The sequence below is a fragment of the Centruroides vittatus genome, unplaced genomic scaffold (genome assembly GCF_030686945.1).
Source record: "Centruroides vittatus isolate TY-2023 unplaced genomic scaffold, ASM3068694v2 scaffold_149, whole genome shotgun sequence".
Taxonomy (NCBI): Eukaryota; Metazoa; Arthropoda; class Arachnida; order Scorpiones; family Buthidae; genus Centruroides; species Centruroides vittatus.
Window position 1 is genome coordinate 344,743 of NW_027122681.1, and position 72,089 is coordinate 416,831.

At 31.6% G+C, this 72,089-nt stretch overlaps 2 protein-coding genes and 1 long non-coding RNA gene across 5 annotated transcripts; 2 read left to right on the forward strand and 1 right to left on the reverse strand.

The window, feature by feature from the left end:
* The first annotated feature begins 3,724 nt into the window (after positions 1–3,724).
* LOC136987319 (uncharacterized) lies at positions 3,725–5,311 on the forward strand. Its single transcript, XR_010882606.1, has 3 exons — positions 3,725–3,797; positions 5,026–5,115; positions 5,188–5,311. It is a non-coding gene; the product is annotated as an uncharacterized lncRNA (long non-coding RNA).
* A 14,207-nt stretch (positions 5,312–19,518) lies between these two features.
* Positions 19,519–43,620, reverse strand: LOC136987263 (macoilin-like). Its single transcript, XM_067284970.1, is given in 13 exon segments — positions 19,519–20,181; positions 20,183–20,303; positions 20,460–20,634; positions 20,865–20,988; positions 23,297–23,452; positions 23,524–23,682; positions 23,754–24,219; positions 24,289–24,397; positions 35,490–35,556; positions 35,629–35,758; positions 35,833–35,959; positions 38,686–38,827; positions 43,399–43,620. Coding segments are annotated over 13 exon segments (1,950 nt in total). The 5' UTR covers positions 43,479–43,620; the 3' UTR covers positions 19,519–20,087.
* A 1,584-nt stretch (positions 43,621–45,204) lies between these two features.
* On the forward strand, positions 45,205–54,090 carry LOC136987219 (uncharacterized protein DDB_G0287625-like). Of its 3 annotated transcripts, none has more exons than XM_067284911.1 (3): positions 45,205–45,260; positions 51,727–53,682; positions 53,763–54,090. In XM_067284911.1, the coding sequence occupies exons 2-3, from the start codon at positions 52,393–52,395 to the stop codon at positions 53,940–53,942; spliced, it is 1,470 nt and encodes a 489-aa protein (XP_067141012.1). In that variant the 5' UTR covers positions 45,205–45,260; positions 51,727–52,392; the 3' UTR covers positions 53,943–54,090. The 3 variants fall into 3 exon arrangements, with proteins under 3 accessions (XP_067141012.1, XP_067141011.1, XP_067141010.1); XM_067284910.1 differs by lacking the exon at positions 45,205–45,260 and adding an exon at positions 45,293–45,489; XM_067284909.1 differs by lacking the exon at positions 45,205–45,260 and adding an exon at positions 49,903–50,303.
* The last annotated feature ends 17,999 nt before the right edge of the window (positions 54,091–72,089 follow it).

The window sequence follows — 72,089 nt, forward strand, 5'->3', positions numbered from 1 at the left end:
TTTATGGCTTATATATTGTGTGGGCCATATCTTCTCTCTTTTCTTTTTATGTTCGATAACAGTATTTATAGTTGAGAAAAGGTTACTGAAGCTGTCAAAAGAAATAGCTAATATAACTGTTGAAACACATTTTCTACAGAACGTTTTAGAGGAAATATTAAAAAGTCAAGTTGAACTTTGGAACTATATCAGAATGATTAACGAAGAATGGGACATACTTATTCCTTTCGTTTACACGTGCGCTATTTATGGGATTTCTTTCGTTTGGTATGCAACATTGTTTGTTAAATTACCCCCGGTAATGAAAATCGCTTTTATAGCACTATCGTTGTCGCTTCTGTTCGCATTAATTGTTTTCGGCTGGGCACTCTCTCATCTGACATCTGTGGTATGTTATTAATTGTCGTTTCATTGTTAACTTAATTTTTTAGAGATTAGGACAGTGGTTTATTATTCATTCATATATTTCAAAATCTATTTAGTTCGATTATTCAGTAAACCTATTTATGTCTATTTTGCACTATATAACTGTCGTAGTAATTAAGTAAATATCTATCTATTTATCTCTGTGTGTGTGTCTCTCTCTATATATATATTTTATAAAACTATATATGTTTTTTAAGAAAATCAATTACTTTATTATTATCTTAACTTTTTGCCGATACACTACATGTAATTCCAGAAAATCGAACGTAGACATTAATTAACCGGTATTTGGAAATCCTAAACGTAAACATATATCATATTATCTAAGTTAGAACTATGTAAACAAAATTTTCGTGTTTCCTAACAATTCGTCGAACGATCTAGGCATGTATAGCAAACAAACAAACAAATATTTTAATTTATATGTATAAATTTGCAGATAAACTCGAATGTCAGGCGAAAAATAACAACACCAAAGATTAGAATTATTAGATTCTTTCGTAGTTCTAACCTTTCTATTTTATATTGAAGTTTATGATTTATAAAACTACAAATGTTATCTTATGTAAGGTTTAAAATACCAAGTGCCTAATGTCACGCATTTTAAAAATTCTTTAAATTGTTTACAGTAGAGGAATAAAGAATTTTAAAACTGTGTTAGGTAAGGTTTTATCATACCAAGTGATCCAAGATAACATTTGTAGTTATATATATATAAAATACTATAATATAATAAATATTAAAATAAGAACTATAAAAAAAGTTTGGTTATTTCAGTTTAGCATTGTCACGTTTATCGCGATACTTGGGTAGTACGAAACGGTACAATTTCATTAGTCAAGTAGACTCCAATTGAAAATGTGTTATCTTAAATTTTTTCAGATATAAAGAGGTTTTTCGAAATTCTTTCCCGCGGGGTAAAAGATTAGATTAAAGTTTATTTTGAAAAACTTGAACTATTTAAATGCGAATTTTTTCGTTTTTGCGGGAAATCGAACATATTTTTAGACACATCTAAAAATCTCTCATTAGTCTCGGAAGAGGGTAAACCTAATTCTTGCACTTGGTGAAAACTTGAATATACATATTTAATTCTATTGTTATTTTGTAAAAATTATATTCTCAATTACAATGGCAAGTGTCGACATTTAACATGCACTAATGATGAACGATGAATAAAAATATTTTTATTACGTTAAGACAAAAATGCAACTTTTAAATATGTCAAAATAGGAGGAAGCTTAAGTAACAGCACACGTAAATAAATTGTTGAACCTGAAATGAGTACATTTTAAATCAGAAAAGAGAATAAGACCAATAATAAACTTGCACATAAATTATGCAATTAACGTTATCCTATCTTATTTATTGCAACAACTTAACCGTTATGACACTTTGGATTACACAAGACTCTCTTGCTTTTACAACTGCATTTAATCGCGGAACACTTTTTGCAATTACAGTGTATGGCCTTGCCCACCACTTTTTCGAATTAGTTGCGGCAGCTTTTCTCAGTGACATTTCTTGAGAAGAAATCTCATCTCTGGAAAGTAACTTTTCTTTACGAATCACGAGTTGATTACGAGAATACAGCTGCTTGAGGGTACTATTTTTGTTTGCTAATTTAAAAAGTCGAATTCTTCTATTCCAACAACAACCGCCAACATTTTTCGGTCATCTCTACGACCACGGTAAACATCAGTTATTTCTAATCGTACTGTGTTACCAATTTGAGCAGGAAAAATTTTTCTTTTTGAGGTTCGTAACATTTTCTTTGCTTGCAGTTAAAGACTCACTTTCGTAGTGCTCTTTTTATAGAAATAAACTCGTATTGTTCAGTCAGAGCTTGATACAAAGAGTGGTATGTTGCAGCTCCTCTTCAGTAGTTTCCTTTGGAATATCATTTCCGGTATGATAACTGCTCGAAGTTTTTTTTAAAAGTGTGAACAATTTCTTCGAGCTGTTCTTCGAGATCAATATTTGCGATGTATCTTTTTGTTTTAACAGGGCTTCATAAGAACTTCGGCGTATTCTGACATAGGACGTTGTGTTCTTGGCAAATTGAACAAAGAGCAGGGAATCAGACCATATATTTGAATCGTTATCGTTCATCCACGTAATTAACATATTCTATATATCCTGATTGGCGCTTTCAACTGAAGCTTGTGTTTGTGTATGATAAGGCTATTCGTGAACTATTTTAACAACTTTACTTTCCACATAGCGCTTTGTTCGGATACGACTCGATTAATGAATTACCTACCATTTTCTGAATGCAATATAACTGTAGCACCAAATGTTAAAAATATTTGAAGAAAGTTATATACCTTACACTGAATACATTTTTTAGGTGTACTATGTTTCATTTGACGTTTGTTTACATAAATTTAAATACAACATTACAACTTCATATGTAACATTTTTGTATTTAACTTGCAATTTCTTAAGCATATGTGTTCTTCCTCCATGGCCTATTCTGATGTGAATTTCCAACAGTATACCGAAAAATTCATTGTTGGTAACATAATACCGTAAATTCGTTCTTTCTGATTTCAATGGCACAATTAATTTCTCTTATCATTACTTTTAAAAATGCCGAAACGTTTTAATCCTCTGTAATCCAAAGGTGTACTGAACTTAGTTTTATCAGAATGCACTTCAGAGTGTATTTTAACGTACTTTTCTTAAGAAGAATAAAAACAATTGTCTTTTTGTTTACTCGCAATTAATGCACCTAACTTAAAAAAAATCACGGTTCACTGCAATAACCATTCAATTTAAATTGGGATAAAAAGATAAAAATTAAACAAATGTTGCATGCACCAGCAAACTTTGCATAAAAGTGACAAACAGCAGAGTGTGCGAGAGTACAGCAAATAAATACCACTTGACCTCAATAGCAATACAAAATTTGGCGAGAGAGAACAAATGATTTGGCATTTTTGTCGCTTTTCTCTGGCTGTATCTTCTCGGCTTGTCGTTTCGACCTCTATCAGAGGTTATCTGTTCTTATCAACATATATCAGCGATGATTCGAACGTATAATAATATAATCAAATATTCGGTCTTTCACCGACGTATTTAGTATGTGCCGACATTCACCGGAAAATATTGACATTCTCTTATTTTGGTCTTTCACGGTAACATACACTGATTGAAATATAAAGTTACGCATCCAGAAAGCATTGTGCAATGATTAAATACTTCAGATATGTTTCAGACAGTTATATAAATAATTAATAATACAGTATTATACTTTAACGTTATAATTCATAGATAAAAGCTATATTTTTATTTTACAGATGTACGACAACTTCATATGTATAGAAAAGGTCTCATCTGCAAACCTTCCATTGACATTTAAATTTAAGGTATGTAAATAAGTTAATCATCATTAAGAAGTGAGAAATCTCACACAATTAATTTTTCATTTACTTTTTTCAACGCGAAATCTTTTAATTTCTCAGAGATATTTTAAACTTTTTAATTAAACATCGTAACTTGATAACTAGAAACAGAATTTTATCAATCATTGTCAAATGGATTTTAACTGTCTTGCAGGCTGAGTAGTGACGCCGACGGCCAGATGGCCGAGCGGTAAAGGTGGCAGCCTACCGCTCTGGGGGACCCGGGATCGAATCCGAACGGGTCGAATAATCCCTAGGAATTTTTCGGGGGGTGGTCCGTTCGGATATGTCGGGCCCCGTCCCTCACCACCCGGTCGCCCCATTGTGGGCCTGGCCGAACCCATAATGGGCCTACTAAAAGAGGCCCTCTTAGTGCCCACAGGGCGGAAAGAGTTAAAAAAAAAGAGTAGTGATGCCATGTAATATTTCAATCAAGAATTTACTTTTAGAATACTAAATTTAAAACTGTGATATATTTATATATTAATTTCAATTATTTTTTATTTTACACAAGGCAATTTAAATATTCTTATAGATGTACACTCGAGAATTTCTTTCAAGGTTTAGCTAAATAAACTTGAAGTAAAATTTGTTTTGAACAATTTTCGCTTTGGTTCAGGATCTCCTGTAGTGATTACGACAGTTATTGTTTTATGTCAAGTTTTAACCTTTCTTAGGTAATACTGAAAATCGATTTAAAATTAATGTTTGGCTAAACAATTTATAGACAAATGATTGCCAAAATGAATGTTATCATCTCTATGACTACCGTACAAGACTCATAGAAAGGTGCTGAAAAGCAAGCACAAATTAGAAAGACATTGCAAGGCAAGAAGACAATAAGAGAGTTAAAAGACAAGGAAAAAAAATATGTACAACTGTGCTTTAAAAACTATACTGTGAACTTGTTCTCGGGCACAGAGTTTTAGGTTATATACTAACGTAGTTTTGAAAACTTTTATTTGTTCATTTAAAGCTAATTTATAAATTTCTTATCGAATCTATCATTTTTGACTTACTTTAAAAATGATTAAGAAATAAATTATAAAAAAACGATGTTTTTGAAAAAAAGTTTTAGACAAAAGGAACAGATCGTTAAAGAAGGTTTATTGTATACAACTAACATTTGATAATTTCGTTTGAGTTTAAAATTATTAATATTTACTGATTCTATAAATTATCTTTCTTAAAGATAAATGACTTTATGAAGAGATTTGGAAAAATTCCACTCGGAATATCCATCGGCGGATTCTTCTATGTTAAACGAGATTTCTTGATAAGGGTATGTTCTAACTTATGCTTTAAGTATATATTAATAAATATTGATTAATACAACAAATATTATTATTTACAGATAATAAGTGGCATTTATTCGGTTTTCTCTTCTTGCATTGAAGTTGGTGGAGTTTTAGAAAAAGAAAAAACATGCATGGAAAAGCGCACAAATAATACATATCACACTTAAAGGCGCACCAGTGGCAAAGTGGTACTGTTCCCTGAAGAGAACGGAACTACTTTGGGAGTTCGTTCGTGGATTTACCCTCGCTCGGACAGGCTGGCCAGGTGGAGTTTTCCGGGTTTTCTCCACTTCTGTAACGCCTGAATAGGGGCCAGTTAAGCTTAAAAGTCCTCCCGGAAGGCATTATTGCTCGCAAAACAACCACCATAAACGTATAAAACTACAATTATATAATAATTACGTCACACTTTACCACGGGGCAATATAGCCTTGAACAGGGATGTCCAATCCGCAGCCCACTTAATATTTTTATGCGGCCCACTGCACCCTGAATTACTTAGGTATATTTTTATTTATTTTGGTGAAGTATGTTGTAAAAAATCACTGGATACACTTTGATGTTATAATGACATAATCAGTGTTAGAAAACTTTTGTATCTAGAGAAGTGTTATGCATGTGATGTAGTACACAGGCCAATTGTTGTAGACAATTCTTTTTGTGCATGAAAAAGATGAAAATTTCTGAAAGAAATCGATTGAGTGATTCCCATTTAACTCACATACTTACAATTTAGAATTGTACTATAAAATCAGATATTGACAATATTATAAAATATATGAAATACCAAAAATCGCATTAAATTTATTTTTATTTTGTGTGAGTATAATTTCGTTTTTATTGCCAATAATATAGTATTTTATGTAATTATATAGGATATATTTGTTATTAAAATTTGACATTCACATTTTGAACTTTTTCAAAGCATATACTGTATTTATATAATGTACCTTTGTGGCCCATTGAATATACCTACACTTTTAATTTGGCACATTAGAAAAAAAGGTTGGGCAATTCTGGCTCAGAATTTCATGCCCAACTAGCTAATAGAATAGAAGATAAGATTACACTTAAGTGTTAATTTATGCAGTATTTGTCAAATGATGTAGAATGTAGTTTTACAGCATTGACAACGTTCTTGATGTTCTGCGCTAAATAAATTCAGAAATTAATGCAACGGATGTAGAAGTAATTTAATTATGTTAAATGTCTATTGCATTTTTAACTAACCTGTAACGTATATTGTAATTAAGAAATTCAAGATTATGAATGTTTTGATGAAAAATGACATGTTTTGTCTTTTAAAATGTATTCTAATAAATATAAGATAGAGTCACACTATTCAAAATATGTCTTCTACTCTTGGTTTTTAGATAAGAATAGCAGTAGTGTGTTTTAAAAATTATTCCAGAGACTCTCATGATTTGGAGGGAAAGACATGAAGCAAGGGCAAAAATACGATGGATTCTGGTATAATTGTAAAGTCACTCCAGGGATTCTGAGATAATTATTATCCGTAAAAGTCTCATATACATTGAAAGCACACTCTTTTGTGATGCCCCTTCAGTTATACTTTTCTGCATGATTCGAACGACGGTTTTTGGAATAAAATAAGTATTTTAACTGTTATATATATTTATTTGATTAATGTTACCTATGGTGCAAGATGGCGGCTCGTCTGTGATTTCAGCAAATAGAAGAAGGGAAACAGTGGAGATGCAAATTCTAACCTAACCTAACCTATTCTAATAAATTTCCATAATTATTACCAACAAAATTATTAGAATAGGTTAGGTTAGGTTAGAACGTGTGTCCCCACTGTTTCCTTTCTGGAATTAGACGTGCCACCATTTTGGAAACATAGGTCACATTAACCATTTATTTAAATTTTTATATAACACAAACAGTATAGCATCGTTTATCCGAATCAATTGGGGACTGGGGTTGTTTGGATAACTGATTTTTCAGATAACCGATTATGTACGAAAAATTATATTAAGCTATCTGATGTTGAAATTTTTTTCTGTCGCGTGTCGCTTTTTGTTAAAGTTTTCTCTGTCAGATATTGCTTTCTGTTGAAACTTCTTCTGTTGCTGGTTGCTTCATGTTAAATTTTCTTCGATATTAAGCCTAACAAAAGTTTTTATAATAATCATCGAGACTATCGTATCGTTAAAAATTATTTTTTTTTAATTTTGTACAAACAAAAGAAATATATTGAAAAATATAAAAACAAAAAAATTATACTTTAGAAGTTAATCTAGTATCAAAAACGTTCGAATCAGCACGACATAGTCTGACTGGAAAGCTTTCGGTTAACTGACATTTTGGTTGACCGGCTTTCAGATAAACGACGCTCCACTGTATTTATATTTTTAATATTTTATACAAGAGATCATTTGTTCACCAAAACATTACATAACATGTTTAATATTTTAATATATTATTTTTTTCGAAATTAGAGGTTAAAAAATAACAAATAACATGGACTGTCACTAATCAGAACATGCTATTTGCTATTTGGCGTTTTATTGATTCTTTTATGCTCTGTATACCCTTTCCATGCTGAAAATCTTTAGCATTAAGTAAATAGGTAGAATTCGTTAACCGGCAGATTTGTGCGGTTTTTGGGTAATTTCTTTAATCGCGATATTTCGCTTGAATATCGCGCTATATTCAATCTGTTTTTTTTGTGTTTGATTAAAAACATAATACAGTTTACGATTGTTTAATTTTTAGTTTTATACATATTTAAAATAATATTAAGTTTACGAAGAAACAAAAAAAAAAATTAATTTACAGATAATCGCTGAACTTTGTTCATCTATTAGATAGAAACATCTGTCCGCTTTAAACAAAACAAACCGCAGCTGTAAACTTAGAGTAGGAGAGAAGTTATTGCCATTATTCACACAATGTCTCTAATTACTTAGCTGGGAAAGTAGTCAATTGTTATCGTGAAGTGACACCGATTAGTCAGCTGTACGACTTACACGGCTTTGCTCTTATTTTTGTAAAATAATTAAATGTATTTAAAATATATATGAATTCATTTGACAAAACTTTTAAAGCCAATTAACAGCACGAACATCTTCCATAGACTTACTATAGGAAGGTAGAGTTTTCCGGGAATATTTATTGCTAGATAGTTTTAAAAACATATTTACTTGCCTAAGTATTGTCGAATGAGCTAATTTAATGTCTAAGTGCATTAAATTAGTTAGAGCTAAAAATCGATTGAAAAAGCGAATTTACTGTGATTGTTGACATTTTACTTTCGAAGGTTGGAGGCGGGGCTTTTCGCGGCAATTTTTTCCTTTCACAAGTAATTAAGTTAGTTAAAGTAATGTCAACAAAGACAGAAAATACCCAATAAAACCTTAGAAGGAGTTTCCCTTTGATTGTTTTCAGCCAACTGTGTAGTTAACTGCGAAGATTTACAGTAGAATAGTAGGGGGATGTATTTACCGAAATATTTATGGCCCATGGGTGGTAAAAAAACACTTATAGGCTTAAACAAGAGTCAATCGACCTACAGAAGAGCGAATCAAAGCTAAGATCGCTGAAAAACTTGAATATAACGCAAATTAATCGAATTTTTTGATTAATTTTTTTAATTTACACCGATCAGTGCATTTTGCATTACCGATGAACGAAGACGTCACGTGATATACACCGATCGGTAGCTAATTGCATGGAAAAGGTTAATTAAAACACATCTAATATTTTTATTTTGTGACGGTGATTAATTAAACGACATGAACTTTCTATCTCTCTCTTTTATTGGAAATAAAGAACATTTAAAATAAGGGTTACAATCATGATAAACAAGTAAAACGGCAAGGCCATATTTGGGACAAGACTATGTCTTGGAGACTCACTGCTAAGCAGGATCACTTCGATGCTCACAGCGGGTCTCGTTCTCATTCTCCAATCATCTTTGGTATCGCTGGTTTTGAGCGCGATTATTAATACTTCGCCGGTTACAGCCACCTCCACAAGGTCTTTCATGATGCATTTTTATTGAAATTAACCTATCGAATGTTGAAATTTCTCTCCGTTGCATGACACCCCAGGTCGAACTTTTGTCAATGCAGAAATTTCCTGTTTTTGAAAAAAAAATAATGGTGGCTATTGTATCGTTTGCAATTATTATTTTTTTTTTAATTTTCACAAACGAAATACAGTCGACTTCGCATAAGTCAACACCTCAAAGGAAAGTGGAAATGTGTCGAGTTATCCGATGTGACAACTAAAGCGAAGTTGAAAAAAAACCACAAAACTACAATTAATAAAATGCAGCAGTGCGTTATACAGTAGTATAGGCTTACAGTACATTGTGTCCTCCATTTTCAATTACTCTCTAGATGAAAAACTAATAAATTCGTTTAGTGTTGTTTGTTTCGAGCAATTAACTGTCTCGACTTTCTTTTTCAACGATCACGAACGCCTTTAAAACATCATCTTCGCAATTGTCAGTCGTTGGCAAGCAACGTCTAAGGATTCTTTACGCCTCTGGCATGAGAAAATGCAAAATTGGATTCTGCTGTGACGTTGATGTAGATTGTATATTTTCTTTTTGTTTATCTATTATTATTTTATACATAAAAATACGTAAAATGTTAAGGTATTTTTATTAATATGTATATATATTAATGTATTATTATATTATTAAATATATTAATCATATATTAATAATAAATCGACTCCCCTTCCTGAAAAAAAAGATAAGTTTGAACCACACGCGCAGAGTGAATTCATTTTTTCAGGATGGGGTGACGACTTATCGGAGTGTGGGACAGCAAAAGTATTCCAACTTATCCAGTGGTGACGAGTTAAGCCGGATTCACACATGCGGCGCGGCAAGAAAAAGCGACAGAATGACGTCACTTTTTCCATGCCGCTTTTCTCGTGCCGCGAAAGTTGGTCGAATTCTATCTTTCGCGGCTGTAGTATTAATCGATATACCATTTTGCCTTTCGTTTAGATGAATTTCAGTCACGACATTGCAAGATGCTAATGGTTTGGACTTTCAAGGTTTCAATTAATTAAAAATTCTCTTAGATTTACATTATGCACGAGAAAAATTGTATATGAACATAGTAATAATTAGTCACGCACGAAGAATAATATACCCATATTTCGAACTTTATTAAAATCAATTCCATTAAGTGGATAAAATTATGATCTTAAGACGAAACAATTTGTTACCCATAGCAACGTACCATAACAGAATGTAACAATTTCATACAATTCAAGAAGAATATTCTCGATAATAGCACTGAATATTTATTGTCTGAAAACAATTCGTTTTACTTAAGAATGCCATCATTCCGAGGAAAAGAACGTTGTATAGGTTACATCCTGGCTCCAACAATTAATTCAGCTAAGGTTTTTGATGTGGATTTTTGGAATCCTTGTCAATGTATGATGGGTGAAAAACAGGAAGAGAGTCCTCTCCGATCAACGTTATTTAAGTTATATACTTCGTTTTTAGAGGTATTCCTATGGTTAATGGTTTTCGCTTTTTCAATGAGGTTATATAACATCAATTTTTATTTCGTAAGAATTGGTAAAATGTATGGAGATTATGCACTGGAAGCAACAGTAATCTTTACATTTTTCGCAGTATATATTGCTGGACAGTTTAGTATACTTAAAAGAAGTAAAATTCGTATCCATTGCGCTGCCGGCAGTTACCGAGAAGAATGGAAAATAATCCAGGACGTAGAAAAGTATTCGCTGATTTTGTTTTGTCTGTCATTCATTTTAATTATAACGACTACCGTAACGTCCGGAATTACGTTGTATGCGGAAATAAAGAAACAAAAGGGAACAGCTACGGAAGCATTTCTTGTTTCTTTTATTCACGCTTTGTGGTACATTTATTGTGTTGGCCAGATTCTGTCTCTTGTCTGTTTATGTTCAGCATGTATATTTATATTTCACAAAAGGTACGTGAAGCTGTCGGAAGAAATGACAGATATAACTGTCGAAAATCATTTCCTACAGAATATCCTGGAGGAAATATTCGAAGATCAAGTTGAACTTTGGAGATGTTTCGAAATAATGAACGAAGAATGGGAAATATTATTTCCGTTTGTTTACACGTGTCTTCTTTACGGGACTTCTTTGTTTTGGTACGCATCATTATTTGTTAGATTACATCCTATAATTAGAAGTGTTCTTATAATAGTATCTTTGCTTCTTCTCTTCGGATTAATTTGTGTAGGCTGGGCGCTCTCTCGATTGACATCAACGGTATGTTATTATTATTCCTTATTCCATTCCTATTACTTCTAAATTAATGTGTTGGGCTTAGGTTTATGATAAATTATAAAATAGTACATACAAATATATATATATATATATTCGGTAAGAATTTTAACGCAAACGATTACAAAATTCTTCCTTACCTCCTTACAATGTTTTGCCCTTCACGACATAAACTATAAATCTCAATGAAATTATTATAAGGGAGAAAACCTTCCTTCGTTAATGTTTTTCACGTTAGTTACTTAAATATATCTAATTAAAATAATTTTATGTAAAAAAACTTTCCTCGCAATACGATATACGAAACAAAAAGTAATTGACGCCAACTTTACCATATTCAGTTGGCTTTGTTTATCACAGTGGTCCCCATATTGAGCAGCAGAAGACGATAGAGGCAGGAGATTAAACGGTCACCATAGGAGAAGGTTAAAATCACTGACATTTCCTTTTCTTTTTCTAAATCGGGAGAAAAAACAATGCGTTAATGGTTTCCACATGTGGGGAACAATGTACGGTAAAAACATAAAGTGTGAGTTTCGTAGAAAAGATGTTCTAAGAATATTTCCAAGTCTTTTTCACACAAGGAAAAATGGGTTAGGGAGCGAGCGTTTGAGGGCATTGGGTATAACTTTATAGAGCCAAAAGAGCAGTGGAATTAGAAAAGTTTCTATGTGAAGATAAAAACTGGCTTCATAGGCAAAATGCATATTGTTTATGTAAGAGGCCATATCGATACACCCAAAAACATACCTCCATAAGATGTTCAAAATCTTTTTTTTGAAGCTGCCTACTTAGCAATGATTGTAGGAATAGAAATGCTGTAGTGCTGGACTCAACGGTAAATGGGCTCAACTGTCCTGTGTAGAGGAGTTACATACTGTACTTTATTTTCACCAAATCAGTGACCGTTCAGGTTTCGTAAAATAAAGTCCTTATATAAAATTTATTTTATTTCTTAATCTAATTTATTGTTAATATTTCACCAATACTTTGTTGACATTATAAATTAGTGTAGATTTGTTTTTTAAACCAATTACACTTTAACTTTTTGGTTAATGTTACCCTTGGTGCCAAGATGGCGGTTATTTCTGATTCCAGCAAGGAAACAGTGGGACGCACTTTCTAACCCACCCTAACCTATTCTAATAATTTAATTGCTAATAATTATGGTAATTTATTAGAATAGGTCAGGTCAGGTTAGAATGTGCATCCCCACTGTTTCCCTTCTTCTATTTGCTGAAATCACAGACGAGACGCCATCTTGCACCATAGGTAACATTAACAAATTCTTTTTTAATGAATAAATTGGTTTTTATATCCGATTGTAAATTTAATGTTTTAAAAAATTAAATTGTTTTTTTTCAGATATACGATAATTTTATTAGTATTGAAAAGGTCTCTTCTGCAAATCTCCCATTGACGTTTAAATTAAAGGTACGTAAATGATTTCATCATAAGTCATAACTGAGAAATGTTTCATAGTTTATATATACTGTATATATATTTTTTTTATTTAATTCTTTCACGTTGATTGTTTTTTAAGGATTACACGTTTAATTTTCTGAGAGATTTTTTTTATCAGAATTAGAAATCTTAACTGATCTGCCGAAAAGGAGTTTTATTGACCATTGTCAAAAGGGTTGGAATTCTTACAAGGCTTCATAACCTTGTGTTATTGGTGACTATAAATATTATCTTTTTAAATCTTACTTTAGTGCTTTTAGGTCTCACAAATCCACGTCATTTATTCCATCATTGTAAAAAGTGGATAGCACATTAAAAACAACGATTATACATTCAATTTTTGTATTGTTTTCTGTTTATTCGTGTAAAATGCTCATGGTGTCAAAAATGCACTTTTTATGTTTATTTTAACGTAATTTCATCGAAAAAATAATAATAAATAAACATATTAAATTTAACTTGGACGTAAATTATTAATAGAACTGTTTGGTCCCATTGATAATTTACGTCCAAGTTGACAAATATAATAAGAATTGAAATACCGACAATAAGGCAATAATAAATATCAAATTTAAACTCGCTATAAATTGTCTCAACTTACGCTAACTGACAAAGTCAGAGTAGTAGAGATTTGTTCATTCTCTCCTGCGAAACTAATAGACCCGGCCACACCACCACTGTGAAGGCCAACGAATTGTCAATTGTTCTATTATTGTTTACAAATTCTTCCTTCCCTTTTAGAAATGTGTCAAATGACAATGTAATTGTTTTATTCTACTAGCAGAAATGTTTTCTTTATCATTTAATGGCGTTTTATTGCGTATAATTTACATTTTGTTTTTCAATTGTATAAACCAATTCTGTAAATTATTATTATTTTTTTTTACAGATAAACGACTTCATGAAGAGATTTGGAAAGACTCCTCTCGGAATTTCCATTGGTGGATTTTTTTATATAAAACGAAATTTCTTGATAAGGGTACGTTCTGAAGTATGCTTTAAGTACATAATATATAAATACACATTGAATATGGCTAGTTATAGATTAACATATAAAATATGGTTACTTACAGGTGATAAGTGCCCTGTATTCGGTATTTTCTTCCTTTATTCAAGTGACTGGAATTTTGAAAAAGGAAATAAAATGCACAACCAAAACGCGGAAGTTCACAACGTAATTAAGTGTTCTTTTAGACATAAATGATCAAATGATATAGATATAAAGGCCGTATTATCCCACAATTGTCCAGCAATAAGATAATTCATTGCAGGACATTTACGGCCTTTAGAGTCTTCTTATCGCCGAATGTATTTGATTGCACTCGGCAATTTCTCACACCAAGTAGGTTATGTCTACTACTAGAGTTTTTGAGAGTTTTGTACGTGAGACTAGGAGTAAGAGCGTGATGTAGGAAATGATGACATTCAGTTGAAAGGAGCCAATCAACAAAATTAACTAAAATATTTATTAGATGGCACGAATATTTATACAGCACGTTACACATCTAAGTATGGCATAGTATTAGAAGTTAGGCCGCAACTCCACTAGCCGTAAAAGGGCCGTAAAACCCCCTCACCGTAAAAGCTTTTAATCACGTGACCATGATATTTTACGACCTGCTCAGGCGTAAAATATCATGGTCACGTGATTAAAAGCTTTTACGGTGAGGGGTTTTACGGCCCTTTTACGGCTAGTGGAGTCGCGGCCTTATGCACGCTATTATCGCGGAGAGAAAGGGTTTTTAGAAATTTCGGTACGTATGCCGACAAGTATATACCACAATGACAGGAAAACAGTTTTTGACGCGCAGAACTTCGAAGTAGGACGATGTATATTGGTGTAGACTCGGATAGTACTGAAGCAGCATTGTAAATGAATCATACAATTATAAATCCCAGCAACTAGATAAAAAAGGCATACAAACATTAATCCAAATGGCTGGAAGAACGGGAGAAAACTGAATAAAATCGGCTATTCCTCGTCGTATTCAAAGGTGAAAACTATTTAGATGTGAGGAAAGGTCAAAAGTGCCATATTCTGTGACACTTTATAAACCTGAGAAAGCATAAGTTTACACTTTTTCAGTTCAGAAAGTTGTTTTTCTTTATCTTGTATCGATTCTCACAAATCACGCAACAGTTGTATAAATAATTTAATTATGTTAAACCTCTAGAACATTTTTAGTTAATTTGTAACAATGTTGCTTCAGTAATACGTATTCTGTGGTGATTCAAAATTGCGTGTAATCAATTGTTTCAATGAAAATTGCAGCCCTTTCTTCGACATTTTTAAAAACCTTTTAGAATCGCGCACTTTTAAATATCACACGCCAATCTCAATAATTATTTGTTAGGGAATGGTATTGAAATAAATTGCAAAAAACGTTGTATTACTGCACTTGCTTTGCCCAAATTATTCTTAATAACTAGTATAGTTATTGTATCGTGTGTATAATTACCGCATAAAATAAATCTGTATTATTTTTAAAGTAGTTTATTTAGACTTGTATATTTGATAATGTTTGAGACTTATCATTAAAACACTGCTGTAAACTTGGTTTCGTTTATTTGTAAATGGTAACGTGACAAATGGGCGAAATACCGAGGATGGGTGCATATCAAAATTACTATCTACGAAAATCTGGATTTATAAAATTCTGTTCCAGTAATTTGATACACCTCTTGTTATTAATCGTAAGTTTCAACAATGTATTTGGTAAAACTCATATTAAGAACATTATCAGAATGCCCATAAACTACGTCGGAAGTATGTCCTTGTAAACAGCGAGTATATAGAAAAATTAATAGAATTAGTTCGATTTATTTGGTTATGAGAACACGACTAGGGCAATTTGCTGAGAAGGCTGGTTCCCAGTAAGACTTTTTTTTAAAAATAGGAAACTGGCCTCTATTTATGTTACTAACTTGAAGATTAGTTGCAAAACTCCATGTGGCAACATGCAATCCCACTTGTGTTCGGTAGTTTTATCCACTCAGCCACTGGTGGGCACTTAAAAGAATTAAGAAAGTACCATTGAAAATGAAAATCCCCGAGTTGTTAGATGTAAAAAATTAAATACTTATATAGTTTTTACAGTAACACTTTTGATTCCAAGAAGGTAAGTGCTATGTGCTTCCTGTCACAGTAACGATATAGCAGGTCTACTTCTCGCTATATCATTGTTGCAGTAATTAAGTGAATATAATATAGATTTTTTAAAAAATATATTCGTTATTCTACGAATTATATTTAGTTTATTTATTTTTAAATATTTTTGTGAATAGATGGCGCTATGTGTAAGCGAGCAAATGGAATGTACACAGAAATTAATTGATTTATAGAAATTTAATCAATATTTTGGGGTGTTATGTACGACATTATCTAAGTTAGACGTGTGTTAACGTAACTGTCGAGTTACGTAACAATTGGTGAACGGCCTAAGAATGCATAGCAAATAAACAAACATTTTCAATTATATATATCCCATAAAAAAGTGGTGAAACTAGGTTGAGAAAGTAGAAAACTTTCGAAAGTTGTGGCATAAGAATAGTGGATTCAAATTTGACAGTAAGACCCAACATGCACATTACGCAGACTACATATACGGGAAGTTCTGAAGAAAGCAGTCATCATGATAATAAATCAGAAAAATTCTTATAGCTCTAGTACGTGCCTCAAAATTCTTTTTTCTGATACTGCTAAAAGATGTTCTAACGTTCAATCAAATTAATATAGTACAACGAGTTTCAGGCACAAAGTAAAGCTCGAAGCCTTTTTCTGTGGCCATGTTTATTTTTCTGATAAGTTTAACTAAAATATATTAATTGGTAGAACTATTACGTGTGAAACATCCTCATTTAATAGTATGTATTGATTGTGTTTAGTATATTATATTAAATATGCTATTTTACATTCATATTACCGTTACTAAATCTATTGTTTACAAATGAAATTAAAGTTATATATCGTATAATACTATACGTGTACAATAGAAGCAAACAATTTTGATGAATTCTGAACAATAAAATTCAACATCAAGCAAATATTACCTTAGTTATACAGAAATTCTAATCTTAAATAAATCTGAAGCAATCGTTTACTTCAAATATTTGAATATGTGTACAGTATTAAATCCGTTACAGAACTTTTCTAATAAAAGTAAAATAAATTTAAAATTGCATAAGACAGAGAAATATACTTTAAATTAAATTGTCTTCATTAAGTGCAATCACTTTCGTTTATGGTAATGAATTTCAAAATGAGTACTATACATATATGTTACTATGTATAACACTGAATTAAACCCTACATACGAGGGTAATCCGAAAAGTAAAGTCTCCTATTTTTTTAAAAGTACAAAGAAACGTTTATTTTCAATAATGTTCATATCATTTTAAAGCTTGAACATTTATCTATTTTTCTACATAACCTCCATTTCGGTAGATGCATTTTTGTATGCGCTATGGAAATTTTTGTATGCTTATGTCATACCATGACATGGGCATACAAAAATGCATCGACCAAAATGGCGATTATGTAGAAAAATAGATAAACGTTCAAGCTTTAAATTGACAGAAACATTATTGAAAATAAACGTTTCTTCATATTTAAAGAAAAATACCTTACTTTCGGGATTACCCTCGTAGAAACCATTGTGTAACTAACTTGGTGAAGAAGATACATTTTTTTCCCTCTAAACCCTGAGATTTAAATATTCCCTTGCTTAAAAACACCTGAGAAACACGTTGAAGTATTGATGGAGAGTTTAAAACTGTAGTTTTTAAAATTATCTACTTGATATCAAACACTTTATATTACGAGATTCACAAAAAAAAATTTTGAAACATATTAATAATTATAAATATTATGGACTATGTTGCAAGATAAATCAGAGTTGAGTTAGGAACTCTGATTTATCTTGCAACATAGCGGTGGCAAAGCGGTTCCATTCGGTCGTGGGTTCGCCCGTGCTCGGACAGGCTGACTACGTGGAATTTTCAAAGTTTTCTCCTTGTCTGTAACGCCTGAATAGGAGCCAGTTACACTTAAAAGACCTCCCAGAAGGCATTATTTCCCCCATAACGACAACCATAAACGTATAAAACTACTATTATGTGACAAATGTGTCACACTTTACCACGGGGCCATATAGCCTATAAGCTCACGCCCAACTGATACAAGACAACAGAAGATCACACTTGAGTATTAATTTATGAATTATCAAATGATATAGAACGTAGTTTTACAGCATCTTAAAATCTGAGGTCTTTAATTTCCTCATTGCCTTAACAGCCCTGAAGTCTTCATTAAGAGAGTGCTTTGCAAACACAATATTTGTGTGTTTGGATTAAAACGCGAAACATCTTAAACTGATAAAGAGCTTATTCATTTCACAATATATTCAAAACTCGAAGTGTCTGATTGCTTTATCTTAGTTATAATAAGTGCTTGCACTTTCTTGAATCCTTTATAGCGTTATACAGTTATCTGTGGCAGATTTGCTTTAAATATTTTTTATTGCCGCAAAGTTACCATCTGGTAGTTAACTAAGAATTAATGTTCAGTGGCCAAAAATCCTTTTTTCACGCACAAGATTGAGCCAGACTGACATTAAATTCCAGTTTTTATTTTGACCGCACAGGTTTCAATTAAAAAAAGCATCTTTTTCGAGGCGTCCAGGGCGTTTATTGTTCCATTTGGCAACAATTTCTGTCATGTAAACGTGTAACAGAAATGTATGCTCAAATTGTACTTCCAAGATTTCCTCAGATAATCAATAAAATGCATTTCAACATTTAGATCCGGATCATGCAAGACCAGTTGTAAGTGAAAGCCGATTACTTCACTTCTGTCTTTCTTAGCTGCTTGTAATCCTTTTTCAAATTATTTTCCATTGTTTCAGACTTTCTATAATAGATTTATACGTTATACTTTGTTGCTCTGCATTCTGCTTCGTCTTGTTTGCCTCTAATGCTATATGATATGCATCACAAGTCTCGCTTTTAAAGATTTTAAATCCAATTGTGAGTGAAAAATATTCTTCTGTACCGATCATTCACTGAAGTATGCGAATGGCAATCACCATCATGGGCTTGATGTCCATACCAAATCTGATTGAAAAAATGAAATTTGCTCTTTCAGTTCGTAAGATATAAAATTTTCAAAAGAAAATTTACTAATAGCCACAAACAAAGGATGACACAAAATTTGTGTCTTTAGATTCTTTCCTTCTCCACCACAGAAACACAAAGTCACATCTAGGTGAACAGGATGTTACAGAAGTAATTCTGTAACCTCCTGTTCACGTAGATGTTGTGTTATATTCTTACTATTGTGTAAAGCTTGTCTTCTAGTTATAATTATAATTTTTAATAATTGTTTATATTTTAAAAAATGACCAATTAAAAGAAGCTTAATGAACAATAAATGATACCGTCCGCTGTGATTTGTATTATACTGGTCGATTTGACAGGAAGATCTGCCATAGGCAAGTGTCTCCTGGGAGGATTTTCTGACAAACTGGAATGAGCCCGTGACCAACAATTAGTGTTTGATGGTTTTACCCACTTGGCTGCTGGCTGGTGTAACGTACCGTTCGAAAAATTTTAAGCAGTGGATGAAAATACTAGGTAAATAAACGACCATATCAAATGCTTGAAACATTTTATTCATTGTATAGGCAAGGAAATTAAAGATTTTAGTACCAAATTTAATTTTGCCATGGAAATTGTTTTTACGACATGTGCATGAATTTTATTAAATGACATTAATCAACATAAAAAATTTTTTTATATATATATTTTTGAGGTCAAATAGCGTATAGATTGCTAAACGTAAGAGATCTAAAACAATTTTGTTTTAAAACTTAAAATTACTTTTCTAAAACATTTGGCATAAAAAATAAAAACATGAAATATACATATTATGTATAATATATATATATATATAATAGATAGCTAATTTGAAATTAGCCAGAAATGTACAACATAAACATCCTTTTAAGGATGAATAAAGCGAGGAGAAAACAACAGTTAAAGCAGTAATAAAATCACCAACATTAGTTTTTTTTTGTTTGTATGTTTTGTGAAAGTGTGATAAAATGCAACTTAAACTTTACTAAAAAATCAATGTGCATAACAAGTGCATCTTGCACTTTTCATAATTAACTGAAAATGCATGGCACTTCGACGAGAGTGAGAATCTCGTCTTTCACGGTCACGGGTCCGAAAAAACCATGTTAGAAGTATAAATTGTTTTGTTAGGACTGTATGAAGAAGTGTCGTTCGAAGTTGTTTTCGGAGAGAACAGACGATACCAGACTAGACTCGGAAGACGAGTAAGGCGGAGATGCCGCGACGGGCATGACCGCCATCACTTCTGCAATCTTGGATTTCAGCTCGTCTATCTCTTTATCTCTCTGCATGAGAAGTACTGAAAGACAAGAGTATATTTTTCATGTTTAGAATATGTAAGACATAAAAAATTATGTTTATGACAAAACTTCTTACATTTAAAATGCATAAAATTGCAACATTTGAATTGAGATTTTGATGTTTTGAATGCACGAGAAATATTCGATAAACTTACCTTGTGCTATTTCGAGCTGACGTTTAACTTCCCCGAGTGCAGAGAAGAGATCAAGTTTTAAACGTGTCTCTGCACTCAGACTTGTTTCCAGATGAACATTTTTGTCTTGCATGGCACACAGGGCGGACATCAACACTTCTGTTTCACCGTGAGAATCTTTATATTTGCGTAAAAGCTGAAAATGGAAGGTAACTCGTCAGAATCTCTTTAAAATGCACACTTACAATAATTTTGGCATTGTTTGTGTGTTACCTATAACGTACGCTTAATGCATGTGTTCCTCATGGTTCCGTGTGGCAGAGCACACGCATAGGTAACATACATGAACATAAACCAAATTTTTTTTAATTATTTAAATTTTTGTTAGTTGTTTACAAATTAATAATAATATCAATAAGTTCGCACTTCTGTTTCTCTTTCTGTCTGTTGCAGTTTCTCTTCGCACATCTTAAGCTCTCGTCTTAACTGTTTGATATCGGATTCTATCTCTCTCTGTCTCATCTTGCAATTTTCTGTGCATTCTCCCGACCTATACAATTTGAAAATTTATAAGTTTCTCTTTATCAAAACATTAAAAATGTTTTACATTTCAATAAATAACTAATAAATAAATACTTTTAATATAGAATATCAAAAAATTTATTATATTGTTGTGTCAATTGAGAATTGGACTTGACAAGTTTTAAAAGAGAATATAGCATATTTCACTGAACACTAGATGATACTATGGTGTCCCAATAACAGTGATGGATTTAACTGTGGAATAAAACACATTTCATTGCTAATTCATTTTTTTGTCCCCTACAGTGTCCACTAAATGTTTTCTCCCAACTGACAGCATGCACAAACTCTTCACAAAATTACTTATGGACTTCCATAAAATTGTGGTTGTATTCTGCATATAAACACATCAAATCTCCATCATGAGGTCAGAAACTGTTTATGGATTGTTGGTATTAGATACGAGATTTGGCAAACCGCCAAAGAATAATGTCACAAGATGCCAAATCTGGAACTGTTAATGGGACACTTTTTGTCTAATGATTTGTATACTAGTTAAATAAATTATTTTTCAACATCCAAGCTTCTCTTATTTATTACTACTACTTAAAAATGTAAAGTAAAAATGTTATGGTTAAACAGTCATACCTCAATTTAATGCTACCATTTGTCTCTCTCTGAAATTGGTACTTAATTGAAACACTTGAAACAATAAGAATGTATATACAATAATGAAGTCTGCACAGAAATTTAAAGTTTGAATCATGAGATTTGCTAATACGTATGTTGTTTGCAACGTAAAATCATACAAACTGGTATCAGAAAGTTCTTGAGCTGTAGTTGACGTAAGTATCATTCATCCAAACTGTGTTTACTGGTGAAAATCACTTTCAACTTTGCTGAGTCAGCATACTGAGTGGAATCAGAGAATGAATTGACATTCAATCATTACAAATGGTTTTGTGAACTAGTGTGAGGACCACTCTATGATTGTGAGAATGTCAAATAAATTCAAGCAATATGCATCCATCAAGTTTTGTCTCAATCTCGAGAAATCTACCACGAAGACACTCAAAATGCTTCAGCAGGTTTATGGCACCATTTGTTAGGCCAGAGATTCTCAACCTTTTTTTCATCACGGTACACTTTTAATAATTTAAAAATTTGGTGGCACACACAATTACTTTGGTAAGTACCGCAGGACGTCATAACAGTGATTTTTAAATGTGGTTGGTTATTTAGGTCACATTGTCTAAATGCTTTGGTAACTACCAGCAGTTACCGGTAACACCGGTTACAATTTCTAAATGTGCCCTAGAAAGGTAAAACCTATTGAACTACTTGTCTGACATCGCTTATGTACGGATATTCGCAGTGGCGGCACATTTCAAAAATCTCGTGGCACACTAAAATGCCGCGGCAAGTGGTTGAGAATCACAGTGTTAGGCCAAACACAGGCGTTGTGACATTTGTGTTTCAAACCATGTCCATTGATTTTTTGAACATCATTCACTGAGAATTTGTTCCTCCTAGTATGATGGTCAGTTCTAATTTTTACTTCGATATTTTGAAGCACCAGAGAAAAAATGTGCAAGGAAAAAGACTGGAATTGTGATGCAACTGCAATTCACTGCATCATGACAATGTGCCCACTCACATCTCGCCAAACAGTTTACGGCAGAAAACAAGATGGTTGTCCCCATGTGACAATTGCCTTGTTACCCAAAATTAAATTGAGGCTAAAAGGGTACTGCTTCAAGAGTGTCGATGAAATCCAAATAAACTTGCAGGCAGCAATGGCATGTCTTCAGAAAAGAGATTTTTACAGTGTCATTGAGTCACGGAAGAGGTGCTTGATTGCCATATACAGTCCCAAGAAAACTACTTCGAAGGGAACAGATTTGAATAAGATAACCCTGTAATTTTTTATAGGTGTATCCTGATAGTACTAGAAACTTTCCAATACTATCTTGTACATTTAGTACCATAATTAGGATACTGACAAGTCTTTTACATAATATTTCTGGGAAAAGTGTTTCTGTAAGCATTCATTAGTACAAGAGTGGTGCTATATTAAGTTTAGACAACTTTAAAATATTTTGCATATAGGTATTTTGTACTTGAAAGTAATGTTTGACCGTTTCCTGATATTGACAATTACATTATTTATTGCATAAAATTTAGTTTAGACACTTCTAAGACTCTCCTTGTGTGTCTATATGTAATTTAGATTACCCAAATTGCTAATACTAAATATGTGTATCTTTATACCAATATAAATAATAAAATATAAGTTAGAAATTTATATATCAGATAAATTATATCTAAAATATTACCTGACAGTTATCATGGAAGCCTCTTTCTTATTCTTCCTTTCTGCATTCAACTGATTGTCTAATAAATTTCTAGCTTTTTTCTCTTCTTGAAGTTTTTTCTCTAACTGACCAATTGTATGTTTGTCTTGCTGTCTGGCCGTCACCAGATTATGTAATCTAAAATCACACATTAGTTAATTTTTATCTATTTTTCCCTTTGTTTTTTCATTTAATCTAATCAGACTCACTTATTCTGAAGGTTTTCATTATCACGCTGAAGTTGGGCTAATTCATTTTTAACAGAACGCTCTCCCATAACGAGAGAGTGAATCTGAACCCTTAATTCTTGCTCACACTGCTGACTTGTTTGTAAATCTGCACTCAAACGTTTAATGTCGGCTTCTAATCTAAAATATCGAGAATAATAATAATTTAACATGAAATGAATGGGTCAAATTTTCTATAAACTTTAGCATACCTAGACATGTGATCATCTTTTTGGTTTAAATTATTATTAACAGTCACGTCCTTCGAATTATTCTTATTTCTTTTTCCGCTATTTGAATGCTGAACGTTATCTTTCAGGCTGTTACACTTCCCCGATCCTTTTGAAGAAGATGTCTGACATATAGCTATACAGTTATTAGTTTTAAAAGAGGTCTTGTCGCGCTTATTGTTCTCGTCATTTTCATCGTAATCGTTGATGTTCGTCGATCTCTGCACGACATGACTCTCTATATACTCAAAATCGGGTTTGTCCATAGTGTGACACGTAATATGCTTTTTGACATCCTGTAAACTAAATTCAGACAGGGATGGATTATTAAATAAAACATTCTGAAGAGCCATAACCAAATTTCTTCCACTGCTGTCGTTATTGGATAACTTTTCGTGAACGACACCTACACCATTAGCAACAATTTCCTCCGTTACTTTTATAGATGCTGTAAAACAATATGGAATAATCAGTAATTTTATAGTGATAGTAGCAATAATTATAATAAAATGCTAACCTTTATCTGGAGAATTTGTTGTTGTGGAATTACTAGATTCATTTGGTAATGCTTGCTGTAAAAGTTGCATATAAAATTCATTCTCTTTGCAAACTTCTTTCTGCTTTCTCTGCAATAAAGTATTTATCAGAATGATTAAATCATATATAAATAAGAAAATTTATAAGAACGATTAATTTCTGTTCATTTTATATAATACCATTTAACTTGTATTTAGAACTTTCTTAATTTCAATACAAGTTAAAAATTACATTGTGTTCCTAAACCAAAATCTTAAAATCAAAGTCTTAATAACTTATCTTCAGCATTTAAAATATTGTAAACAGCAAAAAATTAGCTGTTAAATATCCTAAAACACATGTCAAATAAATGGTTAATTTAGCCCAAATATAAACTACTAAGGAGTGCAAACATGTGAATTTTAGAGATTTCAACCACAAAAGCATTCAATTTTGTTTTGGCTTATGTATATCAAAAGGGTGTGACAAAATGGTCATACAAAACTGTGCCTTGACTGTCTACAAACAAAGTCAAGCTTCAAATTAGTACATCATTTTGTCACTCCTTTAATTAGCATTATGTTTGGTTCTACTACCTCTATAAAGTGCCATAAAAAACAATAAATGGCAACCCCAACTATAGAGAAGACATATAGAGAAGACATTGATATTCTGTGGTTTAAAGTCAGAATCACTCTTCATTGTGCAACACAAGTAATCTGTGGGAGCAGAAGAACTGTAGCTGTCCTGGGAGGAGCAACAGCAGATATCCTGTGGCAAGTGTAGGAAGAATTTGATTATCAGTCACAGGCACATTCTGTGTGACAAGTAGTGCATGTATTGAGAAATTATTGTCCTCAATTCTTAAAAAAACTTGCTTGTTTTGTGGGTAAAACGTACATTTACTTAACACTAGAACAGCCACATATTTCAACTTATTAGAACTACCAATAGGACAGAAATGTCCTGTAATGAAAAGACACCTGCAATTAAGTTTTTCTTGCAATATTTTTATTTTTATATGTTCCGAGACCGTGTCTTCTTTTATTTGTGTTTTCCTCATGACTAGGTGTATTAATGGACACAAGGCATTCTTACATCATCTTTATTTCCGAATCTTCTATACGCCGATACGCGGTTCGGGCAAAGGCCCCTCATCCGTCAGCTACACAATAAGACGTAATAGAATAAATTTATAATATGTCTTATTGTGTAGCCGACAGATGAGGGGCCTTTGCCCGAAACGCGTATCGGCATATAGAAGATTCGGAAATAAAGATGATGTAAGAATGCCTTGTGTCCATTAATACACCTAGTTGTGGAGGAAAACATATTATTTATTTATTTTATTAGTCAAAAATTTTTAAAGTAGTTACTTGATTAGTCACAATTCACACAAGTTAAATATTTTCTTTCTGCTGCAAATATACTTTTTACAAGGACAAGTCAAAAGTAACCTTAATTATTTTTTTATTGACAAAATATATATACATGAATGAAAACACTTCATTACTTTTGAATGTAACTCCCACCACATTCAATACGTGGCAAGCATTTCACTATTGGTTGAATTCCACAAGAAAAAAAATCTTATGGTGGAATGCATAGCCACTCACACACTGCTGTTTTCACTCACTGTCTGTATACAGAATTTTTTGCATCAAGAATGTGCTTGAGTGGTTCAAAAATATAATAACCACTCTGTAAAAAGTCAGGAAAATGTGGAAGACATTCCATAAACAAATCCAAAATTTTCTGGACTGTCACACAAGATGTGTGTGTGATTGCGCATTCTCATGACGTAACAGTATACCAAATTGAGCAAACCAAGACATTTTGACCTTATTGTGGGTTTCAAATGATTCTAAAGCAAGTCACAATATGCTGTTCTGCTCACTGATAATCCTTCGGGCATATAATGTTCCAGAATTGAACCCTTCTGATCCCAGAAAAGTGTGAGCATCCCTTGCTTGCTCACTTAGTTTCTGGCTAAAAGTGACAAACTCAATCTGAGGACAACACAGTCAGAGCACTGCCAATTGTTTAGCAACATATTTTCTCAAATGAATGAGTTCAATACATAAATATTTTGTATCTTTGTCTACCAAAAACCAGAACTTTTCACCATATTAGTATGATTTGGAAGCCATAAATCTGATAAATTAACTACACTGAGCACAATAAAAACACAGCAAAGACCATAAAAAAATTCTCATTTGGTCTTCCATACCGTTATTAATGAGAAAAGCTGGTAGTGGAACAAAGTAGAGTACACATACTAATTTTCGACTACACTTTCCATTCAACTATTATTATTTTTTGTAAAAATATGCACCGGTATTGATGCATATTTTACAAAAAAGAATGGATTATGTAAAATTTCATATTGAGATTTTTAGTGGTATATTAAAGTAAATAAAAACAGATCAAGAACAAGTATAAAATACACAAAATATGTTGCCATACAAGAATGCATTGCTCTCTACTGGTATCTATTATACGTATAATCATATACTTAGCTTGTAAAAGAATTTACTATAACTGTGCAGAAAAATAATGTTAGAGATATACTTTCAAATAAACTCTAATGCTTAATATTGTGGCCTGATTACTGATGCGATTGAATTACAGTAGAGCATTGATTATTGGAAACAATTCAGGACTGGGGTTGTTCGGATAACTGATCATGTACGAAAGAAAATATTAACGCATTCCATGTTGAAATTTTTCTCCATTGTGTGTCGCTTTGCGTTGAATTTTCGTCGATGTTAAGCCTAATGAAAATTTTTTTAAAATAATAATCGTGGCTATTGTAGCGTTAAAAATTATTTCTTTATTTTGCACAAACAAAATAAATATATTGAAAAATATGAACAAAAAGAAATTATATTTCGGAAGTTAATCTAGTATCAAAAACATTCTGATTCAGCACAACACACATCCTGACACACAGTTCTTAGAAAAACACCACACAAAACGAGCAAAACTCACTACTCACGATGGGAAAAATTGCCTCATTCAAATACTGGGATGTCCTTAAGTACCCCGTCACGATTGCACCAGCTAAAACATGCACACCAACAAAAATAATATTGAAGTAGCCCAAGACATAGCCAAATATTGCAGCACAGGAGCACTAGTGAAAATTTGAATTTGCCAACTGGAACACTTTCGGTTAACCAATGTTTCGGTTGATCAGTATTCGGATAATTGATGATGTACTGTATTTCAATTGTACGAGCATTAGTATAATGAAAAATTTTATTCTGTTGTTTTTATCAAAGGCAAATCATGCTCATCTGACATTAGCCTTATCATCATAATGATGACATTAATGCTAATGTCAGACAAGCGTCATTTTTGACAGACAGCACAGGATTGCAAAGACATATGGGAACAGTCAGACAAACGTGGATGTGAAAAATGATGCTGCAAACAGAATACTGGGTCATCCCTGATAATCTCATGACAGAGTGTGAGCATTTCATGCTGGGAGATATACTCAAAGCCTACGGTCATCACATGAGTGCAAACAACGATGGACGAGGTAACATTATTTCAAGGAAGTGCGGGTTGGTGTTGTTTCTGCCAAAGAATGTACGCTACCTGTGTAGTTTAAAAAATGCACATTGATATAAGTAAAATGATTATAGAAATTTGTGAGAAACTTCATTTGAATTTTATAAAGACAAAAATAAGAAAAAGAAAGGCGAGTTACAATCAAAAGGACATACCCAATATTGCTTATATCTTTTTTTATTTTTAATTAAATACTTCTGCATGTAATAAAAAACAGCACATCGCAAGCTACCAGATCCATGTCAATGCATACGCATCCGAAATAAAACTGACTACTAATGTGCTCTGTGAAATATAGTGCTTGTCTGACACCAACTTCACCATTGTGAATCGAAAATATAGTGTCTGTTTGTTTTCACGCTTGTCTCGCATTAGCCTAAATACTTCATCATTAAGAAGTTATTTTATTTTACATAGAGTAGTGTCTCAATTAACTGAGACTAGTTTAACTGAGGTTCCAAATCATCCAAGTTAAATTATGGAAGAGTACTTTTTCAAGAAAGAAGATAATGTAATACAGTAGCATTTGTTTTATGAGTCTTCAATGATACAGAGTAATTGAAAAGGATTCTAGGATTTTAAAAGAAACACTCACTCTAGTGATTCTTGGACAAATTTAAAGAAAATTAAAGATATTTTGACTGTAAATGCCACAAAACTTAAATTTTATAAATATATTCTTGTACTTTGTTTATCATTTTGTACTGAATACTTTGTTTTATCCAAGTCTTCATAAGGTCAATAAACTGTCACGCCATTAATAATGAAATATACACATATATTAATTTCTCAATTCACAATTAAAACCATTATAATAAACATTTGTTAATCTCTAAAAACTAAACTTCTAAATAAATAAAAAACAAAAATTAAATGTCATACATTTGAAACATCGGCAAAAATGTGCAACTCGTGTACGGAGTAAATACTTTTAAATGTTTTATGCTTATTAATAGCTAACAATACTTCTCGTTCTTTCAAATAAACATTTTCTTTCATGTTTATTACAATAAAAAAGTTCCGAATAAGTTATGTTTATGAATCCGTTTGTTGTAATGGCAATGGCCTTTTCAAAAAGCAAATAAATAATTTTTCATTTTGTGTATAGAAATATTTCAATACTTTCGCATCTCATTTTATTAATGCAATTTTTTGCTTACGTTACTTTAATAAAAAAAAATATATGTGGAAGATAGCAATGACAGTAGCATTTGTTAAGAAGTAAAAAAATGCTCTCTCCTTGAAAACGTTTTGATAGTTTTTATTTAAATATAAACCTATCATTACAATATTATATATATAAATATGTATTTTGTTATGTAAAAAATACAGCTTTATTAAATTCGAAATAGAATATCAACCAGAACTTCCTAACACTTTTGGATCCCTTACAGCAACATTTGTACTGTCATACAAACCACTACGAAGCAGATATGAACTGCCGGTTTGTCTGCTTTTGCAAATTGATCAATCAGTTTGTTAGAAGTTGAAATATCTACATTTTGATAAACTTTGGTTCCTTTAACCAATCATCTTTTCACAACTAGTGTTTTTGACCAATTAACTTCTATTCAGTTTATCTCACATACCGTTAGTATTCGTTTCGTTCTATCATGGTGGTTCATTCAACAGCCTGAACCTATCTTAGGTCGATTTTTATCAAATAAAAATCAAAAACTCAATCAAAGTTCTCTAATGCTTTCATTTTAAAGATAATTATGTATTTTTAGCTGTGTTTTACATTTACATCCCCAAAGGTGGATGGATCTAAGACATCTAAACTTGCATTTGTTTTTCCATTTAGATAATCAAATAACCAAGTACATTTGTGTTTATTCAAACTACTAGAGTGTTAGTAAACATTCTGTTACATTTGTACGATTGTACGGTAGACTTTACTCCTGACATTTTAATCTAATTCTGCACGCAGAAAGACAGTGGAAAAAATTTATAACAATATAAAAGCAGGAAAACACATCGTTGAAAAACAATTTCATCACAAATGTTGCATTTTAGTAAGTTGTAAAGACATTGGTAAGTTTGCATCATTTGCCAGATTGCATTTGCTGTTTTCTGATTTATAACACTTGTGACGAAACTGTGCTTTAAAACTTACCCTGCTAGAAATGTAACATTATGTTTCGTGAAGACTTTGGTAAAAATGAGAAACGTAATATTACGTTCTTCTACATATCAAGTTATTTCTAGCTATAAAATGTAACATTACATTTTCAGCAATCAAAATATGATTTCTTTGTGTATTTTAGTGTGTCTATTAATAAATAGTGGGCACTGTTTATTCAGAAATTTGAAATATAAGCGATTTTGTACAACCATGATCATTGTCTGATTCGGAGTTTCGTCGCCATATTTTGCAAACAAATATCGAGTCGTTTTATTTTTTTATATATGAGTTAAGTTTAGATATGGCTCATTAATGTACTAACTAATAATTGTTCGAATTTATTAATAAAAAAGTCAACAAATATAGTACCGATTATATTGATTTATCTGACAAAAATGTCGCGATTACGATTTAGGCCTAACTGAGATCAAAAAAATACAAATAAGCCATGTAATTTCGTTATTATTTTAAACCTGTATAGTTTATATGATATTATGTAATTTATTTTCTTTTTAGATATTATCAATACAAAAGTAGAATTCCTATATTTCTGATAATGCCATCTTATGTACTGTACAGTCTCTTGATAAAGAGCACTGAGTTCAGCGTTAATACAATATTTCTTATATTGCAAGTACTTTAGACGAGTATAAATTTGTTGTCCTCAGGCAAAAAAGAACAATATAAAGAAAAGAATGTGCAGAGTGTTCCAACGCAAACAGAATTTCTGTTTGCCTTGGAACACTCTGCATGTTGCTGAACTGACTCAATTATGAAAAACCGCTACAGCCAAAATAAGTTTACTAATAATATTGATACAGTACATTATTATTATGAATAAATTCATCAATGTACTATTTATTTCACAAATATTAAAGCTATATTGCAGTTTTTAATTTTTTTCATTTTATCTTTATCTCTGAAACATGTCCAAATAACATTATAGCATAATACATAAAAATAAAGCTCACACACATCAAAATTGTGTGACAGATAAATGTTCCTAGTATCAGAAGCTGTTTTTCTTTTTACCTAGCTTTAGTCAATCGTTTTTTATCTTCAGTAGAAAATATTGTAAAATCACTTAAATCAGTCAGCACACAGGTAAGGAACTAGGCCAACAGGACCAGCAGGGTGTTAATAATGTATCCTGGCACTGTGATATTAAAACTAGAGGATAGATAGTTACCATTTGCAAGTGATATACATTAGTGGCCAAAGGTAAAGGGTAGCCAAAAGTTTCTGACTCCATAGGAAAGCTTAGCTGTAAGAGTAAAAGCATCTCTGCCTTATGAAGCTAAACTAAATACTAACAGAAAATTAATGATATCATTGTTATATACACAGGAAACCCTTATTATTTTAAAATTTGGGGACAAAATATTTGCAATTTCAGATTTCAAATTATCTGATTTTTATGTATTTTTGTATAATATGCCATGTAACTGATATAATATACTAAGAAAACAGAATACAGCAACTTATACAAAATGCTATTTTTGTTAATAATAACAATAATAATATAAATAAACTGCAGATAAATAGCCCATGTTCAGTGAGGCCACATTGCCAGATAGGTTTTATAAAAAGTAAAGCAGAATTCCTTGTAATGTAGCCCAGAAAGTAGTATGTTGTTCAAAAGTAGTAGCCTAGAGAAGCGGATGTCATCCTTTCTGACCTCGTGGACCACTAAACTAACAATTTTGAATTCCACAAACCACTAACATAAATGTCTTTAAATGATACAAATATCTATAGAGTAACGATTATTAAAATTGAATTTCAAATTAATAAAATGAAATGCATTTGTTTAATTTTAACAAATTAGTGTGAAGCTTGTTGCTTGTTTGAAACAAGTTTATGAATTCTTGGCTCTTTTCCATGAAGGACCACAATCACACTCACAACATTATTTATTGATAGCAGTCATTTCATGTTTGGTTTTAGATTCAAGTAAAAAACCAACAATGAGTGAGAAAAAGAAATCATGCATTTTGCATTTCTTTCGTAATACTTTGCATAACTTTGAGTTGATCAATCTCCAAATTTCTCTATGAACCATCAGTGGTCCACAGATGACTGATTGGCAACCACTGACCTAGAACACTACAAATATCTCAATCTGCTACTTGTAGCCCAATCTTGCAATCCCAGCCATATTTTATGACATAGAAAAAAAAATGGGTAGTCCATATATAAGGTGACAGCTGAAAATATGTCACTGTAAAAGCAAAGTCATATTGACTAGATTGGAGTTGTTCTTCGTACGTTCTTTATAGTGTACGGTGGCACTTCAATATAAACAAACAACACAAGTTAACACATTTTACATATTGACAGTTTGGATAGGATTTCACTTCAGATTACAAAGTAACCGTATTTCGAACTAATCAAATTCCTCAACATGTATATCTGCATATCCCCGAGCAGGACAAATAATAGTTATGAACTAATGGGATTTCAAACTATCCAAGTTTGAATTAATGAAGGCTTTTCCATATTCTTCTTGAACCTGATCAATTAATGTATCATTTTGCATTGCCTGGATAACTTAAATATGGATTCCTAAAGTCTGTTCTTTTTTATTTCCTTTGCTGAATGCATCATTTTATCAATTTAAAGTCATATTCATTATTTCATGTATTTACAAATCTGGTCCTAAACTTAATTTAGTGGATCAGAAACTTTTTGGTCTCCCTATATTTATCAAATTTTTATTAAAAATATTTTCAGTTATAAAATTATTATTTCACCATTTCCAAAATTCATTTAATTGTTTAAATCTTATTAGGTTACTTAATAAAAAATTTAGGACCCGTATATCAATATTATAGTCTGTTGGAAACTAATTATAATGACAATTGTTGTAATTGCAATGAAAAGTTTAGATTCAAGCAGTACAAGGCATTTGCACATTTTTAAACAAATGTTTGGTTTAAACTGTAAATAATAAAAATTCTTCATGAAATTTTTAATTATTAGACGTATTTTAAAATAAACCTCTCCCAGTCTGAAGATCTTTATATAAAGTAGAGTGAAATAGTTTATAATATAATGTTACCACAACACACAAGAAAGTTCAATTATATACTTGCTGGAACCCAATCTTATGTATAAACATATAAATAATATTAATATTAATTGAAATAAGGACAACAAGGCAACAACAACTATATAAATAAGATGTTTAGCTAAGGATAAAGTCAATACAGCTAATATTTACTGTTGGAATAGAAAGTCATCTGTTTGTACAATAATAATAAAAACTGCTCATCATGCAGTACATTTGAAAATACATTAGACTCACTAATTTAGCCCTCAATGATCCAGAATATCCTCCAGTAAGATTGCCTGTATGCTACTGTTCCTATAAAAATATTAGTCATATCACATTTTCTATTTATTCAGATTTCATGTCTATGTACACTATTGTATATCATAGCATTCCATATTATTTGTGCCTACCGCCTCCAAAACGAATCAGCACCGAAGAGCAATAGGTAAGTCATATGATTTGTTTTCTTTAGGCCTGTACACTCACACTAATCCAACATCCCTCTTTGCAAGGAATGGCAGATTGGTAAGATTCTATTAAAATTAAAGTAAAATTTTTATACATGTTTATATATAATGTATCAAAAAATGTAATTAGGATATTATTTCATGCAAAAATATGATTAATATCCAAAATTGTAATTTATTTGTTTTTTATTATTGTTGTTGTTAAGATAAATTTATTTCGATTAAATTGCAGGTATCTATTCCTCAGCAAAAAAGTGATTTATAATGATAAATACAATTTGATTCAACGGTTAAACTTTGGTAGTCATTTGCAGATTATTACTATGTTCAGATGAATTAGATGCAATAATAAATTAATACTATAATATTTCATAAATAAAAGTACATACCTCATGTCAATAATTACATACAAAATAAACAGTATTCTCTTTCCGCATAGCACTTTAAGGATGATAGAATTAATACATTACCATTAACATAAATTTGCAAGTATTTTTGACATGGCATTGATGTCTCCTTCAAGCAATGCAGAATACTTTTATTCTATATTATTTCGCATATTTTATTCTTTTTCTGATCAAACAAGTATTCTCTCGTTTGACCAGAAAAAGAACATGTTTAAATTTGCAAATATTAAAATTCAAACATAAATATAAATAAAAGACATTGATATTAAAATCATTTAAAAAAGAAAAGCAAATAAAAATATAATAAAAATATAAATATATAACTCAAGGCATTGAACTAATCATTAAAAAGCTTAGTGTGATCCATACTCCTGAGATTTCTAAAATAGGCTTGCTACATGGTTCTAATGTGGAAATGTTTAAGGCTCCCAAATAGTTTTGTAATCAATATTGTCTGAGTAATGATGATTCAGCCCAAAAAAGTATAAGATCTAATACATTCTTGGATAATTCTGTAGAATGTCTACTGTCACTGATGTTCCATCAACCAATATAAAGTTTTCTGTTTGTAGCCCTTTTGTAATATAACCTTGAATTTGTGTTTGGTTGTTGTACAGGAATCATATAAATGTCTGATTTTTCTAACAATGAAAAACTATCTAACTATCGCCATCATTGCAAAGTACTCTATATAATAGTGGTTCAGATTTGACTCAGGGGATAAGCCCGTATTTCTTAAAAACTCTAGTACTATGTAATGTGACAGAACCTAAGTACAGAATGGGTTGGCTTACAAACATTAATTTTTTTTTCATTTTTTGCATACAGTGTTATGAGAGGAAAGCAGGATCTATATACACAATTTTTGATGTGTGTGAACTTATATATATGTAACTTGCTTTCTGAACAGCAATACATATTATCTGCAGTTCTAAGATATTGTAAAGATGGATAACAATACTTGTATGAACACTATAATAACCTTTAAAAAGAATTGCAAGTAAAATAATAAAATTTATGAAAATAGTTTATATACTATCTATAAAATATCAGTGTGCTTGTCTTCACATCTTTGTGTTTAATGTTAAAGCTGATTGTGAACTCTGATTATGCAAACAATCTCCAGTGGATGGCATTAAAAATTTAATGTTTTTTCTATAGTCAAATCCTTTCCTGAAAGTTCTCGAAAATAGAATTAGTTTTTGAAGCTTAAATTTGTTAATTTTCTATAAATTTTTAAAATCACAGAAAATTAACAAATTTGCTTTTCTAAATTCTGAACATTAACAGAAGAATTAAATAGAATTCTAACACAAAAACTGTTTGGTTCTGTCCGCTTCTATTTTTATGAACTTTCAAAAAATAAGGGTTTTCCCATAGAAGAAAAATTAAATTTTTAACACATCTGCTAGGCATTGCGTGCATAACCAAAGAGATTACAATCAGCTTTAAGTACTAAACATTCACATCATAAAATTAGGTCTAATTGCTTATTTAATCTAAAACTACATATAATAGATTAATTTTAATTCACATAAAACAACAAATTAAAATTATATATACACTTACCAGCCTTAATCTATATCCAACGTAACTTTTAAAACCGAACCCTAAGGTTACAACAGGATAACCAATGCTAATAAAAATATTAATTTATTATAATTAATTTGAATAAATGAATTCAAGATTACATGATTTAAAATCTTACCAATGTGCTGCAAAAGGTCTACACAAATCCACATGAAATGGCATATTTTTCAATTCTTTAAGTCGCACAGATGCTTCTATATATACAAATAGCAACCATAGAGATACAGTTGGGAGACAAACTCCTCTATCTGCAAAAATAAAGAAAAAATTAATGGAATTCATCTTAAGATTAACATAAATATAATCAGAAATTTCTATTTACCTGTATGCCAAACGTACTGTACCCAAACATAGGTACTCGCTGCAAAAAAGAGCCAATGTACTGGGATAAATAGATAACAGATCATGTCGGATGTCACAGCAATAATGACAAAAAATATAGAAAATGCCTGAAACAAATATTTTATAATTAGAATTGGCTTAAGGTAATTGTCATGATGGGACTCAACTATAATCGCTTATTTACTTACTCTTAACAAATATTAGTTGAGAGTAAGTAAATAAGAATATAAGTAGTTGAAATTCTGGTTTTAATGATTTCAACATTAAAAAAAAACTAACTTAATAAGAAGTTCTTCAGCATATAACTGAAGTTGGAAATGCTAGAAATTTAAATTATTGTACTGTAAACCAGAACTTTATAATTGTCCTTCTAAGCTTTTATCAGCCAGAGAAGGCATATTAAAATTGTTTAAACCTGTACATGCTGTGTATTACTTTGATCGGCTCAATGTGAGAAGGATTCAAAAAAATAAGCAAATGTAAGTAAGCACAGAATGAATCAAACAAATCTAGCAAAACTATTTGAGTTTTGCTAGATTTTTTTCTGCTGGAAAACTTCAAAAGCAGATGACAGCTCCAGTAACAACTCTGAAGCTTAGCAAGATCATACCTATTTAACTTCCTTCACTTTTTCCCTTGCTTTTAACACAGTTCATAAAGTTTAAACTAATAAACATTCCAATACTGCAACATCTGCTAATTTGAACAGTCATTGTTTTTCAATTGTTTTGGCCAATGAAACCATTCACATAAACAAAATTCATTCAGTTGTTACTAGGAAATGACATTTAGAGCACTGATAATATATGATAAGTGTAAAAAAAGCTTAAAAATTCCTGTTTACCTGATAATGATAACTGCTTACTGTAATCAAGTTCCAATTATGGCATTTGTAAGTGAATTTTTCAGTCTTGTGTAATGGGACATGCTAATTCTGATAACAGCATTTAAGGTTACAGTAGAAAAATTCTGTTGTGTATATACTAACTTTTGTATTAAGTTCTTATAACTAACGCAGAATGAACTGCCGAATTATCAGACTAAGTAAGTAATTAAATACTACTTTATTTGTCTAGAGGTAGGCATTGTTTTATCTAGTATTTAATTAATTATACAGCAGTACTACAGCTCGATAATTTGTCATTCCGTTTGGTTTTTCAGTTGTTTTTATAATAGAATTTGACAATGAAACAAGACTACTGGGCTTTTATGAATCGATACATAAGGTAAAGGTATGATGTTACTATTGCTTTTTAGTATTTTAAGTATAAAACTTGAGAAATAAAATAAAAATTAGTGTGTAAATACAGAGAATTTTTTTTTTAGAAAAACACCAAAGTGTTTGTAAAATAACATTGATGATTACACAGAGTATGATTTAACAGAAATACAATGTCAAACTAGTCTGCCAATATGCCAATACACGATTACAAAGAAAACTGATGTAGTGCCAGTAGCATTTCTAATAATAAAAGCTGTTTTTCCAGAATTTTGTAAATTCTCGTTTGTCACAAACTGAAAATTTCAAAATAAATTACACACCCAATTTCTTATATTGCAAGTAATTAAATATTATCTGTCAGCACTTTTGACACGATCATAATATAATTTTTAATTTAAAAAAATTGTATGTCAGTATTTTGATTTATGTTTTATTTAATTATCAAATGTTTTGTTTCAAAAAAAAAAAAAAACGTTCTCTGTGTGATACGCTGCTGCAAGTTACTATTTTTAAAAAAATTTTTTTGTAACTCTATTATAAGAGAAATTATTTTGTTTTGTTTACATATGCTGTTCTGTATAAAAATAAGTATGAATAATCACACTCATTTGATAGTTGCCTTCTAGAAATTATGTCATTTTGTATTTTTACTCACGAGTTTAAATATCAGCCATAACATGTGCTAGAATATCCTGTGTAAAGAAGTTTTAGTTTTAATCGTAAAATATGTAATATATAATCGAAAATTATATTACAAACTTAAAAACAAAATATAATTAATTTGTTTTAAAATTAAATAGAAAATTTTATGTTTATAAAGTGCTGGGTCATCCAAAAAATGGTAGATTTTAAATTATTGTAATTACGTTAATTATTATGTGAAATCATTATAGTGTATATTTAAATATTAGAAAACCATTCGAATTTCATATCTGCAATTATAATTTCTCCATGTGTGCACCACGCATCATACCTCACATGTCCAACCAATACTCTATACTTGCTACAACACTTGGCGGTCACAATTCTAAGAGTACCGTAGATTATTCGTGTTGCGCGGTGACAAATGATTCCAGTTTTGTAAACCACAGAATGCAAAATACCTTCTGCAACATGGAGTTACCATTTCTGTTCATGAATGTAGACAGGAGACTTAATTCTGACGATTACCCTATCAATTGGGGTATGTCGCATACTTCTCGGATAATAATTAATGTAATTGCAGTAATTAAAAATAATAGTATTTATTTTGAAAGACCTTATATTATATGTAAGAATACATAAAATCTACTCACTTTAATATTTAACAATTATAAAAGCTACTTTAGTAGAGTTTACTATCAAACTCTCAAACATTTTTGAGCCTATAAACTCATTAGGATGAGCCTACAGATCCAAAAGCATTTGGAATTTTTATATCAATTAGTTGAAATATTTGTTCTGAATATTATTAATTTTAGCATATACTTAACTTACCATTACAATAATTATTTTAACAATATTTAACTTCAATAATTATAACCTTTTTACTTCAAAAAATGAAGAAAAATATCATATTAAGTAAATAAATATAAGCATCTATACATTAATAAAGTGATACTGAACACTTACCAATCCCTGATATTTAAAAGAGTCATAAACACTTCTCAATAACAACCAGAATGGCCATAAATATTCAAATCTAAATTCCACAATAAAATCAGCCAGTAGCATTAATGCCCATAGCAATAAAAATTTCAAATACAGGAAAGTACTGCAAAGAAAAGCAATAAAATTTTATAAACTTGTTTATTGGAAAACAAAAAACATTTTTTTATAATTCCATTTTCCAAATTTCGTAAATAAATAACGTAAAAGAAACTTTTATAGTTTCAAATTTAAAATGTAGAAACGTAAACAAGTCATATTTCATGCTGCCATTTTTAAAAAACACTGACGTTACTAATTATAAAATTTGTGCAGAGCTGTTATTAATAGTTAAAAAATTAATTAAACATGTAAATTATACGTATAAATAATAATTTTACAAAAGAATTATGAATTAATTAATTAAAATTTAGCTGTAAGAGTATTTTCCGTCCTTTATTTCGCTAATTAATTACGTCTTTAACGAATAAACTTGGCGGATATTATATAATTCTCTTATATAACTAAGTATATTATTTAAAACTATATTATCATAACTAATTACGATCATACGAATTATCGTTTGACTGTTTTTATTTTTTTAAATTAATTATCTCTGTTGATATAATCCCATAATCTTGTGTTTACATGAGTTTTACATAAATATTTTGCTGTGTAATTTATAAAAATAGCTAACTGGTATTAATTTGCATAAAATTAAACACATTTTTACACAGAAATACACAGGAGTAATATGGAAAAACAAACGTTTACTTGTTTTGTATTGTCGTCAATGTAATTTGGTTTTTAAATTTGATAACTTCTCAAAAAACAGAGCTTTCAAACTGTTAAAGCAATTGTATACATTATCCGTAGATTAATTTACATATTTAAATATACACACTGCCATTGTTTTCAGACAATTGCCAATTAAAAATATCTTGAAAGGACTACTGAAAGAATATAGACAGGGAGTAGTACAGACGTCATTAATTATCTATTTAACAAAATAATTTTAATAGAGCAAAACATTCTTACACAAATGCTATGAATTGGTGCATAGAAAATGTAAGGTTGAGTAACAAAATAACTCTATAAATATTTCTGAGAAAACAGTTCATTGCATTAGTTTGCTTCTTCGAAAAATTATGTTTCAGAAGTAACACAATAAATGATTGTTTTTCGGCATTAGAACCTTTAAATCGGCTTAAAATATATATGCGAGTACCTTCAACAGTGCATATTTTATGTCGATTAAAAGGTTTTAATGTTGGAAGACAGTCATTTATTGTGTTATTTGTGTGATTTGGCATCAAGTGTGTGCTCAAATTTCAGTAATTGTGTTTCAAAGTAACAAATACAGAAGTTGACAGGAGATATTTGAAATCTGAAACCTAATTCAACCAATTTGTATTATAAATCGCCTGTTGTGAGAACTTCTACCTGCCTTATAACGTTTCAAATTAAATTAAATTTGTTACTAGTTATTTAATAAACACTTTAAATCTGAAAAAATAAACTTGATGTGTCATTACGATTCAAAAAACAAGTAAAATTCAATAAGAAATTAAAAATAATTACGATTACGCAAGCCGCGACGACTGACGATAAATGCAAATCGTCAATAACTTGTATTTTAAATTCCGAAGCGAATGCTTTTAATCGAAACACATGTGCGACGGTGATCGGCGACGAGTGCGCTTTAATTATCTTCACTTATTTAACTTAATATAAATTAATTTATACGACTGATTTGTAAAAACTTATATTTCCTAATACTAGAAATAATATTTTTTCTATTTAGAAAAACTTTGTTTTAAATATAAATTCCTGAAACTCAATTATATTGTATCTCATTGACATAACTGGCCAAGAGCCAAACCAATTAAATTCTTGGCCGTAAAATCTACTATTCATTAGGTTTTTCTTTATTTTTTCTTACGTTATAAATTGAAAAGATCTAAAAAAATTCTTCGGATTATCTGTCAATTAAATAATTTTTATAATAAAATAGGCAAATAATATTAGAAAATAATATTTGCCCGATCGATTTTATAAAATTAAAGGATAATTTTGCTTTTTTTATAGAAATTATACATTAAATTATTTATAGAACTTCCATAAAAATGATTATAGTAATAATAATAATGTAAATTATATACTAGAAGATTAGATTTATTAGTTTAATTCATTATAATTGAGAGATCTGACAAATTATATCTATTCTATAATTTTTAAAATATTTTTATATGCAGGCCTCATTGCTATTATAATGTTAATTGTCACTCATCCGACATGACAAATAATAATTATACATTATATATAAGTTATAAATATTATCCTTTATTATTTATTTATTATTATAATTAATTATTTATTACCAGGTACATGTTCGAGTTTAAAGAAAAACTTGAATCTGTAAGCTAGATCGGGGATATTTCGCTCTTTACGTACTCACTTCCTGCTGATAAAAGTGCGGAAAATATCAGCTAAACGTTACGAAATACTTGAAATTTCTGTTTACCGATTTTTTTCTTCCATTTTGTAATTTTAAAATATGGAAAAGGACCAAATAGAAAGAGCGTAAAAGTATGTCCTTCTAAATTAAGTTTCCTTTCCAAAGTTAACGCATCAAATATGTAGGTGAGCAGAATACGTTGATATTCATCCAAATAAAGGATTCCACAGTAAGCATTTTAATAGTTACAACATTCGAACGGACTAAGCTTATTGGTTAAATCAATTACATATAAACAAAACGAGTATTCGAGCTCTTCTTAGATTTGAAATTTAATACAGGTCATAGGTCGTTAAATAATAATTCATAGGTTTGCAATGGGCTTCTGTAAAAAAGTACAATAAATATCTGTCGAGATTTTTATCGGATTACTCGACCGATTAGCAGTAAGTCGAATTAATACAATTTCGGATAAAGTATTTATTTTTGTTATTACTGATTACAATCAATAAGTAAATAAATTCACTGATAAAAATCTTTTTATGTGTGTTGTCGATAGAAATTTGTTTTGTTATTAAAGATTAGATCATAATAAAACTGAATATACAAAAGTTATGGCATTATAAGTGGAAAAAATACGAATTATTCTGAATTAAATAAACAAACATTCGTAATAGTTACATTAACAATCTGTAATAGAAACACAGATAAAACTGAAAATAGTCATTAAAACACAGCAAACTTGATGATTCAGATTTTAAACTAGGCTTCCCCCATTAGTAAGATTCTATCATACATTAAATTTTGTTTTGTATATAGAGTATGCAGGCATTTTCATAAACATTTTTGCCTACAAAAATGAACTTTTTACATAATTGACTACAGTTTTGAATGTTTATTTCATCAATAAGTTAATTTTGATATAAAATTTCAAAATAATTAAGATCAAAAGAGCATAAAATACCCCCAACAAAACAAAAACTAAATATACATATACAGCACATCACATAAATCTGGCCTCATTGATGTTTGTTTACTTTTTTTACAGGCAAAGCATGATGCAAGGACAAACAAATTCAAATTTTGATGACAAGAAGCTACAGTCAGCATGAAGTTGCCAAAAAATTTAACAGGATGCATCCAGACTCCCCACCAATCACACACAGTTTGGTCTGGATGAAGCCTTTTAAACTGAGGGTCATCATCATCATAATAATAACTAGAATTTGTTCCTCTACTCATCACCAAGCTTAAAAAATAATCGTCGTAACTCCCAAGAGCCAGATTTAGGGAAATCCTATACAATTAATTTTAAGTCGGCAATGACCAAACTTTTTGATCAGTGGGCCAAATCGTGTCTTAATAGTAAGTATACAAGCCACATTTTGTATACAAACAAGCCTATTTCTCTCATAAGTGATCTGTCAAAACATGCTTACAGGTCAGATTTGGCTCCTGCAGTTTACCAATCCTAGTTTAAAGATAAAGTTTAAAGCATTAAACACACACACACACATAAAAAAAACCAGTAAAAACTGAAAATTAAATAAATAAAACACTCACAATTTTCTTGAATTGTAATAATTACTATGTATAATTAAGTATTATTTACATATTTGTGTCTGTCTGAATGAAATTTTGTCAGATTTTATTAAATCGGAGTGTGCCAAAGACCCCACTGAGGAACCCAAACCTCAAAATAGTGCCACAACCCCAACATAGCCAAAGTGCCAAACCCAAACTACGGCATCCAGAACCTCGACACGACACCAAAACCCCAGATGTAACCGAAAGTGAAGTACCCAGAGTACCAAATGCATGGCTCCCAAAACCTCGATATAACGCCAAACCCCCCTGATGTAGCCCAAAGTATGTCACTTGGAGTACCAAACTTATAGTATAGCTCCCAGAACCTCAATATAGCACCGAAACCCCGAGTTAGGCAAAAACACCAAGCCCAAACTAACCTCGAAATGGCGCCAAAAACCCCCAATGTAGCCCAGAGTAAAGCACCTTGAGTACCAAACGCAAAGTACGTTTCCCAGAACCTTGATATAACGCCAGAACCCCTCGATGTAGCCCAAAGTACCAACTCCGATATGGCGCCAAAAAAACCCCAGACGCAGACCAAAGTACGGCTCCCGGGATCTCGAAACATCGCCGAAAACCCCGATATAACGCGTGAAAACGTGTAAAATGGCCTTAAAAACCGACGAAAATCTCGATCAATTTAGGCTTACCTCCCGTAAACTCCTTCGCTTATTTTCGTACGTTTGACAGGTCGTCGAAGCTTACCGCAATCGGCATTACGTCTCTTCATAATTTATTTATTTCAATATGTCTTTTGTTAAGTATTTCAAACGTTTCGATCTTTCAAACAATAATAATTTCCTTCTACTCCATATGTCAAATACTCAAGTTTTCATCGAATCTACGGACGTCGTTTCTGAGCATGCTCCGTCCGACCATGACGTCATTCGGTGTATACTACGTTTCGTCTTCTGCTCGATATTTTTTCCTACGATCGTCGGAAATTCCCTACCCTATCCCAAATTATTCATAAAATCAGTGAATATTGCGGCTTTAAATTCATTAATAGACTCGTTTCGTAACTTCAGACCGTTTTTCTTTTTACATTTCTTCAAAATGAGGGAAAATTCCCTGCACGTTAGGGAAATTTATAAGAACTTTTCGTTTGGTCTTTGATAAATGATAAATTCCCCACGAAAAGTGAATGATTTGTAAAAATTTAAATAATAATGGTTAATATTTTTATATTTTAGATACTTTTTATTATCCGTATGAGTGCAATTGATCCAAATTAAAAGCAAATATTTAAATACAATTAAAATTAATGAATAATGCAGCTTTTGTTTCATTAATAAATTCGTTTCGTAATTCGAGATGTCGTCTGTTTTTACTCTTCCAAAAATAGGGAAAATTCCCCGCAGGTTAGGTAAATTTATAAATCAACTTTTCCTTTGCTCTTTGATAAATGATAAATATCCTATTAAAAATGAATGATTCGTGTAATTTTAGATAATATTACTTAATGTTTTTATTATCCGTACGAGTATTAATAAAACATTATTTGTTCTTAATATCAAGGCAAATTTATATAAACTTAACATAAATGTTTGAATTTGTTCTGTGAATAAATTTAAATTTTTTGAAATTTGCTTTAAATTATATTTATATGCAATTATATAAATAATTAAAGAGCATTTAAAATAGAATACTGTCCTTCCTGATTATTTTAAAAATAATAGGATAGGGAATATTCCCTACAAGCTAGCTGATAAAGAAACCAGTTTATAATTACTGTACTATTATTGTTTATTTATTTTTTAACGATTTTACGCTAAATTTTTCTCCTTTGTTCAAACAAGTTATGTTTATTTAAAATATTTACGGTTTTTAAAATGAAAATTTCTTTAACTGAGGCGATAAAAATTCCTTCATCCAGGGAAATAATTCAAATTTTAATATCAAATTAGTGTCAATTATTATTAAATACAGATTTTATACTTTAACCCGTAAATTTATCATCTGTACTATAAAAAAAATTAAATGTGGATTGATTAAAACTATAAACAGTTTGATATAAAAATATTATATATTTTCTTTAGGGAATTATTTCAAATAAATCTTACGAAATAAAATTGATTCACTAATTATAGAATAAATATTGTTATTTAATACTTTCAAACAATTCTCTATTACGTAGAGTTAATTAATTTATAATTATTTGCATATCAAATAATAATCATTTATTTTAATACAGACTTTATGCGTGGGAAATTATTATATTTGTACCTATTTAGGGAAAAATACGTAAAACGTTAACCAGGAAAAAAAAACTGTAAAAATCCCTATTTTATTTTTTCGGAAAAATTCAATTTTTATTTCTAAAAGCGAAATTATTTTATATTATTTTTATACAAATTTCATACGGAAATAAGAAAACAATTTCATTTATATAATATATGATTTAACATTAATTTTAAAAAATAATTCCTTTAAAACATCATAAATTCCCTTTTTTCCCCCTTAAAAGATTACGTGATTTGCATTGGATTAGATTAGCCTTACACTTCACAAGGTAAGCAAGAACCTTTACACGAATATTTCTTGACGTAGAACGATGTTAAGAACATTTTCTATTCGAAATTCTGCTATTAATCGCGGAAAATCAAGGATAAAGTCTGAATTACTTCCATTTATCCTTTGCCAGACGATAAATCAAGTAGAAAATGACGTCATTGTCTTATAAGTGACGTCACTTTCCACTTTTATGAATCAAGAAGATGTACTTAATGGAGTATTTAATGGTAAAAATATAAAATATTTAATGAATTTACACACTTTTCTCGCTCTTCACACGTAAATTTCACTTTTAAACTTAACAAAAATCAAGTGAATCTCCTTTAATAGCCTTTAATTAGGTCAAAAACTAGGCTAAGACTGGATTAAATGCAGTCTTTTCATACAGGATTTTCTGCTTCTTTTTATGATTAAGAGGAGCTTAAAAGAGTTCAGCGATTATTATCAAGGTTAAAGCAAATATTTACTCACTCTTCACCTGAAAAATATATCAAGAACTATTATGTTTTTATTTTTTATTTTTTTAAATAATAAACCAACTAAGATGGCTTGTTGTAGAGTTCAATGGCAAAAATGGTAAGGAAATTCAATTTAAATGCCAGTTAGTGACCCAAAATAGGTTCAGGTATATTAGGAACAATTTAGTATGAGAAATTCTGTAATTTGGCCTTAAAACCTTGGAATTTTAACTTAATATTCAACTTGTAGGACTCTTTATAAGGATGTGTATTTGAATTTAGGGATTATTTTAGGGATTTTATAGGAAAGGTAAGTTTAAACGGCTAAAATAATCCCCAAATTTAGCCTTATAAAAAGTTCTATAAACTAAATGAGCAGGTTGTAGTCTAAATATTGGCTTATACTTACACTAAAACCTTTATTGTGATTTTATTATTGTTCTTGTCATTTTAAAAAAACACAAAATAAGATTAAAAATTACTGTTTAAACCAGAAAATAAGACTAAAATCAAGCATAAAATTCCAAATGATTAATTATTATATTTTATTTTTCGATTGACTAAAATATATTTTTATCATAACAATTTCATATAAGCATCTATATTAATAATCAAGTTGTTTATATGCAGAACTTCAAGGTCTTTGAGTAACAACAACAACATAAAAGGACAATTGTGTACTATACATGTGTAGACTTTCAACAGCATCTAATCAATACTTTATATATTTATCTTTAAATTTTTTTATTTAAAAAAAAAGAAAAGTTGGTTAGATGCCATTTTTACACATGCAAACTTAAGCAACATATACATTAGATGTTGTTTAAGTTTACTTGTATGTTATTTATTATGATTTTTAAAATGCCAAGTATAAATTACTTATAACAAATATAAATTATACTGTTTAATTTTTTACATATACACTTTTATATATTTAATTATTTATTAAATAAAAAAAAAATGTGTTGATAGATACTATTTAAATTACATTTTATTATTTTAAAAAGTGTATGCACTTAAACAGTGTACAATTCCTTACAAAAATATGAAACTAGATACAACACTAATTAAGTATATGCATTTAAACTTAAAAGAATACCTTAAATGTTCTATAAGTTTACATGTATACACTTAAATAGTGAGCACACTTAAACTCTGAATGGTATACACTATCATATACACCAAACATCTGTACACTACATCATGTATACATGTAAAATTAAACGACATTATAGGTAGCTATACATCCACAAGAGCCGAATTATCGGGCTAGAGTTGGCTATAATAAATAAATATAACTCAGCGCGATAATTCGGCTCTTGTGGTTAGTGTATACTTGTGACGGTTAGTCGTTATTTATTGAATTATAGGTACTTTAAAAGTTTATACATATATAGTTTCATGTTATTTAGTAATATTTGCATTTAGTAATTGGGTGTTTAAACGGCTTCTAACCAGTTATTACTTTAATTTATACACATAAACTTAAATATAATACAATGTTTTATATTTCTGTTTGAAGTTTACGCATATACACTTACTTTTACACATAAAATACACATAAATTATAAGTAAAAGTAGATTTATAGCCTACATGTAAACATTTATACAGTACGTAAGCAATATTCTAAACATATAAATGAAACAATTGTATTATTTACGCAAACAATAGCCATGCAGTAAAATATTTTACAGATATAAGCGAATTATTGTATAAAAATATAATTATGACGTAAATTTATCGTATGTTAGAGAACGTGATCGAATGTCGTGATATATCTAGAAATTGTATAACGAAGAAATGCCGTTCTACGTGTTTTTTTCCTCGTTCCTATCTCGATATAGACGAGGACCTTGAGATTTGGATTAAAGTAATAAGTCTGCCACGTCTACAGGCACGACTACTGTAGATAAATATTAATTTGATAGCGAAACGGAAGGTAACATTATCATTACGCGACAATTTTACGAGGCTCCTTCACCTTGATGGGGTAGGGAGAATGATACAACTAATGCACCCCGAAATACAAAATGAGGCCCACGATTAGGAGACAAAGGAAGCCTTGACTTGTCCACTCTGACATCCTAGACCTGTAGATTCCTAGGTTTTTCAAATCGCCTATTGTTGCATCTATGTAGGAAAACAGGACGTGTGCCCTTTAAAAAATATTATAACGATTAGTAAAATAATATAAATAGCTGCATTTTGAGTTATGTCACAGGCTTGTTAAGTTTGTGTGGCTTGTAATTTCTCGAAACGTGTAGAAATTTCACACGAAACGACATAAATTTACCTAATGTTTAATCTGTTATGTCCTTATAAGGAGTTTGTATATACATTTTACACAAATTTATTGAATTTAAATAGACTTTCTTGATGATAAAATGTGTTTTGAGTAGGTGATAAAGTTACAGTTTATCTGATAATTTCCTCTTCTCTGCTTCCCTTATTATCTTCTAACTTGTGTTAATTTCTCTAGTGGATTCTACTTAACATTTTGCTTTATTTTGTTTAAAATAAACAAGGATCTTATCTATTTTATTATTATTATTATTATTAGAAATTTCTGAAAATGTTTATCTTTTATACAAATCTGTTATGACTAACACGCGCTGTTTGCATTCAAACACGCCTTTTCCTTCATATATGGGACACGTTTATAATCTTCAAACTGGATTTTAATTATATAAAAATTATTTTAAATCCATATTTCGTGTGTTAATGTATTTTTAAAAGGCGTTTAATACACTATTTTCGCCGAATAATATATAATTTATTCATGTATAACCTACTCTAATACTGGAAAGTACTCGTTAAAGGAATTATTCACTTCCTTAATTTTTCGTTTATAAAAGACGGGCTCTTCTGTATAGGAGGAACCTTAAGTAGTAATATTATTTGTTTATTTATTTATCCGTCTATTTAGCGACAGGGTGTTGAATTTTTTTTATTGGAGATCCCTACAAAAATGTACCACCGTTTACAGTGATCAGTTAAGGCAATAAATTATAAATTAATTAATTAATTAACTTTTTAACGTGGTAAGTGTTTTCGGGTGTGACAAATGACAAATTTGCAGTTCATTTCGTAATTTCGAGCGACTTTTTCAGTTCCTTTGGTGCGTATTAACGGAAGGGGAAGCTTCAAAAGTGCATTTCTATGTCCTTTCGCAGCTTTTGTGAATAATTTTATCGTCAAGAATGCTAGTTTATAGCATAAAAATTCACAATTTTACTTATTATTGGACCAATATTTCGCTGATGTCAACTCTTTCTCCATAAACAGTTTCAAGGACATAAACGTAAATTATAGATCCCATATCGCGTGGTTTGTTTACATTCTTAAGTTTTAATCAGAACTTGCAAGCAAAAACAAAAAAAAAAAAAAATATGGCAATCGATAAGGATGACCAACACTTATCGTGGCAGCAATGAGCTGGGAGGGGGGGCTGCTTTTAAAAAGTATACACCTAATGGGTTTCGTGTCATGCCAGCTCTGGTTTCATTCCTTCTAGATGGGGAAAAATGAAGAATTTCAAGAGATTAATTCTTTTATAATGCGTCAGACGTTGCTTATGGAATTTTCGCATTGACGTCGTGGGTGGAGGAGGGTCATACAGGTTATTGGAACGCAGTCGCCACCTTAACGCTTCTCTGTCCAAATTTAGATATCGTCGTCATTGTTACCTTGAGTCGGCGTGAGGAAAGACCCGTATGTAGGCGAAACACTCTTTAAAGAAGGGGATGAACGTTTGGAACTTGAGAAAAACACGAGAAGTTCCCACCACGTGATACCTAAACGTTCCGATCCTGGGGAATTTCCCGGTGTCGGTATGGAATTACTTTTGCTCACCTTTAAGTACATTATCCTTAAGGACAAAGAGCAATACATAAAGAAAATTCCTGCAAATGTAATTTTATCATTATTCACGGCGGGATAAAATCAATTTTAACACTTTAGATCTTATCTTCCACGCGCCCCACCCAATTGGGAATATGTAAACGTTTTTATTTTTCTCCCACGCTTTGAGGAAGAACAGCATCCTTTTTCTAAATTAAATAATTTAATTGTGTATATATATATATTTTACTGAAGCAAAATAATAATAATAATAGTTAATTAATTAACGCAAGAAAAATACTTTTCTCCTTAACGCATCGTTTAAATATCTATAAAATTAACATGAAGACGTTAATCTCGAGAGTCAGAAGTCGTAAATTACTAATTCTATTAATGAACTAACGAGCGTTTTGGCGTAGTAATTGTAAAAACCCAGCGTGGTATCCACCCAAAGTGAGAAAAACAGGGCGTTAATAGGCGAGAAGATGTTATACTCTGCACATCAATTTAGTAAAAGTTAGCGGGGAAACAAAAAGGAAGTTTACAGGTATAGTCGTGGCCTAGATTGTTATAGACCTTGGGAAAGGAACTGGTCTCATTTTTGATGAAAGGGAAGACACTATTGCTGATTGGATAGGCTATATAAGCATATGGAGATGCATCTGCTTTTATTCCCATTGTTGACTTACTTACCTGGAGGAAAATTCAAGATACAAAATGAATTGGGTCCTCTGCTTGCTTGGTAAGCTGTAACGATATTTTTTATTTGGGTTTTTTTTTATAGATATTTAAATAACTATAATTTTGAATAAGGACCAGTTTAGAAAATATTATTCCTGTAATTGTTTGTCGTGTTTTGGGTTATAAGATTTTCGAGATAAGCTTTTTTTTTGGAGTTTCCAGAATGGTGTAATTATCTTCTGCAAGTCTGTATCACAGGAAGTGATTATTGAACGTTATTCGTGGTGAATTATTAATAATTAGAATATGCTTAATATGCCTTTCATATATTTTAAATCATTATCATACCGAAAGATAAACAGGAAAGGTGAGTGATTAAACATGATTGGAAACGAGATTGGCAATGTTCTTTTGCAAAAAAAGGCCTATTATTTGTCAGATTTATAGTTTCGAGTGCTGTGACAGGTAGGGTCATATTTATCATTGGCAGCGTGGAGGCTGATCTTATCGATAACTCATACAAAGTGCCTGTCAAGAAAGACGTTCCATTTTCCCCATCCTCTTTATCTCTCTCTGCACTGCTGCATCTCTCTTAATTCCGAATAAATGCGACATATTTGTTTTTTGGTGGGTGACTTTGTCTATTCTGTAGAGTTTACGACAAATGAGACGAGACGGCCCCTCAAACTCCCCAGTAGCTTCGCCCCTGATTGACAGGTTTGTTGAAGGATAGTTGCCTGCCGATACTGGAAGAATTGCATTCTTGCCTCTTACTGTTTTCAACATAGACACATTAATAATTTCTACCAAGCAAAGTGCATATTCTGTTAATCAATCACTATATTACTGTTATTATTACATCCTAGAATTATGTTAATATAAGAAATATTGGATAGAAAATACAATATTTTCATTTATTCTTAATATACTGATAATAATTAAGCGTAAAATCAAAATTAAATAGAGAGAAACTGTATATGTATTTCTAAAAGTATGACGTTAATATATTGTCGTGTTCTTCGCTTTATATTTAGCAGACAGACTAATTAGATAAAATCAAATATAAACGGGGAATTACCTTATAAACAATTTAGCAATGGCCTTGTGGAGAGCATAAAAGTAATTTACAAGATTTTATTATTATTATTTAATCGTCATAATCAGGAAATGCATCTTAATGTAAACACGAAATAGTTTAACATTTTAAAAGAAAACTCGTTTATCTGGTTAAAATATTTCTAAAATTTTTATATTCAGTGATATAGTATGTAATTTGATGCAGACTTGATTATTAATTAGCAATATTGCATTTCAATTAATCATTTTTATCTATTTTAAAGCGTTATCGATATCTTAAGTATACTTTACATAATATTAGTGTATTTTAAATTAGGATAGAGTGAAGTGTAGATTATCGACTAATAAATTTTATACATAATTCATGCAGTAAATATCTTCAAAATTTTTATTCTACTTTTAAACAGGTTTTTTGGCATTGAGTCATGCACAACCAAAAAGTTTTGTGTACGTATCTGAAGTTGAAGAAGATATTCTTCCTCCTGCCCTTCGCCTGTCACGACAGAAACAAGCACAACAACGATATAACCCTCCTCAAATTAAGCATACGATAACGCAAGGAGAGAATCAGAGAATTCTTCCACTTGCTCCCGTTCTTCCAACATCAGGAAATGCCGCAAATTCGGGATCGACTCTGCCAAGGACATCCAGCTCTTTTTCCAAACCGGCTTCCTCTGGAAATAATGCGCGTTTGCCAACTAGAACGTCATCTCCAGCGTTAAAGAATGATGATCCCTCCTCCTATTCAGGAAATTCTTCTCCTACAATCGGACGTTTCAACTCTCCATACCCATCAAATCCATCTTTACACAGAAGTTCTGATAACAGTCCATTTAATACGCAAGATACATTTGGATCTTCGCGTCCTTTTAATGATTCATTATCGAGTAAAATAGATAATAATCCATCGTCATTTTCAGGCAGTAATTCCAATAATCCTTCATCATCAGGAAGAAGATATCCGTCAAGTACATTCTCAGGAAACAATTACCCATCGAGGTCTTCGGGTGATAATTTTCTTGATCAAACTGCACCAAAGATTGCAGACAATTTTGGTTCTTCTCGTGCGAGTAATGACAATCGCTTTCCTCCTCCACGATCTTACAGTAAAATTGAAATATCAATCACCGGGAAGCGGATTTTCTAATAATTTAGGAAATGTGAACCGCACCTCTCCAAGGCAGTTGACCTCCAGAAATGTTAATCCTTCCAGTTATAACACCCAGGGTTTGGCACCACAGAAAGATGGGTATTCTAACTATAGTCCAAGCATTCCTAGTCAGTTATCTTTGCAGAAAGCCTCCGTAAGTGAGGAAAACTCTCAACGCAAAAAAGGTAAAGCACTAACACCCTGCGAACTTCTCAGAGATCAAATTTCTTTGAATCTTCCACTCGCCACATTCAGGTTTGCTAACGAAAATCAGCAAACTGGAGGCTATACAGGTGATGCGTCTTCAGGAGAAAGGAATCCTTCCTCCGGTTTTAATGATAATCCCGGAAGAAGAGGAAGGAACACATCGGGAAGAGACGGAAATATCGGGGTAAGCAGACAGACAAACTATTCTCCAATTAATTCGTTTCCTTCGGGAAGATCCGGAAGACCACAAAGTCAAACTTATGTCCAGTTACCACACAAAAACAGCAATGTGCCGGTTTTAGTAGGTTACCAATATAACAGATCACCAGCGAATCTTCCAAGTCAAACACAACGAAATAAACAAAACTTTAACACGGTTCCTCCAAATTTGAACAGATTTAGTTTCGACAATTCCCAGCAAAATATCGGAGCAAGATTCAGCAATGCTGGCAACGTTGCAAAGTCTTCAAATCCAGCGCAGAATAGCGGACAATCGATAGTTTCAGATAACATCCCACAAAATCAAAACAAACAAGCTTCAGTTGTTCAAAATAATTATCCTAATTCAGATAATGAGCAAAGATCAAATTATTCACCTCAATCTTCAAGTTCAATCAGTCAAAGTGGAGGAAATTCTCAAGACTTCCGCTCTGGGAACAGGAATAAAAACGTCAAAGTGCCTCGTATTTATTATAATAATGATCATTCAGGAAGAACGGGTTCGAACACTGGATTATCAATAAACAACAGCGGTAGATCTCAATCTTCTTACACGTATTATCGTCCAACCTCCACTCCAAATCATCCAACGGAGCCTGTGGAGAAGGCGACATTCGGTACAGCATACATCACTATAGCACCTCTACCTCTAGATGTAGATGGAGACGAAATACCAGGAAGAGCTGGAGTGGATTATCCCACTTACCACGCCATTCCCACCACATCTTTCACTTGCAATCAAGTTCCTTTCAACGGATACTACGCCGATATGGAGGCGTCTTGTCAGGTATGGTTCCATATAAATTTCTTCTTGTTTTCATGGATTATATAGATTTTTATACTAAAATATATCAACGAATTTTATAGGTTGTACACTTTTGCCAATCTGGAGGGGTCCAGAACAGCTTTTTATGCCCAAATGGTACCATATTTAGCCAGAAGAAGTTTTCGTGTCAGTGGTGGTATAAGACTAACTGCACGGAATCTCCTTTTTACTTCAGCCTCAACAGTGATCTGTACAAAATTCCAAGTAAAAAACTGAATTAAACTGTATAAAATTAAGATAATATATATATATATATATTTTTTTTATAAATATTTGTGTTAAGAGTATTCGTTAAATACAAGTAATTTGTCTGAATCAATGTTAAGTGTATCGAGTTAAATCAGTGATTAAAAATATTCCTAAATATAATTGATTGGAGTTATTTATGAACATTCAAATTAGTGAAATTTTATGGGTCTAACACCTAAATAGGGGCTTGTATCTGAAAAAATCCTCTAAGGAGGCAGTCCATCTTAGCATAGAGCTTACATGTTGCGTTGCCTTACCCCATCAATCTAATTTAATCCTTAATTTATGGTCAGCTTAAGGAAAATAGGATGACTCAGGTGTTTTGAATAAAAACAACAAATGATGGGGATTTAATGGGTCCATTTTACATTTTTAGGGAGGGGCTCAAAACTACTATGTATGCACAATGAAAAGAGCATCTGTTATTAAACATACATACTAAGGAACAAGCGTTCGAAGTTGAAGCTTCATTCTTCTAGGGTAACGACACTTACTTTATTATTCTAGAAAAACAGAAGTATTATATTTTTTTCCTCTAAGAAACTGCATTGTTCTTTTCGTTTCACATGGTTGGAGAGAATGGCGTGCAGAAAACCAGTTTTTTTAACCAAACAATTTAGGAGAAAATTTTCTAAGTTGTGTGTTTTCTGTTTCTCACGGACAGGGTTCAAACCCGGAGTGCCACCTTCATTCCTGCATGCGTAAGTGTGTCGTCATTTTCTTTCAGGAAAAGTCACGTAAGAATTTCACTAGTAGTTAGTTCACTCGTACTGCATAACAGGTAGACTGAAGGTATAATATATATAGTTGATTGTAAAATAATCTATTCTATTTAATTGATCCTTTCTAAAGATTAGTGGTACCAGTTTTACAATATGTTAGTGCTTCATCTTAAGTAGTATTCCTAAGAGTCCTGATCAGAAATTTTTGTCCTTTACACAATTTCCTGTATAACCAATTATAATTTTCATTTTACTTTCCCGACTGTTATGCATACATTACAAGTGAAAGTGTGGGAATAGTCTCAAATTTGATCCTCCGAGTTTTTTGCAAATCTTCTCGTTTTGAGACTCCCTGAACCCAAAAATGTAAAAGAAAGAAAAAATTTCGTGTATATATGTGTGTATGTTGGTGTTTATTTCGCTTAATATCTCAGGATGGGGTGAAGATAAAGAAACGAAACTTGGCGTGGTAGCTTGTCTGTGAGGTGCATTGATGCTGTTAAATTTTGGTTACAAAAGATGGGGATGGAGAGTGGAGGGTGATCACGTGTCATATCTCGAGAGGGGTCAGACTTAATGAAGATTTTACTTGTTAGCATTTACAGTGTTTTATAAAACTGATGTCTACCCTCAAAATTAAGTCTTGATATTTTATAACAATTAAAAATATATAAAATTTTTATAGCTAAATCTGATAATAGATGGCACCACATACAACTTTAGTTATTTATTTTGATTAATAATACAAATGTTATTTATAAAATAAAATCTCATAAAAGACCGGAAAGTTACGTAACTCGTTGCTAGATTTTTTATATTACTGACGCTAGCTAGTAGTGTTCCTAGCCTGGTCACTTTGCAAATTTTCCGGATTGGTTTCCTGGTTAGTTGGTTGTGGGTTCACGCTTGAGTAACGAGCCAATCGGGTGGAGTTTTTCGGGTTTTCTTCGAGTGCCCAACATCTAAATATGGCCAGCTCTTATAAAAAGTCCTCTTGAAAGACACCTCTTTGACAAATAGTCCATGAGATGCTTTGCTTTATCCAATCCGATTTGTCTTAATACGCATTCTGTAAGCTAGAGGACACATACGAGTTTATCTGTGCCTTAGGCCATATCTACGGACACGTGCACTTTCCTCCCAAAAAAACCCTATATTTGTAGTAACTCTTATAGAAATATTTGAACACGAGATAGTACTTTTGAGCATATTTATCCTCTTCATTTAAATCAAAGAAAATGTTGTTATATAGCCTCGTTGAAGAATACAAGCGAAAAATGTAAATATTTAATTCAATTAAATTTTTCTTTACAATGAAAACGAGATTGTTTGCCATTAATAAATCATAATTTGCAACATTGCAAAATCAAATCATATTTTATAGTTGTACAGAGATAATCTTTAACATAATCTTTAGCTTTTCGTCAGATCTGAGCTGATGACAAAGCAATTTTCTGCGTTGTTTTATGTTTGTAAAGACTAAACAATTCATTACAGGAAATAGTAATAATCAAGCTGATTATAGTAAAATACTTCAAATTATCTGAATTTGATAAAGTTTCTGCAAAGCAGACTGAATAATTAGGTGAAATATTTGGTTTTTACAAATGAAACGTACATGGTAGTGGCAACACTAGCGATGTTGAGGGAAAGTGGAGCTGTACAGGTGGAGGGGGCGTCCATAATGGTACTATGACAATACTACATTTTAATTGTCAGATTAAAATTATTTACTGCATGGACATTAATTTGATGTAATTTGCCTTTGTAACATACTTTTAGCAATTTTTTAAGGAGTACGGTGACGTTACCTAAGCTTTTCACTGACGATATGTGAATAATTACATATGTAACACGATTAGCAACACTGAGCAGTTACTACAGCAAAATTGGTATTTGCAAACTGCACTTTTGCCATGTTGATATTATACATTTATACACATTTAATTAGAAAATGCTTTAATTCGAAGATTATGAACATTTTACATGAATTTATTCAAGAATATTTTTTTCGAATTTTCGAAATTTGTTGAATGCGCGAAAATAAAATTCGAAACTACAATTGAGGACCAGCAATCTTGTCGAAGCAGTTAAAACATCAGAAGAGTTATTGTTCTGGGATCCTGTAGATAAACTTCCCAATATACCTGCAATGGGAAGTCCATTGCAGATATATTGGGCACTCCATCAGAGCGTACAAGGTGGCAGCCTACCGCTCTGGGGAACCTGAGATCGAATCCAAACGAGTCGCAAAATCTCCAGGAATTTTTCGGGGGTGGTCCGTTCGGATATGTCGAGTCCGTTCCTCACCACTCCGCTGCCCCATTATGATCATGGTCAAACCCATAATGGGCTTGCTTAAACAGGCCTTCTTAGTGCCCACAGGACGGAAAGAGTTAAAAAAGGAAATAAAAAAGGACGCTTCCCCCATGCTGCACATGGCTGAATCCATAAGCATAATGAATCAGTCTCGAAAAAGAAACACGGGGAAATAAATATAAATTGGATTACAGTTAAGGATGCCAACTTTTGATCACGAAAAACCCGAACATAGAAGAAATTACTGGTTCTTATTTATTTTTCCGGACAATTTTTAAAAATAACTGAAATTCTGTACAGCTCGAAGAATTCTGTACAGTTGGCAACCTCTGCTGCACTTAATGTGTAACGAAAAAAGATGCTCTTAGTATCCAAAGAATATAAAGACATAAACGAAAAAACACTAAAATTTACTGTTCTGCAACAACATCAACTTTCAAATTAATAATTATGAAATTAACTATTACAATGAAATTATATTACCAAAGCTTCGAATAAACAGGCACCCAGAATCTGAAACATTCGAATATCTAGCATTCTAGTATGCCATCGATCAGTATTAATTTTCGATATGTCGTACGCAAAAATTCCTGTCAATAACGTTTATTAACGTTTATACAGGATTTTCTCGGTTAATTAATGTTAACACTGTTTAATCACGACATTGTGATCTTAAACAGGTGCGTACTCAAACCGAAATAACACAGCAGCGTGCACTGGTACAGAAAATGCAACGTATTTTACGCTATGTTCATATATAACGTATAGAATTTTGAGAAAATACGGAAACGTTTACTGAAAGTTTTACATTTTTGAACTCAGAGGACCTTGAAACGTGAAAAATACAAAAGAATTCGGGGAATTTTCTGTATGTATAAATGTCAGTGTGGGTGAAAGAAAGGCCTGACTTTTTCCACCGACTTTAAAGCTAATTCCCATGGCTTTTGACAAAAATTTCTAAAATTTTGTAGGGTATTTTGGGTATGAGGGAAATAACACAATTAAATTTTAGTGGTTAAAGGATAGAATGAGGAGATGGAAGAGGTTCTGCGTCATATTTGAATATAGCCAGATTTAACATTTTTTTAATTATAACATACCTACCCTCAAAATTAAGCGTTTTGCATTTTATAATAACGTATATTACTATACAAAGAGACAACGTATTTTTCGTTTGTTCCAACTCATCGCGAAAACAACTGAACCAATCGATACCAAATTTAAACTGTAGCATCTTTATGATCCCCGGAATGTTTACCACTAATCAAACCTACAGATTTATTCCTTAATTAAATAAAACTGTAACGGATTTTCGTCTATCTATTTGTCTCTCTCTTCACTAGATGGCGACGCATTATCTCTAAGGAAAGTGTATTAATGAAGTTTACAATTATATTGAAACAACTGACATTAAATTATAATTAGTTAATTAGTAAAATCTTCAAGAAATTACAAACATGATGTTATCATGCTAGATAGCAGTACATGTACTGTACATATGGCGGGTTTTCGAATCATTACGTATTGCGTTCGTGATTCGTTAGGTCTAGCTGTATTTGCATGAGTTTTATTCATTTGTGTGAGCGAAGATTATGCCTAGTCAACAATGACAAATTCTTCGCGCAAAAAACTCTGAAGTGCTTTCATTTATGACATTCTTAGACTATTCATCATCAGATAATATTGGATCTATGGCAGTGGCGTAGCGTGAGTGTCAGCCGCCCGGGGCGGAGGAAAATTTCGCCGCCCCCTTATTTAGGTATTTTTACAAGATATTATTATTTATTGTGAAATTTTGCCGCCCCCTAAAAGTGCCGCCCGAGGCGGGCCGCCCCTGCCGCCCCTACCACGCTACGCCACTGATCTATGGATAAAGTATGTGGGTATTGCAATGCTCTGAAGTGGAAGAATGAATCACAGGGGATTTGCTGCTCTTATGGCAAAGTTAAACTGGACGCTGTACTTGCCCCCGAACTTTTTCAATCACTATTAAATGGGACTCATCCTGACACTAAACATTTTTAAAGCACATAGGGTCTTTTAAATGACAAGTTTTGGTGCCACTGAAATACTTAAAAGACATTTCATGCCAACGTTCAAAATTCATATCATTTCATAGATTAATCCCGACAAACTACCCATTCGAATGTAAACGCCAACAATTTTCAGTCGGTATATGCTTTGCAATAACCGTTAACAAGTCTCAAGGCCAAAGCCCGAGAGTTGTGGGACTTGACCTAGGATGCAGTTGCTATTTACACGGCCAACTCTATGTTGCGTGCTCACGTGTTAGTAACTGCAAATCTGTTTATTTGTGCTCCTGACGATCAAATACGAAATGTAGTATATCGGGAGATTATTCAATAGAGTGTGGAATATTTTCTAGAAAATATTCCACACTTTTAGTAGGAATATAATAAATCGGTAACACAATTGTCTGCAGATATACTCTTTAGGTAAGTAAATATAACTTTACCAAATAAATATCTGCTATCAACGACGGGTAACACAGCTAGTTAATTATATAAAAAGCTAATTTAACAAAATATCATAATAGATGGCGACACACACAATTTTAAATATTATTGCCGGGTAAGATAAGAAACTCGTTTATGGTTTTTTTTTTAAAGTAAAAATAGTATATTTTCTTACAATTACAATATATTGAAATTTTTAAAGTAATTTTAACACAGGAAATAAAATTTGTTGAAATAAAATTAATGGTTGATTTTACTTCACAGATGCCCTCTGTTATTGAAAATCTGAAACAATTAATAAATTACTTTATAATCATAATATATAATATATATTACGTTACAATATTTGTTTTTATTTTTACAATACCATAACTTGATTTAAGTACTCATTTATAATTTTATTAATTATTTTTAAAAACAAATATGTTCCATTGTAATATTAATAATTTAAATAAGGCGATTACGGTTGATGTTACCTTAGGTAGCCAAGATGGCGGCTCGTCTCCGATCCGCCATCTTGGCTACCTAATCAGAAGACAGGGAACAGTAGGGAAACACGTTCTAACCCATTCTAATAAATTACCATAATTATTAGCAACCAAATTATTAGAATAAGTTAGGTTAGGTTAGAACATGTGTCCCACTGTTAACTTGCTGGAATTAGAGACGAGCCGCCATATTGGCTACCTAAGGTAACATTAATAGCGATTACAATTAAAAAGTATGTATTCAAGGCTTTCTGTAAACAAAACTATTGGTCAAATCGCCAAGAAGTCTTATTCTCAAACTGTCCTGTGTAGTCGGTTTTGTTTTTCAGGTAAAAACTTCTATTTTAAAATTCCGCCGGTAGGCCGAGGTTTGGAGTCTTTTATCTCTTTACTTTGTTTACATTTTCGGAGAGAGAAATGCTCAATTCTTTATATCTGTTTATTTAAATATTGTACTTTTTTAACTAAAGCACTACTTTTGGCCGTAACAGGAATTAATGAATTGATTACAGCGTCTATGTTTCAGTCGAGCGTAAAGCGTTTCTAAAGTACTATGCATCGACGTGCAGCGACAGCTTCTCGTGAAGTCATTTTCGCTACACTCTCGCTGCATAAAGAAACGCAACCAAGCTAATATTTTCTTACTATTAATTTTACATGCATTTTGTGCGAATTTCAGGAATAGGAATAGGGATTAACGATAAAAAATTCTCCTTTATATGAAATCGTGTTAACCTACTTATTGGATCATTTCTCACAATAATTTTCGTTAGAAAGTCTGCCCGGGAGGTTCCTCCCTTGGCAGATCGTTCACGTAAACAAGTAATTAAAACAGACATGTTGGTTACCCGACCTTTAGGCGTGTATTCTATATACACGTATACGCGCCAACATCAAACATAGTGGGTACAGTAGCTATACGTATGCCGTTCAGAGGGATCCTACCTTTCTCTACTGTCAATCTCCTCTCTTCCTTTTCCTCCCCTTTCACTTACCCTCTTTTTCGCCGGTTAAACACCTCGTGTACTGCCAATGTCTTTCATGTATGTATGTATGTACGTATACATATATATGCCAAATGCAGTAATGTTGTTCATTTTGTTAAACTAAAAGTTCATGTTGTGAATTCACCAATTTCAAAATACTGTACTACTATTTTTCTCCGGGTAAAAGAAACGGCTTACGCTTACCAATCTCAGATTTGAGATCAAATCAAGGAAAGCAACTTCCCAGAATTTTCCACGAGCAGTTACTCTCGGATTTATCGTGCCTCGTTCCTCGTAATTCGATCGTCCATACCGTAGACCTATCTTAAACCACAATATGTCCGAAGAAAGCCATTTAGTATCCATGGAATGAAAACATCCCTGCCAATTTCACAAAATTGGCAATCTTGTCAAATTGATGCCAGAGCAGCACTGCAGTAAATTCGTAAACTTATGTAATTTTGTTAGGTTTTGCTTTTGTTTACGGTTGTTTTTGTTAGTTTTTCCTATTGTATAGGCGTACGTTCTGATTTAACATTAAACTTAACTTTTACGCAATGTCTAACTAATTTAAAATTAAGGTTTAACTGAAGAAAAACCAGGAATGTCCTTATATTTGTTATTTTATAATTTTACTAGGTTATATAAATTACATATCTACTCAAATTCGTGTGATAAGTCGCAAAAATACATTTAATTAATCTCAGATAAATTTAATCTATATTGAGAGAAAAGAAATTTTTTTTTTTTTTTTAAATTTTACAAAATATTTCGAAATTTCAAATGTGCAGTTTTCATAAAGTACAAGATATACAATACAATTTACGTATCAGAAGGCAATCTTATTTACAAATCATCAGTTAATTTTACATCAATAAAATTAAGCGATACTAATTGATATAGTTGTTTACATCAAAGTGTTTTTACTATTTCTTAAATATATATTTTACTATTGCTGATCGAAGTTTTTTTTTATTTATAACAATTCTAACGAAAACGTCCATTTCTTATTTATGGAAACAATGGTTGAAAATCTGTTCCATTGAAAACTGTAAGTCTGTTGGCAACTTTTCCCGAGCACTTCTTATGATCAAGGACCCCTGTCAGTTGAATTAATGAAGAAAAAACAGAATAAAATCCATTCAGCATCTGGAAACATAATAAAGATTTTTAAAATATTCTGATAATATACGACAAACTATAAGTAGATACGTAATATTCTTCAAAACAAACCCGAACGACGAAGTTCCGCTTGATATAGAAAAACCCGGAAACAGATAAACCGAATGGTCTTCCTCCAAATTTCTTCATGATGCCGATAACCTGAAAGTCACGAATATAAATAAAACAACACAAGCATAGACTAATTTATAAAAATAAAATTATACTTTAAACTTAAATTCCAATGACAATGGACAAGAATGAAATTTCCCCATAGAGATGAAATTGTCGTAAAGCTGTAAAAGTAAAAATGCAATTTACAAAATGTTATTTTATTATTCATTATTGCGAAAATACATCAACAACTATGTAAGATAATAGTAGCCACCTTCTAAAAAACAATAAATGATAAACCTAATATAAAAGAGCGAAATAGGAAAATGTAAATTCATAATAAAGTAAAATATAACAAAATCATCACTAACGTTAAGAAACAATAAATTTCAGTGTACTAGTTGTAATAATGCATTCAATTAATACTTACTATTGACGTGAATGACGATAATGCCCAAGATACTATAAAGGTTCCGATTAGCAGAAGTAGAACACAAACAGAAAGAAAGAGTCGCAGAATGAAGTCAAACTTTAGAAAAAGTGTACCGTAGAGAAAGAAGCAAGTTTCATATAAAAAGTGCATATAAATAACCGGAATCAGCATCTTCCACTTTTCATTGAAACCTTGACAAATTTCCCAAAATTCCACGAGTTTTTCCATAAGATCTTGAAGAAACGATTCTGTCGCATTTTTGGAAAGTTGTAATTCACTGGAAAGTGTTGTCAACTTTTTTGCCAACATTAACATATACAATGAGGCGTATAGGAGAAGGGAACATATATGTGATATAACATATATTGCGCTGATTTGTACACCAACGGTGCAACCTATGACGAAGCTATAATTTGTTGGAATATTTGCAATAGTATAAGAAGTGACGAATGCTACTAATAAGAACGAGCATATTAATGTCGAGGAAAAGATCGTAAAATATGTGATAATATACGCTTTTCTTTTCAGTAAACTTTTTGCTTCTTCAGTACAATTGTTTTTTTCATAATGAATATAAAATTTGTTCCTTTTGACAATGCTGTATTGGATAGCTACATATAAGCACGCTAATAACAGTATTAACTTACCGTAAAGAGTATTAGATCCTGCAATAAGAAATATTTCATTGCAGGGAACGTTCGGAAGTATACACATTAAAAAAAACAATATTGCTGTGCCCCATAACATAAACTCGATGGCGTAGGTATATAATGTAAAAAACTTTTCAAAGCGATCGGTCCTTGGTTTACGACACTTGCATATTTCAACGATATCCAGCCCAAATACTTCCATAACAGAAAAATAGAATTGAAATATCGGAGCGTGACAAAAGTCAGACAGAGGAATATTTACTTCTGAAGACATGATCGCAAAATTGTTGATCCTTCAAACACTATTATTGGTTTTGAAGGGATTTATCAATTTAACTCTGTGTTTGTTAAAAACTGTCAAATTACTCATATGCTAAATAGAATTCAGGATATTTGGTGTAGAATTTTATATCCAAGTTGGATTTACTCACGATATCTGCGCTTATTTTCTATTACTTTTTCCAACTGTAGATGAAACCACTAAAAACTAGTATTAGTGTTGTGAAGTTTCGTAGGTCCTAATGCACAGATTTTGCGCGTGGAGTTTATCGGATTTACTTTATATAAGCAGGGACTAGATCTTTTTCGAAACTTGTTGCGAGAAGTATTTTGCGTGATCCTTTGGCTGATGTGTTGTGTTGCAGTTTTCCGATAAACTAATCTATTTACCAATCCTATGCATGCACTTAAAATCAATTTTTGAAATGACGTCCGCCTACTTTAAACTGATTGGTTACTTGAAAATTACGTATTGATTTATTGGTAAAATGGGCCGGAGAATTTTAATGAAACATTATTGATATCGGAAATTTTCGAATAATTTACGAAATAAAAATGATAAAAAAATTATGTACATATAATCATTCTGTAGATTGTAAGAGTTTTTTGTTATTTTATTTATATATTAAAATAATTATTTTTAATAAAAAATGTGATATGTTTGATTTGGTTGTATGAACACGCAATTGAAATTGTTAATATTACTTGAAGTTTGTATAATTTCAATAATTTTTATTAAATTTTAATAAAAACGTTATTTTCTACGAATGCCTTCTCAGTTTTAAGTGAAAGAGAAAAATATTTTTTAATCTTGTCATTTTCCTTGTTAGTATATTCCCCTGATGACCATAGAACGAACGGATGGCCCAGCGGTCATGGTGAAAGCCCACTCTTCCGGGAGACGTAAGATCGAATTCGCAGATGTCAAACAATCCAGGAATTTTTCAGGGGTAATCCGACCGGATTTGTAAGTTTCCGTTTCCCACCAGCTGACCTAGATATTGTAGGTGTGGACGAATCCATACTGGGCTTGATAAAAAGACGCTTTGTTTTCGCCCACGGGACAGCAAGTTAAAAAACCCTTGTGTTACGTGTTTGTTTCACCCCATTGTGGTTTCGACCAAACTTACAATGGAGCTTCTAAGTTGTGAGGGACAATTCCGTGGATCCTGGAGAAATAATCGTGGAAATATTTCTGTAATTTTTAATTGCCTGGATTGGTTTCAAATCTTCGAAACCAGTATGCGGACACTTTATCTACTTGACCATATTGCCGTATATTAGATTTTTAATTATTTAATTCTATACTGGATTATCTTAAATAATTAACTACTATTTAAGGATAACTAGGGACTTTTTTAACTGTTTAGATGAGATCAACTCTCGAATATTGATATTTTAAGACATTAAGTTGATATTTCAGTAAAGATACTAATTTATCCCTAGGTCAGTAGAACGGCATTTTTGCGGTAGATGCCATGATATCTTCGTCTGTGTAATTTCTGGCGAGAATTAAAACTTGTGATTTATTGACGATACGTTGCAAATTTCGTTACCTCAAAAAACAATATAACACTGTATAAGAAAAGTAGCATAAAGCTCAAAGTGCAGTCGGCCGTTGAACACATTTTAGTTATGTTTAATATGATGTCCACATCAAACACTACATTTTGTGTTCACGGATGATCGGACGTCCGAGTGGTTAAGTGTTAGCCTATCGCTCTGGGTATCCTGGAAAAATCCGGGCAGTTGAAAAACTCCATGTATTTTTGGGTTATTCCATATGAGAAATGTCGAGCTTATCCTTTTCCACCCGAACGCTTCGTTGTGGGCCTGGCTTAATCCATTACCGACTTGATATAAAGACGCAATTATTGCCTACCGGGCGGAAGGTGTAAAGAAAAACAGTAGCCAGTGCCATAAAATATCAGCGCAGAACCCAAACGGTTATGAGTTGAAAGTTGAAATTTGGTACACAGTTAGGGTACGTCACGAGAACGCACAGTAAGGAGGGATTTTTCGAAATTCCTCCCCACAAGGGAGAGGGACAGGATTAAGTCTTAACACTTCCATCAACAATGGAAATGTTAAGTAACAATGTAAGTGTTAAGAGAAAACGACGTGCAAGACGCAGATGCAGTTTTTTTTTTTCGTTTTTTCGGGAAATCGAACATATTTTTAGACCTATCTAAAAATTCTGTAATTAGTCTGGAAACAGGGAGGATTCAATTCTTGCATTTTGTGAAAACGGGTAAGGTAATAATCTTAATCTTCGGTATTGTTACTTTTGCCCGAGCAACGGCGGGCCCACCCGCTAGTTTAATTTATATAAGCCACAAATACTATACAGCGATGTTATAGCAAAGGATATTCTTTTACATTCCCAAAATATTTTATATATCTATATATATATGGTATATATAAATATATTTTACTAGCTGTTACCCGCAATTTGCAATTTGCAAGCAAACCCTATTTACATTCAATATTTCAACAACAATAGTAATTGTTATTTAACATCTACCGCTGAGAATGATGAGAATTGCTGAGAATCAAACGAACTGTTCTTAATTTGATAAATTTTCTGGAACGTTAACAATCGTTCTATAATCGAACAACTATGCAACAAATTCGAATTTAAAACGGTTCGAACATTTGGTTAAAAAATCGAAATATATAAAAATATTTATAACAATGTCTGAAATGTCATCAATTTAATACTCCTAAGTACTCAATGAAGACTAAACATAATTAAAAACGAAAAATCTCATCTAAAATAGTACAGTAGGAGCCATTTTTCATGTTAAGCTTTAATGCTCTCCCTCTCCTCCCGCGGTGGAATTTCGAAAGATCCCTTCTTAGTGTGCGTTTTCGTGATGTACCCTAACTGTGTACAAAATTTTATTTCTAGGTTCAGCGTGCACTATGGTGGTTGCGTCAGTTAATCTGTTATCGGAAACGTCGAAAAGCTTCTGAAATAATATAGAATATTACGGAACATTCTTGAAGGATTAAAAATTATTAAAGTAATCCAAAACTTTCCAGAATATTCGTAGTTTGTTTTTATCATTTAAGTTTTTTTTAATCATTTGATTATTTACAAAATGTACTATAATGTAATATTAATTTAAGAAGAAATGAGAGGAATAGGTTGTAGGATGAAGAATGAGAGTGGGGACAGAGAATATGTGTGAGTAAATTCTGGAACTTTCTAGAAAAAACTGGAACATTCTCTTTGCAGCGTCACACATTTTCGAAGTCAACCAATTTCAACCCCCATATCTCCCACACCCTTATAGCTATCGAGACGCAACCACCATAGTGCACGATGAGAGACATGGCGCTAATAACACACACAAACATCATTCATGTGCGATGTGTAGTTTTGGATGCAGAGTGAAATATAGGCACAAACATGTTCATTTATATATATATATATATATAGATTCCTTCTTTTTCTTAAAAGCTAATATTGAAATTGAATGCGTGTTTTATTATATAAATCTTATTATATATACAGAAAATCAATATTGTTAATGCAACCGAATTCCTGATTTTAATTTATTGCTCTAATTATGAAATATTGGAAAGTTCTTCGAATAACTCGCGTAATGGACTTTCTAAATATAATTATATCGATCAATATTGGTCAACAATTTAGTAATTTTATCTTCTTATCTTAAAAATATTTTACGTATAAAGTTTTCTTAAATAGCTGATATAGTTTTCGTTCTTAAACGCTGATTTATATTTTAGATTTATTATAAGGCTCGGTAGAATCAAGCTTACAAGCAAGGCAAACGAGCCAACGAATTAACGAAGCAAGCAAAATTTTTATCTAGTTTCATCTATCGATATTTTTCATTTTACTTTAAAATCTTTTCTTTCCTCTTGCCAACAATGTTACATTTTGCGAAAATATCCGCTAGGTTCGCGCTCGTCCATTAAATAACACAATTATTGAACGTATATAAGTTCTATTAATATTAATATAGTCTTCGAATTCTGCAATATATGTGGGATAACCATTTCCGTTTCTGGAACTGTGACTCTTAGTAACTCAGAATCTCCTCATACATAGGAAATACTCCGTTACATTTTCATTATTTCGTACATATAAATATGTTTAAAACAAAAAAATTAAATAAATGGGGAAAAAATCAAAATTAAATAAAAGATTAAAAAATAAAGGAATCAAAATAAATGTAAACTATAACTAAAGTAACATTGTTGTACATGAGAGTCTACATACTGTTATATCTGAGCAAGGCGTATATATACATTGGCACTGAGGCTACACTGAATCAGATGACTAGAAAGCAAATTGACGGATACCGCATTGAATAAAGTAGAGTGAAACAAATTCCTTTAACAAGTTAAAGTTGCTGTTGCCATATTGGCATGGTTCATGCACTGATGCCTGATGTCATCCAGCATAGGTCATTGTACAAAAGTGCATGCCACCATCTTGTCCGCACCCCACAGAGCTGACAGTAGTCAGAATTTGAGTGGGGAAACTGTTTCAGTTAACACGAAAGCGCTTGTGTCAGGGCCCGCTCTAGCGGTTACGTCGCCCCGGACAAAAAGACAAATTGCCGCCTTTAAGATAATATATATATATATATATTTAAATAAAGGTAGTCAGGTACAGGTAGTAATGGCTCGTGCTCTGTGTGGGAATTGGAAACAGCCTGTTTATTATGACTTTGATACCACTATGACAGGTGAATTATTGAAAGAAATAATAACTAAAGTTCAGAGTGCAGGATTTATAGTTGTTGCTGTTGTGTGTGATCGGGGAGGAAAAAATTCAAAGGTATGGAACTATCTCAAAGTTGACCATGAAAATACATGCTTTGAAAATCCTACACATCCAGGAAAGCACATATGGGTCTATTCAGATGTGCCACATTTGATTAAACTTTTGAGGAATCATGTATTAGATGAAGGCATTATTTTACCAGGAGGAAAACATGTGAATAAAGATGTTTTTCTGAAAATATTATCCTTGGATAATGGGGAAATGAAGCTATGTCCAAAACTGACACAAGCTCATGTGGATGTGCGTGGAAGAGAACGTCAAAAAGTTAATCTAGCTTGCCAGTTATTTTCTAATCGTGTCGCTCAAGCAATATCTTTCCTTCTACCTGATGACCAGGAAATTTCTGATTTTGTAAAACTTGTAAACGATACTTTTGACATCCTCAATTCAAGAATCCCTAAAATTGATGATCGTCCAATTGCTAGTGCCTTTGGAATGCATACAGAAGGCCAAGAACAAGTACTTCGCAAATTTTATTCTATTTGTAAGAATATGAAGTTGGGAAAAAGAACACATTTGTTACCATTTCAGAAAGGCTTCCTTATGTCCATTCGTTCACTCCTCTGCTGCTACACAGACCTTGGTAAAAATTACAATATTAAGTACATTTTAACTGCAAGATTTAATCAAGACTGTTTAGAAAATTTTTTTTCTCAGATTCGTGCATTAGGAAGAACATATGACCACCCCCTCCCTGTTGAATTTAAGAATCGTTTACGTCTTATGATCATGAGTAGAAATGTTACTGACATTACATTAAGCTCTTCATGTCCAGTAGCAATTGACAAAGATGCTGATGAATACCTTACATCGCATCTTTTCACTGGATTAATTCTTAGTATGGAAGAAGCACTTAAGATGATTGAGGAGGACTCAGAGGTGCAAGAAATGACTTTAGAAATGTCTCCATCTTGTCTGTCAGTACCTACAGCTGAATGTTCTGAACAGGGACTGCGCTACTTAGCAGGTTATATTGCTTATCGTTGCAAGCAAATTGATATTTCTCTTGGTCATAATAGTGAAGAAATGAAACTCTCTTCACCTCAATTGAACAATGACTGGATAGAAAAATTGTCTCGAGGTGGCTTGATAATGCCAACAGATAGCTGGCTGAACACTGTAAAGCAAATGGAAGTAACATTTTCGCTGTTTATTGGAAACAATATTTCCAAAGTGAGCAATGTCGTTAAGGGCCTCTGCGAAATTTTATCAAAAAAGTTTCCACATTTGCATCCTCAAGTAATAAAATTGTATGTCAGAACAAGACTTTTTATAAGGATACGTTATATAAATGCAGAAAGCAAAATCCAAAGGTCTGCCAAACAACACCAAAAAAAGGTAAGAAAGTGGCAAGCTTCATATGCTTGCACAGCCAGACACTAAAAAATTTATAATTATATATAATATATATATATTATGCAATGTTTTGCTTAAACCAGTATGTATATATATCTAGATCTATTGTAAACATTTTGATTTTTTGCAACAAATGCTAAAAACAAATGAAGAAGCATCAGCATCTTCAAATAGTGCAGAAGAATATATATGGCTTCTAACAATGATGTTGAATCAAACTCTAAAGAACAAAATGGAGAATTAGAAGAAACAATTGAACATGGTCAAAGATTAATGAGAAAAATGATTGAATCACAAGAAAAAATGGAAAGTTTAAAAAAGCAACAAGCAGAACTTCTGAGTATGCAAAAACATGCTGAAGACTTTACATTTCGTCCATGGCTTGCAGCACCATCTGCAAATACACATTCATCATTTCCTCCCACTCAAGCCAGTCCCATTTCAACTTCAGCTTGTATGCATTCAAACACAGATAATACTTTATTACCCACAACTTCAAATGCACCAACCAACAGATTTAATTTGTCAACTCCTATATCATCAAATTGTAATTTTGCTGAGCAGACTGCAGTAGCTGCAACATTAAATAATCAGGTCCCTCCTAGAACTAGAGCCAATAATTTTTGGGATGACTTTAGAAGTTGTTCACGTCAGAATATGCTTCGACATCCAAGAGTAATGAAATTATTAGTGCTAATTTATCAAATCCTCAAATTACTGATTCTATCCCTGCAGTTTCTTATCATCAGCCTCAAATAAAAAACCAATCATATTCAGAGAAAACTGCAAATTCAGATTATGGCAGAACAAAAGCAAGACAAGTTTCTAATACCAAAATGCATGAGAATATAATAAAAACTAAAAAACCAAATGCCAGTAATGATCGAGGATTATTTTTCCTGCTTTGTAAATAAAAGAAGTTCTACCCAGCAAGTTACATCAAAGTCAAGACAAACAGAAAGACCAGTCAAGCAAAGAGAAGTTTCTGCATCACATGTTTCTGACAATAATTCTATACCAAATATATCAATTTTTTCGGATACTAGTAATTCTGCAATACCATCATCTTCCAATACAAGAGCTAGAGAAGTTGAATCAAAAAATGTTGTGAATACTAGTACAATGCAAGAATCAGTTTATGCAGAAGTCTCAAAAATAATATCTCAAGCTGATGGTCAACCAGAATTTTTGTTAGATTTTCTGAAGAAATTGAAACACTTAAGATTAGATTCTCAGCAAGCTTTATCAAGTAGTCAACATATGTCTTCCAGTCAAGAAGATAATCCTATAAAGAATAAGGACAGATTTATTCAAGCAGTTAAAAGAGAACAGTCAGATGCTTTTATTGATAATTCTGAAAGTATATCAACACAGTTAACATTATCTGGTCAGTTTCCTTCAAAAGAAATGCATGAAGAGCATCTAACTTATGCATTTTCTCAGCCTAAAGAAGAAACTGAAGTTGTGCCTTCTGTGGCCGCTGCCACAGGAGCAGTAAGAAAACGAACTTACAATAAACGTGCAAAAATTGAACCAATTTCAATTTCTCAAGCAAATGGAATTGGAAGAAATTCTGAAATTAGTGAGAATTCTTCAGAAAAAGCTGAAAAGAGTGAGCCTTTTTCTTCCAATCAAGATGAATTAGAAAGTAGAACAGAGCAAGAAGGAAAGGATATGGCAGGAATGGACTTATCACCATTAATTTGCCAATCTAATAACAGAGCTGCTCAAATTGCAGAAGAAGATATGATATATGAATGTGGTCCAGAAGGAGAAACAGAACCAGATATTGAAGCAGAAACAGATGATACAAAAAAAAAAGATATCTAGATCTATTGTATTCATTCATCTATTGTAGACATTCATTTTGTATTGAATAAAAAAGCAAAAATGTATTTTGTTACTTGTGAAGCATTAGTATTATTTTTTTTAAACTTTAGTTTTATATAAGAAACATATTTATAACAAAAAAAATTTATTCTTTACTCGGGAAATATCACGGAAAAACATTTATTTTTTATTGTTTCATGTTTATTTGCCTATTTTTTTATTTTTCATATTTTTTTCATGTTTATTTGCCTGAAGAGTAGCCATGAGGTAAAGTAACGATTTAATTGCTTATAGAATACTTTTTCTCTAATTAGTTTTCTCATACGAGTGAATTGCGGCGTGTTATGTAGAATAAGTTTACAGGCGTAATTTAATTAATTAATTTGATTTTGAATAACACCATATTAACAATCGTACAAGTTTATTAACCGTTGTTTGAGTTTTGCGGTGCATTCGTTTCTCTAAAATTGCGTTTCTGACAT

Coding starts and splice junctions, on each gene's coding strand:
- LOC136987219 (XM_067284911.1), top strand. CDS start 52,393: ATGACAATCGCTTTCCTCCTCCACGATCTTACAGTAAAATTGAAATAT. Junction 53,683..53,762: donor ATATGGAGGCGTCTTGTCAG/GTATGGTTCCAT, acceptor CGAATTTTATAG/GTTGTACACTTTTGCCAATC.